Source organism: Cherax quadricarinatus, chromosome 3, assembly GCF_038502225.1.
Source record: "Cherax quadricarinatus isolate ZL_2023a chromosome 3, ASM3850222v1, whole genome shotgun sequence".
Lineage (NCBI taxonomy): Eukaryota > Metazoa > Arthropoda > Malacostraca > Decapoda > Parastacidae > Cherax > Cherax quadricarinatus.
This window is the reverse complement of record NC_091294.1, coordinates 78,390,677-78,462,765: the sequence shown is the minus strand read 5'-3', so window position 1 is coordinate 78,462,765 and position 72,089 is coordinate 78,390,677. Positions and strand designations below refer to the sequence as shown.

General features: G+C 44.7%; 1 protein-coding gene and 1 long non-coding RNA gene across 4 annotated transcripts; both read right to left on the bottom strand.

Annotated features, from left to right (window-relative positions):
- Positions 1-16,241: 16,241 nt before the first annotated feature.
- Positions 16,242-36,228, bottom strand: LOC128704942 (zinc finger protein 570). Of its 2 annotated transcripts, none has more exons than XM_053800161.2 (2): positions 35,897-36,228; positions 16,242-20,514 (listed from the first exon to the last, which is right to left on the bottom strand). In XM_053800161.2, the coding sequence occupies exon 2, from the start codon at positions 19,617-19,619 to the stop codon at positions 18,588-18,590; it is 1,032 nt and encodes a 343-aa protein (XP_053656136.1). In that variant the 5' UTR covers positions 19,620-20,514; positions 35,897-36,228; the 3' UTR covers positions 16,242-18,587. The 2 variants fall into 2 exon arrangements, with proteins under 2 accessions (XP_053656136.1, XP_053656144.1); XM_053800169.2 differs by having other exon boundaries at positions 36,073-36,132.
- Positions 36,229-40,308: 4,080 nt separating this feature from the next.
- LOC128704964 (uncharacterized) lies at positions 40,309-68,222 on the bottom strand. 2 transcript variants are annotated; one of them, XR_008409614.2, is made up of 4 exons: positions 68,196-68,222; positions 44,881-45,348; positions 43,987-44,658; positions 40,309-42,821 (listed from the first exon to the last, which is right to left on the bottom strand). It is a non-coding gene; the product is annotated as an uncharacterized lncRNA (long non-coding RNA). The 2 variants fall into 2 exon arrangements; XR_008409613.2 differs by having other exon boundaries at positions 68,120-68,219.
- Between the last annotated feature and the right edge of the window lie 3,867 nt (positions 68,223-72,089).

Below are 72,089 nucleotides of genomic sequence, written 5' to 3'. Positions count from 1 at the left end.
CAACTGTCCCTGGATGACTATCATCCAGTGATGATAGTTCAACTGTCCCTGGATGACTATCATCCAGTGATGATAGTTCAACTGTCCCTGGATGACTATCATCCAGTGATGATAGTTCAACTGTCCCTGGATGACTTTCATCCAGTGATGATAGTTCAACTGTCCCTGGATGATTATCATCCAGTGATGATAGTTCAACTGTCCCTGGATGACTTTCATCCAGTGATGATAGTTCAACTGTCCCTGGATGATTATCTATCATGTCCCTGGATGACTATCATCCAGTGATGATAGTTCAACTGTCCCTGGATATCATCCAGATGATAGTTCTATGACTATCATCAGTGATGATAGTTCAACTGTCCCTGGATGACTATCATCCAGTGATGATAGTTCAACTGTCCCTGGATGACTATCATCCAGTGATGATAGTTCAACTGTCCCTGGATGACTATCATCCAGTGATGATAGTTCAACTGTCCCTGGATGACTATCAACAAGTGATGATAGTTCAACTGTCCCTGGATGACTATCATCCAGTGATGATAGTTCAACTGTCCCTGGATGACTATCATCCAGTGATGATAGTTCAACTGTCCCTGGATGACTATCATCCAGTGATGATAGTTCAACTGTCCCTGGATGACTATCATCCAGTGATGATAGTTCAACTGTCCCTGGATGACTATCATCCAGTGATGATAGTTCAACTGTCCCTGGATGACTATCATCCAGTGATGATAGTTCAACTGTCCCTGGATGACTATCATCCAGTGATGATAGTTCAACTGTCCCTGGATGACTATCATCCAGTGATGATAGTTCAACTGTCCCTGGATGACTATCATCCAGTGATGATAGTTCAACTGTCCCTGGATGACTATCATCCAGTGATGATAGTTCAACTGTCCCTGGATGACTATCATCCAGTGATGATAGTTCAACTGTCCCTGGATGACTATCATCCAGTGATGATAGTTCAACTGTCCCTGGATGACTATCATCCAGTGATGATAGTTCAACTGTCCCTGGATGACTATCATCCAGTGATGATAGTTCAACTGTCCCTGGATGACTATCATCCAGTGATGATAGTTCACTGTCCCTGGATGACTATCATCCAGTGATGATAGTTCAACTGTCCCTGGATGACTATCATCCAGTGATGATAGTTCAACTGTCCCTGTATTACTATCATCCAGTGTTCAACTGTCCCTGGATGACTATCATCCAGTGATGATAGTTCAACTGTCCCTGGATGACTATCATCCAGTGATGATAGTTCAACTGTCCCTGGATGACTGATGATAGTTCAACTGTCCCTGGATGACTAACATCCAGTGATGATAGTTCAACTGTCCCTGGATGACTATCATCCAGTGATGATAGTTCAACTGTCCCTGGATGACTATCATCCAGTGATGATAGTTCAACTGTCCCTGGATGACTATCATCCAGTGATGATAGTTCAACTGTCCCTGGATGACTATCATCCAGTGATGATAGTTCAACTGTCCCTGGATGACTATCATCCAGTGATGATAGTTCAACTGTCCCTGGATGACTATCATCCAGTGATGATAGTTCAACTGTCCCTGGATGACTATCATCCAGTGATGATAGTTCAACTGTCCCTGGATGACTATCATCCAGTGATGATAGTTCAACTGTCCCTGGATGACTATCAACTGTCCCTGGATGTATCATCCAGTGATAGTTCAACTGTCCCTGGATGACTATCATCCAGTGATGATAGTTCAACTGTCCCTGGATGACTATCATCCAGTGATGATAGTTCAACTGTCCCTGGATGACTATCATCCAGTGATGATAGTTCAACTGTCCCTGGATGACTATCATCCAGTGATGATAGTTCAACTGTCCCTGGATGACTATCATCCAGTGATGATAGTTCAACTGTCCCTGGATGACTATCATCCAGTGATGATAGTTCAACTGTCCCTGGATGACTATCATCCAGTGATGATAGTTCAACTGTCCCTGGATGACTATCATCCAGTGATGATAGTTCAACTATCATCCCTGGATGACTATCATCCAGTGATGATAGTTCAAATGTCCCTGGATGACTATCATCCAGTGATGATAGTTCAACTGTCCCTGGATGACTATCATCCAGTGATGATAGTTCAACTGTCCCTGGATGACTATCATCCACAGTGATGATAGTTCAGACTATCATCCAGTGATGATAGTTCAACTGTCCCTGGATGATATGATAGTTCAACTGTCCCTGGATGTTGATAGTTCAACTGTCCCTGGATGACTATCATCCAGTGATGATAGTTCAACTGTCCCTGGATGACTATCATCCAGTGATGATAGTTCAACTGTCCCTGGATGACTATCATCCAGTGATGATAGTTCAACTGTGCCTGGATGACTATCATCCAGTGATGATAGTTCAACTGTCCCTGGATGACTATCATCCAGTGATGATAGTTCAACTGTCCCTGGATGACTATCATCCAGTGATGATAGTTCAACTGTCCCTGGATGACTATCATCCAGTGATGATAGTTCAACTGTCCCTGGATGACTATCATCCAGTGATGATAGTTCAACTGTCCCTGGATGACTATCATCCAGTGATGATAGTTCAACTGTCCCTGGATGACTATCATCCAGTGATGATAGTTCAACTGTCCCTGGATGACTATCATCCAGTGATGATAGTTCAACTGTCAACTGTCCCTGGATGACTATCATCCAGTGATGATAGTTCAACTGTCCCTGGATGACTATCATCCAGTGATGATAGTTCAACTGTCCCTGGATGACTATCATCCAGTGATGATAGTTCAACTGTCCCTGGATGACTATCATCCAGTGATGATAGTTCAACTGTCCCTGGATGACTATCATCCAGTGATGATAGTTCAACTGTCCCTGGATGACTATCATCCAGTGATGATAGTTCAACTGTCCCTGGATGACTATCATCCAGTGATGATAGTTCAACTGTCCCTGGATGACTATCATCCAGTGATGATAGTTCAACTGTCCCTGGATGACTATCATCCAGTGATGATAGTTCAACTGTCCCTGGATGACTATCATCCAGTGATGATAGTTCAACTGTCCCTGGATGACTATCATCCAGTGATGATAGTTCAACTGTCCCTGGATGACTATCATCCAGTGATGATAGTTCAACTGTCCCTGGATGACTATCATCCAGTGATGATAGTTCAACTGTCCCTGGATGACTATCATCCAGTGATGATAGTTCAACTGTCCCTGGATGACTATCATCCAGTGATGATAGTTCAACTGTCCCTGGATGACTATCATCCAGTGATGATAGTTCAACTGTCCCTGGATGACTATCATCCAGTGATGATAGTTCAACTGTCCCTGGATGACTATCATCCAGTGATGATAGTTCAACTGTCCCTGGATGACTATCATCCAGTGATGATAGTTCAACTGTCCCTGGATGCCTATCATCCAGTGATGATAGTTCAACTGTCCCTGGATGACTATCATCCACAGTGATGATAGTTCAACTGTCCCTGGATGACTATCATCCAGTGATGATAGTTCAACTGTCCCTGGATGACTATCATCCAGTGATGATAGTTCAACTGTCCCTGGATGACTATCATCCAGTGATGATAGTTCAACTGTCCCTGGATGACTATCATCCAGTGATGATAGTTCAACTGTCCCTGGATGACTATCATCCAGTGATGATAGTTCAACTGTCCCTGGATGACTATCATCCAGTGATGATAGTTCAACTGTCCCTGGATGACTATCATCCAGTGATGATAGTTCAACTGTCCCTGGATGACTATCATCCAGTGATGATAGTTCAACTGTCCCTGGATGACTATCATCCAGTGATGATAGTTCAACTGTCCCTGGATGACTATCATCCAGTGATGATAGTTCAACTGTCCCTGGATGACTATCATCCAGTGATGATAGTTCAACTGTCCCTGGATGACTATCATCCAGTGATGATAGTTCAACTGTCCCTGGATGACTATCATCCAGTGATGATAGTTCAACTGTCCCTGGATGACTATCATCCAGTGATGATAGTTCAACTGTCCCTGGATGACTATCATCCAGTGATGATAGTTCAACTGTCCCTGGATGACTATCATCCAGTGATGATAGTTCAACTGTCCCTGGATGACTATCATCCACAGTGATGATAGTTCAACTGTCCCTGGATGACTATCATCCAGTGATGATAGTTCAACTGTCCCTGGATGACTATCATCCAGTGATGATAGTTCAACTGTCCCTGGATGACTATCATCCAGTGATGATAGTTCAACTGTCCCTGGATGACTATCATCCAGTGATGATAGTTCAACTGTCCCTGGATGACTATCATCCAGTGATGATAGTTCAACTGTCCCTGGATGACTATCATCCAGTGATGATAGTTCAACTGTCCCTGGATGACTATCATCCAGTGATGATAGTTCAACTGTCCCTGGATGACTATCATCCAGTGATGATAGTTCAACTGTCCCTGGATGACTATCATCCACAGTGATGATAGTTCAACTGTCCCTGGATGACTATCATCCAGTGATGATAGTTCAACTGTCCCTGGATGACTATCATCCAGTGATGATAGTTCAACTGTCCCTGGATGACTATCATCCAGTGATGATAGTTCAACTGTCCCTGGATGACTATCATCCAGTGATGATAGTTCAACTGTCCCTGGATGACTATCATCCAGTGATGATAGTTCAACTGTCCCTGGATGACTATCATCCAGTGATGATAGTTCAACTGTCCCTGGATGACTATCATCCAGTGATGATAGTTCAACTGTCCCTGGATGACTATCATCCACAGTGATGATAGTTCAACTGTCCCTGGATGACTATCATCCAGTGATGATAGTTCAACTGTCCCTGGATGACTATCATCCAGTGATGATAGTTCAACTGTCCCTGGATGACTATCATCCAGTGATGATAGTTCAACTGTCCCTGGATGACTATCATCCAGTGATGATAGTTCAACTGTCCCTGGATGACTATCATCCAGTGATGATAGTTCAACTGTCCCTGGATGACTATCATCCAGTGATGATAGTTCAACTGTCCCTGGATGACTATCATCCAGTGATGATAGTTCAACTGTCCCTGGATGACTATCATCCAGTGATGATAGTTCAACTGTCCCTGGATGACTATCATCCAGTGATGATAGTTCAACTGTCCCTGGATGACTATCATCCAGTGATGATAGTTCAATGTATCCCAGGATGATAGTTCTATGACATCCCAGTGATGATAGTTCAACTGTCCCTGGATGACTATCATCCAGTGATGATAGTTCAACTGTCCCTGGATGACTATCATCCAGTGATGATAGTTCAACTGTCCCTGGATGACTATCATCCAGTGATGATAGTTCAACTGTCCCTGGATGACTATCATCCAGTGATGATAGTTCAACTGTCCCTGGATGACTATCATCCAGTGATGATAGTTCAACTGTCCCTGGATGACTATCATCCAGTGATGATAGTTCAACTGTCCCTGGATGACTATCATCCAGTGATGATAGTTCAACTGTCCCTGGATGACTATCATCCAGTGATGATAGTTCAACTGTCCCTGGATGACTATCATCCAGTGATGATAGTTCAACTGTCCCTGGATGACTATCATCCAGTGATGATAGTTCAACTGTCCCTGGATGACTATCATCCAGTGATGATAGTTCAACTGTCCCTGGATGACTATCATCCAGTGATGATAGTTCAACTGTCCCTGGATGACTATCATCCAGTGATGATAGTTCAACTGTCCCTGGATGACTATCATCCAGTGATGATAGTTCAACTGTCCCTGGATGACTATCATCCAGTGATGATAGTTCAACTGTCCCTGGATGACTATCATCCAGTGATGATAGTTCAACTGTCCCTGGATGACTATCATCCAGTGATGATAGTTCAACTGTCCCTGGATGATTATCATCCAGTGATGATAGTTCAACTGTCCCTGGATGACTTTCATCCAGTGATGATAGTTCAACTGTCCCTGGATGATTATCATCCAGTAATGATAGTTCAACTGTCCCTGGATGACTTTCATCCAGTGATGATAGTTCAACTGTCCCTGGATCATCATCAGTGATGATAGTTCAACTGTCCCTGGATGACTATCATCCAGTGATGATAGTTCAACTGTACCTGGATGACTATCATCCAGTGATGATAGTTCAACTGTCCCTGGATGACTATCATCCAGTGATGATAGTTCAACTGTCCCTGGATGACTATCATCCAGTGATGATAGTTCAACTGTCCCTGGATGACTATCATCCAGTGATGATAGTTCAACTGTCCCTGGATGACTATCATCCAGTGATGATAGTTCAACTGTCCCTGGATGACTATCATCCAGTGATGATAGTTCAACTGTCCCTGGATGACTATCATCCAGTGATGATAGTTCAACTGTCCCTGGATGACTATCATCCACAGTGATGATAGTTCAACTGTCCCTGGATGACTATCATCCAGTGATGATAGTTCAACTGTCCCTGGATGACTATCATCCAGTGATGATAGTTCAACTGTCCCTGGATGACTATCATCCAGTGATGATAGTTCAACTGTCCCTGGATGACTATCATCCAGTGATGATAGTTCAACTGTCCCTGGATGACTATCATCCAGTGATGATAGTTCAACTGTCCCTGGATGATTATCATCCACAACTGTCCCTGGATGACTATCATCCAGTGATGATAGTTCAACTGTCCCTGGATGACTATCATCCACTGATGATAGTTCAACTGTCCCTGGATGACTATCATCCAGTGATGATAGTTCAACTGTCCCTGGATGACTATCATCCAGTGATGATAGTTCAACTGTCCCTGGATGACTATCATCCAATGATGATAGTTCAACTGTCCCTGGCTGACTATCATCCAGTGATGATAGTTCAACTGTCCCTGGATGACTATCATCCAGTGATGATAGTTCAACTGTGGATGACTATCATCCAGTGATGATAGTTCAACTGTCCCTGGATGACTATCATCCAGTGATGATAGTTCAACTGTCCCTGGATGACTATCATCCAGTGATGATAGTTCAACTGTCCCTGGATGACTATCATCCAGTGATGATAGTTCAACTGTCCCTGGATGACTATCATCCAGTGATGATAGTTCAACTGTCCCTGGATGACTATCATCCAGTGATGATAGTTCAACTGTCCCTGGATGACTATCATCCAGTGATGATAGTTCAACTGTCCCTGGATGACTATCATCCAGTGATGATAGTTCAACTGTCCCTGGATGACTATCATCCAGTGATGATAGTTCAACTGTCCCTGGATGACTATCATCCAGTGATGATAGTTCAACTGTCCCTGGATGACTATCATCCAGTGATGATAGTTCAACTGTCCCTGGATGACTATCATCCACAGTGATGATAGTTCAACTGTCCCTGGATGACTATCATCCAGTGATGATAGTTCAACTGTCCCTGGATGACTATCATCCAGTGATGATAGTTCAACTGTCCCTGGATGCCTATCATCCAGTGATGATAGTTCAACTGTCCCTGGATGTCTATTACCCAGTGATGATAGTTCAACTGTCCCTGGATGACTATCATCCAGTGATGATAGTTCAACTGTCCCTGGATGACTATCATCCAGTGATGATAGTTCAACTGTCCCTGGATGACTATCATCCAGTGATGATAGTTCAACTGTCCCTGGATGACTATCATCCAGTGATGATAGTTCAACTGTCCCTGGATGACTATCATCCAGTGATGATAGTTCAACTGTCCCTGGATGACTATCATCCAGTGATGATAGTTCAACTGTCCCTGGATGACTATCATCCAGTGATGATAGTTCAACTGTCCCTGGATGACTATCATCCAGTGATGATAGTTCAACTGTCCCTGGATGACTATCATCCAGTGATGATAGTTCAACTGTCCCTGGATGACTTTCATCCAGTGATGATAGTTCAACTGTCCCTGGATGACTATCATCCAGTGATGATAGTTCAACTGTCCCTGGATGACTATCATCCAGTGATGATAGTTCAACTGTCCCTGGATGACTATCATCCAGTGATGATAGTTCAACTGTCCCTGGATGACTATCATCCAGTGATGATAGTTCAACTGTCCCTGGATGACTATCATCCAGTGATGATAGTTCAACTGTCCCTGGATGACTATCATCCAGTGATGATAGTTCAACTGTCCCTGGATGACTATCATCCAGTGATGATAGTTCAACTGTCCCTGGATGACTATCATCCAGTGATGATAGTTCAACTCTCCCTGGATGACTATCATCCAGTGATGATAGTTCAACTGTCCCTGGATGACTATCATCCAGTGATGATAGTTCAACTGTCCCTGGATGACTATCATCCACAGTGATGATAGTTCAACTGTCCCTGGATGACTATCATCCAGTGATGATAGTTCAACTGTCCCTGGATGACTATCATCCAGTGATGATAGTTCAACTGTCCCTGGATGACTATCATCCAGTGATGATAGTTCAACTGTCCCTGGATGACTATCATCCAGTGATGATAGTTCAACTGTCCCTGGATGACTATCATCCAGTGATGATAGTTCAACTGTCCCTGGATGACTATCATCCAGTGATGATAGTTCAACTGTCCCTGGATGACTATCATCCAGTGATGATAGTTCAACTGTCCCTGGATGACTATCATCCAGTGATGATAGTTCAACTGTCCCTGGATGACTATCATCCAGTGATGATAGTTCAACTGTCCCTGGATGATTATCATCCAGTGATGATAGTTCAACTGTCCCTGGATGACTATCATCCAGTGATGATAGTTCAACTGTCCCTGGATGACTATCATCCAGTGATGATAGTTCAACTGTCCCTGGATGACTATCATCCAGTGATGATAGTTCAACTGTCCCTGGATGACTTTCATCCAGTGATGATAGTTCAACTGTCCCTGGATGATTATCATCCAGTAATGATAGTTCAACTGTCCCTGGATGACTTTCATCCAGTGATGATAGTTCAACTGTCCCTGGATGATTATCATCCACAATGATAGTTCAACTGTCCCTGGATGACTATCATCCAGTGATGATAGTTCAACTGTCCCTGGATGACTATCATCCAGTGATGATAGTTCAACTGTCCCTGGATGACTATCATCCAGTGATGATAGTTCAACTGTCCCTGGATGACTATCATCCAGTGATGATAGTTCAACTGTCCCTGGATGACTATCATCCAGTGATGATAGTTCAACTGTCCCTGGATGACTATCATCCAGTGATGATAGTTCAACTGTCCCTGGATGACTATCATCCAGTGATGATAGTTCAACTGTCCCTGGATGACTATCATCCAGTGATGATAGTTCAACTGTCCCTGGATGACTATCATCCACATGTGATAGTTCAACTGTCCCTGGATGACTATCATCCAGTGATGATAGTTCAACTCTCCCTGGATGACTATCATCCAGTGATGATAGTTCAACTGTCCCTGGATGACTATCATCCAGTGATGATAGTTCAACTGTCCCTGGATGACTATCATCCAGTGATGATAGTTCAACTGTCCCTGGATGACTATCATCCAGTGATGATAGTTCAACTGTCCCTGGATGACTATCATCCAGTGATGATAGTTCAACTGTCCCTGGATGACTATCATCCACAATGATAGTTCAACTATGACTATCATCCAGTTCAACTGTCCCTGGATGACTATCATCCAGTGATGATAGTTCAACTGTCCCTGGATGTCTATTATCCAGTGATGATAGTTCAACTGTCCCTGGATGACTATCATCCAGTGATGATAGTTCAACTGTCCCTGGATGACTATCATCCAGTGATGATAGTTCAACTCTCCCTGGATGACTATCATCCAGTGATGATAGTTCAACTGTCCCTGGATGACTATCATCCAGTGATGATAGTTCAACTCTCCCTGGATGACTATCATCCAGTGATGATAGTTCAACTGTCCCTGGATGACTATCATCCAGTGATGATAGTTCAACTGTCCCTGGATGACTATCATCCAGTGATGATAGTTCAACTGTCCCTGGATGACTATCATCCAGTGATGATAGTTCAACTCTCCCTGGATGACTATCATCCAGTGATGATAGTTCAACTCTCCCTGGATGACTATCATCCAGTGATGATAGTTCAACTGTCCCTGGATGACTATCATCCAGTGATGATAGTTCAACTGTCCCTGGATGACTATCATCCAGTGATGATAGTTCAACTGTCCCTGGATGACTATCATCCAGTGATGATAGTTCAACTGTCCCTGGATGACTATCATCCAGTGATGATAGTTCAACTGTCCCTGGATGACTATCATCCAGTGATGATAGTTCAACTGTCCCTGGATGACTATCATCCAGTGATGATAGTTCAACTGTCCCTGGATGACTATCATCAACAGTGATAGTTCAACTGTCCCTGGATGACTATCATCCAGTGATGATAGTTCAACTGTCCCTGGATGACTATCATCCAGTGATGATAGTTCAACTGTCCCTGGATGACTATCATCCAGTGATGATAGTTCAACTGTCCCTGGATGACTATCATCCACAGTGATGATAGTTCAACTGTCCCTGGATGACTATCATCCAGTGATGATAGTTCAACTGTCCCTGGATGACTATCATCCAGTGATGATAGTTCAACTGTCCCTGGATGACTATCATCCAGTGATGATAGTTCAACTGTCCCTGGATGACTATCATCCACAGTGATGATAGTTCAACTGTCCCTGGATGACTATCATCCACAGTGATGATAGTTCAACTGTCCCTGGATGACTATCATCCAGTGATGATAGTTCAACTGTCCCTGGATGACTATCATCCAGTGATGATAGTTCAACTGTCCCTGGATGACTATCATCCAGTGATGATAGTTCAACTGTCCCTGGATGACTATCATCCAGTGATGATAGTTCAACTGTCCCTGGATGACTATCATCCAGTGATGATAGTTCAACTGTCCCTGGATGACTATCATCCAGTGATGATAGTTCAACTGTCCCTGGATGACTATCATCCAGTGATGATAGTTCAACTGTCCCTGGATGACTATCATCCAGTGATGATAGTTCAACTGTCCCTGGATGACTATCATCCAGTGATGATAGTTCAACTGTCCCTGGATGACTATCATCCAGTGATGATAGTTCAACTGTCCCTGGATGACTATCATCCAGTGATGATAGTTCAACTGTCCCTGGATGACTATCATCCAGTGATGATAGTTCAACTGTCCCTGGATGACTATCATCCAGTGATGATAGTTCAACTGTCCCTGGATGACTATCATCCAGTGATGATAGTTCAACTGTCCCTGGATGACTATCATCCAGTGATGATAGTTCAACTGTCCCTGGATGACTATCATCCAGTGATGATAGTTCAACTGTCCCTGGATGACTATCATCCAGTGATGATAGTTCAACTGTCCCTGGATGACTATCATCCAGTGATGATAGTTCAACTGTCCCTGGATGACTATCATCCAGTGATGATAGTTCAACTGTCCCTGGATGACTATCATCCAGTGATGATAGTTCAACTGTCCCTGGATGACTATCATCCAGTGATGATAGTTCAACTGTCCCTGGATGACTATCATCCACAGTGATGATAGTTCAACTGTCCCTGGATGACTATCATCCAGTGATGATAGTTCAACTGTCCCTGGATGACTATCATCCAGTGATGATAGTTCAACTGTCCCTGGATGACTATCATCCAGTGATGATAGTTCAACTGTCCCTGGATGACTATCATCCAGTGATGATAGTTCAACTGTCCCTGGATGACTATCATCCAGTGATGATAGTTCAACTGTCCCTGGATGACTATCATCCAGTGATGATAGTTCAACTGTCCCTGGATGACTATCATCCAGTGATGATAGTTCAACTGTCCCTGGATGACTATCATCCAGTGATGATAGTTCAACTGTCCCTGGATGACTATCATCCAGTGATGATAGTTCAACTGTCCCTGGATGACTATCATCCACAGTGATGATAGTTCAACTGTCCCTGGATGACTATCATCCAGTGATGATAGTTCAACTGTCCCTGGATGACTATCATCCAGTGATGATAGTTCAACTGTCCCTGGATGACTATCATCCAGTGATGATAGTTCAACTGTCCCTGGATGACTATCATCCAGTGATGATAGTTCAACTGTCCCTGGATGACTATCATCCAGTGATGATAGTTCAACTGTCCCTGGATGACTATCATCCAGTGATGATAGTTCAACTGTCCCTGGATGACTATCATCCAGTGATGATAGTTCAACTGTCCCTGGATGACTATCATCCAGTGATGATAGTTCAACTGTCCCTGGATGACTATCATTCAGTGATGATAGTTCAACTGTCCCTGGATGACTATCATCCAGTGATGATAGTTCAACTGTCCCTGGATGACTATCATCCATTGATGATAGTTCAACTGTCCCTGGATGACTATCATCCACAGTGATGATAGTTCAACTGTCCCTGGATGACTATCATCCAGTGATGATAGTTCAACTGTCCCTGGATGACTATCATCCAGTGATGATAGTTCAACTGTCCCTGGATGACTATCATCCAGTGATGATAGTTCAACTGTCCCTGGATGACTATCATCCAGTGATGATAGTTCAACTGTCCCTGGATGACTATCATCCAGTGATGATAGTTCAACTGTCCCTGGATGACTATCATCCACAGTGATGATAGTTCAACTGTCCCTGGATGACTATCATCCAGTGATGATAGTTCAACTGTCCCTGGATGACTATCATCCAGTGATGATAGTTCAACTGTCCCTGGATGCCTATCATCCAGTGATGATAGTTCAACTGTCCCTGGATGACTATCATCCAGTGATGATAGTTCAACTGTCCCTGGATGACTATCATCCACAGTGATGATAGTTCAAGTGTCCCTGGATGACTATCATCCAGTGATGATAGTTCAACTGTCCCTGGATGACTATCATCCACAGTGATGATAGTTCAACTGTCCCTGGATGACTATCATCCACTGATGATAGTTCAACTGTCCCTGGATGACTATCATCCAGTGATGATAGTTCAACTGTCCCTTTATGACTATCATCCAGTGATGATAGTTCAACTGTCCCTGGATGACTATCATCCAGTGATGATAGTTCAACTGTCCCTGGATGACTATCATTCAGTGATGATAGTTCAACTGTCCCTGGATGACTATCATCCAGTGATGATAGTTCAACTGTCCCTGGATGACTATCATCCAGTGATGATAGTTCAACTGTCCCTGGATGACTATCATCCACAGTGATGATAGTTCAACTGTCCCTGGATGACTATCATCCAGTGATGATAGTTCAACTGTCCCTGGATGACTATCATCCAGTGATGATAGTTCAACTGTCCCTGGATGACTATCATCCAGTGATGATAGTTCAACTGTCCCTGGATGACTATCATCCAGTGATGATAGTTCAACTGTCCCTGGATGACTATCATCCAATGATGATAGTTCAACTGTCCCTGGATGACTATCATCCAGTGATGATAGTTCAACTGTCCCTGGATGTCTATTATCCAGTGATGATAGTTCAACTGTCCCTGGATGACTATCATCCAGTGATGATAGTTCAACTCTCCCTGGATGACTATCATCCAGTGATGATAGTTCAACTCTCCCTGGATGACTATCATCCAGTGATGATAGTTCAACTGTCCCTGGATGACTATCATCCACAGTGATGATAGTTCAACTGTCCCTGGATGACTATCATCCAGTGATGATAGTTCAACTGTCCCTGGATGACTATCATCCAGTGATGATAGTTCAACTGTCCCTGGATGACTATCATTCAGTGATGATAGTTCAACTGTCCCTGGATGACTATCATCCAGTGATGATAGTTCAACTGTCCCTGGATGACTATCATCCAATGATGATAGTTCAACTGTCCCTGGATGACTATCATCCAGTGATGATAGTTCAACTGTCCCTGGATGTCTATTATTCAGTGATGATAGTTCAACTGTCCCTGGATGACTATCATCCAGTGATGATAGTTCAACTGTCCCTGGATGACTATCATCCAGTGATGATAGTTCAACTCTCCCTGGATGACTATCATCCAGTGATGATAGTTCAACTGTCCCTGGATGACTATCATCCACAGTGATGATAGTTGAACTGTCCCTGGATGACTATCATCCAGTGATGATAGTTCAACTGTCCCTGGATGACTATCATCCAGTGATGATAGTTCAACTGTCCCTGGATGACTATCATCCAGTGATGATAGTTCAACTGTCCATGGATGACTATCATCCAGTGATGATAGTTCAACTGTCCCTGGATGACTATCATCCAGTGATGATAGTTCAACTGTCCCTGGATGACTATCATCCAGTGATGATAGTTCAACTGTCCCTGGATGACTATCATCCAGTGATGATAGTTCAACTGTCCCTGGATGACTATCATCCAGTGATGATAGTTCAACTGTCCCTGGATGACTATCATCCAGTGATGATAGTTCAACTGTCCCTGGATGACTATCATCCAGTGATGATAGTTCAACTGTCCCTGGATGACTATCATCCAGTGATGATAGTTCAACTGTCCCTGGATGACTATCATCCAGTGATGGTAGTTCAACTGTCCCTGGATGACTATCATCCAGTGATGATAGTTCAACTCTCCCTGGATGACTATCATCCACAGTGATAGTTCAACTCTCCCTGGATGACTATCATCCAGTGATGATAGTTCAACTCTCCCTGGATGACTATCATCCAGTGATGATAGTTCAACTCTCCCTGGATGACTATCATCCACAGTGATAGTTCAACTGTCCCTGGATGACTATCATCCAGTGATGATAGTTCAACTCTCCCTGGATGACTATCATCCACAGTGATAGTTCAACTGTCCCTGGATGACTATCATCCAGTGATGATAGTTCAACTCTCCCTGGATGACTATCATCCACAGTGATAGTTCAACTGTCCCTGGATGACTATCATCCAGTGATGATAGTTCAACTCTACCTGGATGACTATCATCCACAGTGATAGTTTAACTCTCCCTGGATGACTATCATCCAGTGATGATAGTTCAACTCTACCTGGATGACTATCATCCAGTGATGATAGTTCAACTGTCCCTGGATGACTATCATCCAGTGATGATAGTTCAACTCTCCCTGGATGACTATCATCCAGTGATGATAGTTCAACTGTCCCTGGATGACTATCATCCACAGTGATAGTTCAACTCTCCCTGGATGACTATCATCCAGTGATGATAGTTCAACTGTCCCTGGATGACTATCATCCACAGTGATAGTTCAACTCTCCCTGGATGACTATCATCCACAGTGATAGTTCAACTGTCCCTGGATGACTATCATCCAGTGATGATAGTTCAACTCTCCCTGGATGACTATCATCCAGTGATGATAGTTCAACTCTCCCTGGATGACTATCATCCAGTGATGATAGTTCAACTCTCCCTGGATGACTATCATCCAGTGATGATAGTTCTACTCTCCCTGGATGACTATCATCCAGTGATGATAGTTCAACTCTCCCTGGATGACTATCATCCAGTGATGATAGTTCTACTCTCCCTGGATGACTATCATCCAGTGATGATAGTTCTACTCTCCCTGGATGACTATCATCCAGTGATGATAGTTCTACTCTCCCTGGATGACTATCATCCAGTGATGATAGTTCTACTCTCCCTGGATGACTATCATCCAGTGATGATAGTTCAACTCTCCCTGGATGACTATCATCCAGTGATGATAGTTCTACTCTCCCTGGATGACTATCATCCAGTGATGATAGTTCAACTCTCCCTGGATGACTATCATCCAGTGATGATAGTTCTACTCTCCCTGGATGACTATCATCCAGTGATGATAGTTCTACTCTCCCTGGATGACTATCATCCAGTGATGATAGTTCTACTCTCCCTGGATGACTATCATCCAGTGATGATAGTTCTACTCTCCCTGGATGACTATCATCCAGTGATGATAGTTCTACTCTCCCTGGATGACTATCATCCACAGTGATAGTTCAACTCTCCCTGGATGACTATCATCCAGTGATGATAGTTATGGTCTAAGTTGTATCATATATTTGTAGAAATAAAGATGTGATAATTATTATTATTTTATTGACTACAACACTGTAAGAGAACACACCAGCAACACACACCTCTCTGATGCCCTTGGCGTTCAACTGAACACTGGCAGAACATTAGTCCTAACTGACAGACCAAATAACACAACGGCTGATAGACCATCAAGTCTATCATGATCTATAATTAAACCAGTCGCCCGTATTAATGTGTTACAGTGAACCCTATGTATAAATTATTGAGGGCAGGGGATTTTCGCTAGCAGCAAGAGATGCAATCGACAATTCTGCAGCTAACGGTTTCCGAATTGACTGATATAGTGGACTTCGTCCCCTTATTTCTGTTGTCCACTACTTGGAGGGTTCACTGTAACATATAATGGCGCCTGCATATAAGCACCGAGCCTTCAACATAGCCAGGAGCTGCGAATCAACCCCTGCAATCACACAAAGGCACATACACTGCCCCTACCTGTACAGTACCTGTCACATTCTAGGTCCATCACATGTTTACAATGGTGGGTTAATGGGGATGGGGTTTCAATCCTATCCACTACACCAGGCTCACGAAGGCTACACAGTAACCGTCATAACACCCTGACAAGAATATTGTAATCCCCTATAAAGGGATTAAACTTTCAGTGTATATACCCTAAGGGGATTATCCCTCACAGTACATACTGGGGGTCCTTGACTTACAACGGGGGTTACATTCCGACGAACCGTCCCAAGTCAAAAATATTTATGTTGAAAATGAATACGATATGCTAAATAAATAAGTTAATAAATAACTAGTGTCAGTGAAGAAGTCAATAAACAATAATTAGTGTAACTAACTAAATACCAGTACTGAAAAGTCAATAAATGAATATAAGTTAGGGACTTGTTGCCTTCATGCTGGATAATTATCTTATGTTTCATCTCTAAAGTTATTTTTGCAGCATCATTGTAAAGATAAAGTATGATAAGTTGAGCCATCATAAACTTGAAATATGGCAAGTCGATTCATTGTGAAGTCAAAATATCCTAAGTCAAACATTCATAAAGTTGAAATGTTGCAAGTTGCACCATCGTAAAGTCAAAATATGGTAAGCTGAAGACCACCTGTATATACCACGGGGATATATCCCACCCATGTAATATATACTCAGAAATGTACACAACATTTATTGATTACAATTACTTCTAGTCTGTGTACATGTGTACAGTGAACCCTCGATAAAGCAGAAAAATTGGGGGTATTAACCAAGCGTTTGTTAAAACAGATTATGTACTAGAGCACCCTAGAGTACACAGAATTTAGATCACAATAAACCAGAGTCCATTTTAACCAGTTGATTTAAGAGTGTTATACTGAGGTTGTTATATCCAGGGTTTACTGTGTAATTTTATTTTACAGTCTGTTTTATAAGACTTAAGCTTAATAAGGTATAATAAGCACTAAACCTGTAAGAGCCGGGTTTACCCACAATGCTCTGGGTACTCAGAGCTGTTTTTATCGTTTGATTTTGTGAAAAATTGTGTAATGTGTGGAAGTGTTTGATTTTCATTACATAAGGTGTTTTATCATGCTTGCTGGACCACAGGTGGTCCGGTCGGGTTGATGGTACACTTTTGGTCCATATTAAAGCAATGGTTCATGTTTCAACCTCTGCAATGGTCCATGATACAGCCTCTGCAATGGTCCATGTTACAATATTTGCAATGGTCCATGTTATTGGCATGGGTCACCTCTACAATGGTCCATGTTATTGGCATGGGTCACCTCTACAATGGTCCATGTTATTGGCATGGGTCACCTCTACAATGGTCCATGTTATTGGCATGGGTCACCTCTACAATGGTCCATGTTATTGGAACATTCCACCTCTTGAGAAGTTTTCAGTCGTTATGTGTCCCCGGACCACAGTCCAAGAGCCCGTTCATGCTTCCGTTCATTCAACAACAGTCGTTCATTACACTTTGCAATCATAGCATTTGTCCCATGTGACTGTTATCTTGTTAATCTTGCTCTTGCTTCACCTGCAAGTTGCAGAGTTCTGCTGTGTACGTCTGGAAGAGCAAGTCATTGGTCATGCCTCTTGTCATTCAGCAATGGTCATTCAGCAACAGTTGTTCAGCAACAGTTGTTCAGTGACAGTTGTTCATTAGAGCTTGTTCATAGTGCTAGTCCCTATGACTTTCCTCTAGTTATTCCCATTCTTGCTTCACATTTTGCAAGTTACAGAGTTATGCTGCGTTCATCTGGAAAAATAGGTCATCATTTATGCCTCCCATCGTTCAACGACAGTTGTTCAGTGATGGTCGTTCAACGACAGTCCTTCATTACAGCTCATTCATAGTGCTAGACCCTATGACTCCTCCAGTTAATCCTGTTCTTCTTTTACCTTCTGCAAGTTGCAGAGTTCTGCTGCATACGTCTGGAAGAAAAGGTTGTCATCCATGCTGGCGCTCTCCTGCTGGTACTCATCATCATAGGCCTCAGCCGACGACATCTTGCGAAAGTCCTTCAGGCAATTAACCGAGCTTTCCAGCCTCTCCTGCAGGTGGATTTTCATATGATTCACTAAGCTGTTCTTGGTCACAAATCCCTTGAGGCATTTCGAACAGCGGTACGGCTGCTCACGACTGTGGCTCTTCATGTGCGTCTCCAGGGAAGGCTTGCGTAAGAAGCTTTTCGAACAAACAGTGCACTTAAAAGGCTTCTCGCCAGTGTGAACCGTCAGGTGGTCCTTAAGAGTGGCCTTCTTCGAAAAGGCTTTGGGACAGATGGAACACTTGTATTGCTTCTGGCCTGTGTGCAACGCCATGTGTTGCACCAGGTAATAATGGCGCGAAAACGCCTTCCAACACTCGGAACACTGGTATGGTTTTTCTCCTGTGTGTACACGCATGTGCGTCACCAGGGCTGACTTCACTGTGAAGTCCTTGGGGCATATAGTGCACTGGAAAGGTTTTTCACCCGTGTGGACTCTCATGTGTGTCACTAAGGCCGACTTGTCCTTGAATCTGTTTGGACAAACAGTGCACTCAAAGGGTTTTTCCCCTGTGTGGACACGCATGTGTCGTATCAAAGCAGATTTCAGAATGAAATTCTTTGGACACATGGAACACTGGTGGGGTTTCTCTCCCGTGTGGATGCGCATGTGCGTCATGAGGTGGTCAGTTTCCTTGAAGTGCTTGAAACAAACGGTGCACTCGTAAGGTTTCTCTCCCGTGTGGATTTTCTTGTGTTTGGTCAGAGTGGAGTTCTGTCGGAAGAGTTTAAAACAGGTCAAACATTGGAATGGCTTCTCCCCCGTGTGGATCCGCATGTGGATCGTCAGACGTGAGCTAAACGAGAAGACCTTCAGGCACACAGGACAAGGGAATGTTTTTTTCTCCGTTTGGTCGCCCATATTTGATCCTCATATAGACTTCCCAGAAGAGAATCAGAATTCTGTAGAAATCTTAAGATGTTTTATTGGAGCATTTTTGAGTAAAATTTGTGTTTGTTTTGGTTAAAGTTCTGTAATAAACACCTCTGGTTTAACTTCTGTAATAAACACCTCTGGTTTAACTTCTGTAACAAACATTTCTGGCTTAAGTTCTGTAACACTTCTGGTTTGAGTTCTGTAACAAACACTTCTGGTTTAAGTTCTGTAACACTTCTGGTTTAAGTTTTGTAACAACACTTCTGGTTTAAGTTCTGTAATAAACACTTCTGGTTTAAGTTTTGTTTAGGCTTTCACAGTTCTAATGAGTTTGTACACACTCGTACACATTCTAGCACATTCACATGCGCTCTAAAACATTTAAATGCATCCCAACACTTTTGTAAGTGTTTGTGTAAGTTCTAACATGTTTCTATGTGTTCTAATACGTTTTAACACGTTCTAACGCATTCTAACACGTATGACGTCACAAACACTGTTCAGAACCATTTAAAAACACACTAATCACTGTTAAGACCTTATAATAGTAAACGAAAGCCTGACTACTAACTACCGACTGCTATTAACTACTTTACAATTCTCTCTCAATTCTCTTATTTTTTTTAATTACCTTTAAGCCAGTTACCCCATTGTAATTTGTTGTGTTTGTAGAATGAATTACATTGATTAAAATAAACACCACATACTAAGATAATTAAGTAATTTCTGTATGATGTGCGATTATTGGGGTCATTGATGCTGCAGATTATCGAATCATCGATGCCAAGGATTATTTTACTGGCGTCATCAATGCCAGAATTTACTTTACTGAAGTCGTCGATGCTGGTGATTACTGGGGGTCATCAACGGCAGCAATTACCTTTAATGAGAGAAAGAAAGCCATTAATTCCAGTGTCAACTTCCATCAATTCTGACAATCACAATCACTCACTGATGTCTTCAAATTAATGTCAACATAAACACAAGTTGAAAATATCCAAAGTTGAAAATGTTTTAAGTTGAAGATATCGTAAGCTGAAAATATTTTAAGATTGCAGACCGTGATCACTGTCAACTGACTCGAAACACAAGGATCACCGAACTAGAAGAAAAACTGACTAACATGACAATCAAACAACTTTTTGCAAGTTATACTGAATAATATCCCTAACTATACCAAGTAGACAAAGGCCAAACTAGAATGGAAGTCAAACACGGACTCCCAGGGAAGTACATGCCTCCAGAATTGACGGGATCTAACTGAAATTGCAAGATGCTGTAATTGTAAACAGTCCTAGTTCACCAGTAGACACAAACCAGGTTACTTACTCACACAATGCACTTCCAAGAACCAATACCCAAGCGATTACTTAGATGGAAACTTCCCTGGTCCATGGCCGGGCTCCGAGAGCAACAAGACTCTCGAAACTCATCAAAGGTAAAGGTATCCCACATCCCTCTATCTCTATCTTGAACCAACATCCCTCTATCGTGTACCATCCCGGCCCACTGAAGTTACCTTGATTATTAATTCACTAAAAGATAAATCAGGAAATCTAGCTCAGGTCCCGCCACTTTTGTACAAATGAGCGACTCATGTCCTCTCACCCACCATTACATTACTCTTTAACAAATCACTATACACTAGCACTTTCCCAACACTACTCAAAATTAGAAAGGGTCACACCAATACACAAAGGTGGTGACCCAACAGATGTAAACAACTACAGCCTCTCCTCACTCAGTGACGTACTAGTTTACCAACGACTAGCCACAAAAATCTATATGACATTCTCTGTGTCTGGCTGTCTTGACAGTTGCAACAAGACCCGTACAACATGCCGTCTAAGACATGCCCTGTGTCTGACTAAATCTCTTCAAAAATTCAACACACATAAAAGGGCCCAAAATCTGGAACTCTTCTGGAAATCCCCAGAAGCACTGACTCAGCATCTTTAAAACCACCATCATGTTATTTACCACCACACAAACAGTCTATCATTCTGGAATAACCTGGTATTAGTACAGCCTCTCCTCACTTAGTGAAGTACTTGCTTACCAACAACCTGGACTTGTGACAGGCTCTCTGACCAGTATGCATACTTAAATAATGCACAGTAAGGCCCCGCTTTTTGGCATTTCACCTTATAGCGTTCTGCTAATACGGCGATCTCAAATTATGACTAAAACTTTCTATACGGTAAGTGGTCTTTCAAATACAGCGTGTGCCACCCGGTTTGTTTACATTCTCCATGAGCAAATCTCTCTATTATGTAATAATAATCACTCTTGGGCACATTAAATGTCTAATTTTATGTCAATATAGACATTTTCATTCATCCATCTATAATATTTTCTTCAAACTTATATAAGAAACACGTTACATAGCATATAAACATGCTGTATATATGCTATGGAGGGATGGTTGCCAGGCAAAGGGAAAACATTACGTAATACTAATAATAATCACTCCTGGGCACATTATATGTCTTATTTTACGTTAACATAGACATTTTCATTAATCCATCTATGATATTTTCTTCAAAATTATATAAGAAACATGTTACATAGCATATAAACATTTTATGTTTATGTACTATGGAAGTGTGGTAGCCGGGCGGAGGGAAAACATTACGTCACTCCCCTTAACCCTTAAACGGTCCAAACAGATCGACGTTCAAATTCGAAGCTACAAAAGTAGATCTACTTTTTTTTACATATTTTCAAATATAACAAAAAAAATGTAGATAAAAGTTTTTTTTACACGTTTTCAAATGTAAAACAAAAAAGATCTACATTTTTTTACATATTTTCAAATATAACAAAAAAAAATGTAGATAAAAGTTTTTTTTACACGTTTTCAAATGTAAAACAAAAAAGATCTACATTTTTTTACATACTTTCATATGTTGAAAAAACATATATATACGTTTGGACCATTTAAGGGTTAATATGTAACGCTTTTGTTTACAATTCTCGGCATAAATTATTCATTACTTCTCCATTTGATGGCATCTAAAGATAGTTGCTATAAATGACTCAACTCAGTGAACATGGTATGTCGATGGTAATAATATGTCTCTGGGCCACATTAAATATCTTGTAGCTATGTAGGTAAGTGTAGGTATATAGCCCAGGTGGACTACATACTTACATTATTATTATAACATAATTATATATATGTGTACCTGTACCTAAGTAAACTTAGGCCTAGCTTCTCCATAAGAGCCCTCGTGAGGGCGGGGACTGTGGCTAGGCCTGGGGACAGTTGGTCCCAAAGATGAGGGGGTACTTGTACCTCCTCCCATGGGAGACTTAGGTCTCAAGACACTCCCCAGATAGGGAGCCAAGGCCGGGTCACCACTACTTGGAAAAGACCCGGGCCGGGAGAATACCGGCAAATAAAAAAAAATAAAAAAACTTACACACTGTGCTGGGATGCAGGTACACATTAAAATCACTAAGAGTGTCTTATTAGTCTTGAAGATGTCATATTAATAATGAAAATAATAATAACAGTTAGTGTGACTTTGTAAATGGTCCAAGTCGGACCGAAACATCGTCGTAAGCTCCTCTCTTCTACGTGCGGGTTATTTGTGTATCGTTCCAGTCACGGTATTGTGCCTTTTTTTATTATTTAATAATAACACAATAATAATCACTCTAAGGAGCATTAAATATCGTATAAAATGTTAATATAGACATTTTGCTTAATCCATCTAAATACACCCCACACTAGAATAAATTAACATAAATATGAGATGTGGTAGCCAGACAACTTGTAGGACTTGTGGTAGCCAGGCAACTTTTAGGACATGTGGTAGCCAGGCAACTTGTAGGACTTGTGGTAGCCAGGCAACTTGTAGGACTTGTGGTAGCCAGGCAACTTGTAGGACTTGTGGTAGCCAAGCAACTTGTAGGACTTGTGGTAGCCAGGTGACTTGTAGGACTTGTGGTAGCCAGGCAATTTGTAGGACTTGTGGTAGCCAGGTGACTTGTAGGACTTGTGGTAGCCAGGCGACTTGTAGGACTTGTGGTAGCCAGGTGACTTGTAGGACTTGTGGTAGCCAGACAACTTGTAGCACTTGTGATAGCCAGGTGACTTGTAGGACTTGTGGTAGCCAGGCAACTCGTAGGACTTGTGGTAGCCAGGCAACTTGTAGGACTTGTGGTAGCCAGGCAACTTGTAGGACTTGTGGTAGCCAGGCAACTTGTAGGACTTGTGGTAGCCAGGCAACTTGTAGGACTTGTGGTAGCCAGGCAACTTGTAGGACTTGTGGTAGCCAGGTGACTTGTAGGACTTGTGGTAGCCAGGTGACTTGTAGGACTTGTGGTGGCCAGGTGACTTGTAGGACTTGTGGTAGCCAGGTGACTTGTAGGACTTGTGGTAGCCACGCAACTTGTAGGACTTGTGGTAGCCAGGTGACTTGTAGGACTTGTGGTAGCCAGGTGACTTGTAGGACTTGTGGTAGCCAGGTAACTTGTAGGACTTGTGGTAGCCAGGTGACTTGTAGGACTTGTGGTACCCAGGCAACTTGTAGGACTTGTGGTAGCCAGGCAGCTTGTAGGACTTGTGGTAGCCAGGCAACTTGAAGGACTTGTGGTAGCCAGGCAACTTGTAGGACTTGTGGTAGCCAGGCAACTTGTAGGACTTGTGGTAACCAGGCAGCTTGTAGGACTTGTGGTAGCCAGGCAACTTGTACTAATTGTGGTAGCCAGGCAGCTTGTAGGACTTGTGGTAGCCAGGCAACTTGTAGGACTTGTGGTAGCCAGACAACTTGTAGGACTTGTGGTAGCCAGGCAACTTGTAGGACTTGTGGTAGCCAGGCAACTTGTAGGACTTGTGGTAGCCAGGCAACTTGTAGGACTTGTGGTAGCCAGGTGACTTGTAGGACTTGTGGTAGCCAGGCAACTTGTAGGACTTGTGGTAGCCAGGCAACTTGTAGGACTTGTGGTAGCCAGGCAGCTTGTAGGACTTGTGGTAGCCAGGCAACTTGTTGGACTTGTGGTAGCCAGGAAACTTGTAGGACTTGTGGTAGCCAGGAAACTTGTAGGACTTGTGGTAGCCAGGCAACTTGTAGGACTTGTGGTAGCCAGGAAACTTGTAGGACTTGTGGTAGCCAGGCAACTTGTAGGACTTGTGGTAGCCAAGCAACTTGTGGTAGCCAGGCAACTTGTGGTAGCCAAGCAACTTGTGGTAGCCAAGCAACTTGTGGTAGCCAGGCAACTTGTGGTAGCCAAGCAACTTGTGGTAGCCAAGCAACTTGTGGTAGCCAAGCAACTTGTGGTAGCCAAGCAACTTGTGGTAGCCAAGCAACTTGTGGTAGCCAAGCAACTTGTGGTAGCCAGGCAACTTGTGGTAGCCAGGCAACTTGTGGTAGCCAGGCAACTTGTGGTAGCCAGGCAACTTGTGGTAGCCAAGCAACTTGTGGTAGCCAAGCAACTTTTGGTAGCCAAGCAACTTGTGGTAGCCAAGCAACTTGTGGTAGCCAAGCAACTTGTGGTAGCCAGGCAACTTGTGGTAGCCAAGCAACTTGTGGTAGCCAAGCAACTTGTGGTAGCCAGGCAACTTGCGGTAGCCAAGCAACTTGTGGTAGCCAGGCAACTTGTGGTAGCCAGGCAACTTGTGGTAGCCAGGCAACTTGTGGTAGCCAAGCAACTTGTGGTAGCCAAGCAACTTGTGGTAGCCAAGCAACTTGTGGTAGCCAAGCAACTTGTGGTAGCCAGGCAACTTGTGGTAGCCAGGCAACTTGTGGTAGCCAAGCAACTTGTGGTAGCCAAGCAACTTGTGGTAGCCAAGCAACTTGTGGTAGCCAAGCAACTTGTGGTAGCCAAGCAACTTGTGGTAGCCAAGCAACTTGTGATAGCCAAGCAACTTGTGGTAGCCAGACAACTTGTGGTAGCCAGGCAACATGTGGTAGCCAGGCAACTTGTGGTAGCCAGGCAACATGTGGTAGCCAAGCAACTTGTGGTAGCCAGGCAACTTGTGGTAGCCAAGCAACTTGTGGTAGCCAAGCAACTTGTCTTAGCCAAGCAACTTGTGGTAGCCAGGCAACTTGTGGTAGCCAGGCAACTTGTGGTAACCAGGCAACTTGTGGTAGCCAGGCAACTTGCAGTAGCCAGGCAACCTGTGGTAGTCAGGCAACTTGTGGTATTCAGGCAACTTGTAGGACTTGTGGTAGCCAGGCAACTTGCAGGACTTGTGGTAGCCAGGCAACTTGTAGGACTTGTGGTAGTCAGGCAACTTGTAGGACTTGTGGTAGCCAGGCAACTTGTGGTAGCCAAGCAACTTGTGGTAGCCAGGCAACTTGTGGTAGCCAGGCAACATGTGGTAGCCAGGCAACTTGTGGTAGCCAAGCAACTTGTGGTAGCCAGGCAACTTGTGGTAGCCAAGCAACTTGTGGTAGCCAAGCAACTTGTCTTAGCCAAGCAACTTGTGGTAGCCAGGCAACTTGTGGTAGCCAGGCAACTTGTGGTAGCCAGGCAACTTGTGGTAGCCAGGCAACTTGTGGTAGCCAGGCAACTTGTGGTAGTCAGGCAACTTGTAGTTCAACATCAGAGAAAATGTGTCACCATAATATTACTAGGGGTAACTAGAAAATTATTCCTTTCATATACCTTCACTCTGTGTGTCATTTCTTCTAAAAATGGTGTTACATGAGCATGGGAGTGTTTCTCTTTATTTATTCTACTGTATCAACGTGGAGACAACTTGTACACAATGTAAAGTGACGAAAACCAGAGGCGTTCGTCTGGTTTGTTTACATTACGTGTGGGTGGGTGGGGCGGGGAGGGCTGCCCTTCCTGGCTACCCATACTTCCCAACCTGACTTCATACAAATAAAACTCACATCTCACCTTACATTAAGACTACAAATATTTTAAGGTAATTAATGAGTGTACTATACAGTGGACCCCCGCTTAACGATCACCTCCCAATGCGACCAATTATGTAAGTGTATTTATGTAAGTGCGTTTGTACGTGTATGTTTGTGGGTCTGAAATGGACTAATCTACTTCACAATATTCCTTATGGGAACAAATACGGTCAGTACTGGCACCTGAACATACTTCTGGAATGAAAAAATATCGTTAACCGGGTGTCCACTGTATATGCATTTTATCGCTCCAGGGAGCTTAATGTTGTAGTAGGTATAAGTGGCCAAGCAGGATGCCATACCTCCCATGTGACTTTCTACAAATAAATACTTTTCACCTTTCACACTACATTAAGACCATTAAGACAAATATTTTAAGGTAAGTAATACATGTACTGTATATGCATTTTATCGCTCTAGGGAGCTTTAAGCATCATAGTATAGTATGTGTGGGTGGGGTGGCCAGGAGGGCTACCACACCTGACTTCTTAGAGTAAATACTACTCACCTTTTGCCCTACACTAAGACTACACATATTTTGAGGTAAATGAGTGTACTGTGTGTGTATTTTACTTGTTAATGCCTAGTTCTATTGCTAACTTAATATATGTTAGTGTAAACTTGTTATCTGGCATTTATATGCATTTATAAATGGAAAAAATGGAGTTCTGCTTTCCGGCAGTAGCTGGCCCTACTGTATATTAAGAGCTGATTTCCTCTATTCTGTTTATTACAATATACAATACACTACTGCATAAGCATTTAAAAATATACAAAACCTGTTAAAAATGGTGTAAAAGTGACATTAAAACAATATCAAAGATGGTCGACACAAACCCACTACCATTATAATATGCTCCTCACTTAGCGACAAATTTGCTTACTGATGTGGTCTTAGGAATGCAACTCTGTCAGTAAGTCAGTAAAGGCTGTATTAATATTATTATTATTATAAACATTGATATTATTATTAACATTAATATTAATATTATTATTAATCTTATTATTATTATTATTATTATTATTATTACAGCTTCTCCTCAGTTAACGACGGAGTTGCATTCCTAGAGTCACGTTGGTAAACGAATTCATTGCTAAGTGAGGAGCACTATAATGGTAGTGGGTTTGTGTCAACCATCTTTGATATTGTTTTAATGTCACCTTTGCACCATTTAAAACATTTCTGGTATATTTCTAAATGTTTATACAGTAGTGTACTGTATACTGTAATAAACAGAACAGACGAAATTAGCTCTAACATACATTATCTAGGTATCAATACTGGTCAGGGGGCCCGTTGTAAGTTCGAGTCGTTGGTAAACGAGTGCGTTGTTAAGTGAGGAAAGGCTGTATTATTATTATTATTATTATTATTATTATTATTATTATTATTATTATTATTATTATTATTATTTAGAATAATTTACATTTTTTAAATAATTTAGAATTATTTAGAATTTAGAATTAAGATTTTTTTTTGGAATTTAGATTTAGAATTCTTCTGATTAATTTTGACTAATTTACATAAAATGTAAATTGTAAATTTACAGTTTTTTTGTAAAAAAAATAATAAAATAAATTCACTGTGAAAATTCCATGCAAATATTTTTTTTCATTTACAAGTGCAAGTTGAAAAAATATTCACTCATAAATGTAAAAAACTGAAATATTTGTAAAAAATGGGGGAAAATTTGTAAATGCTTTTAAAATTTACATTTATATAAATGGTAAAACCTGTTCGTAAATTAGACATAAATCAACAATCTGAGAGGAAAAATATTTACACCCTAGAGTAAATCATTTAGGGTCTGTTGGTAATCCCCCTGTGGCATGCAAAGAGTACGTAACCTTTATTCGGCGCATGGACACACCCTCATTTACAGGCTATCTCCCCCAACCAGCGAACCAGGTTGCTAAGAGTTGATGATGGGGCCCCATCGTTCAACTAGTGACCAGGTTCTAGCCAATAAGAAGGTGGGATTGACAATCGCAGAGGTTATGTGGATACCGCTCTCCTGTCTGCCCTTGTCATTCCCACTCTAGAGCTGGTTGAAGCACGGTCTGCTATCTTGTGGCTTCTATTTCTGCCTTGCTTTCCGTGGAGTGCACTATATTTATCACTGTACATAGTGTACATATTGCTGTTATAATTGGTGAAGGATAATATAAGTCTAAACTTTTTCTACTGTGTTTATTTGCTCCCATTACACCTGGGATAACAGGCCATTTGAAATCCTAGGTTGTAATATGGGTAGCCTGTCCGAGAGCTGGACTTAGAGAAACGGTTGAGCTTAGGGTGAAGCTTGTAGCAGGAACATTGTGTAGCTTGCTGTTTCGCTTCGCTTTACAAATTTTGCGTGTCAGTTGCTTATGATCAGCCTTGCTATTGTGTGATCGTTCAGCAGCTCGCTACTAGCTTGTTCAGTGTGCTCGCTTCGCTACGGTCAGTCTTGTGTGCAGTCGGCTTTGCTTGTATGCGTATTCTGCAATCGTACTGTGCATAGCTAAGCGTGTTCTGCAAATTAACGTGTTACGTTGGGGTATTCGTACTGTGCATAGCGAATAACTTATGCCACCTAGACGAGTCAGACGCCTGGTGTCGGCATATACTTTGCATAACCTACCTAAATTGTCCCTACAGCGTTGTTGGCAAATTGCTCGTTCCATTGGCATTCCCTATAAACGCACTCTTACAGCTGCGCAACTGCGTTCACTTATTGCTGACATACTTATTGAAGAAGAGATGGCACATCAGACTCCTCCCTCTACGGGAGCTAGGGCAAAAAACTACTATGTTCTCGCAGGAGGAAGATGATACACCTACGGAGCAAAATGGTCAGTATAGTGCAGCTGGGTTGTCTCAGGGTGAATCAGCGTCGTTGGCACTTCAGCTGGCAAAAATCAATCTTGAGCAAACTAGGGAACAGAGAGCATTCGCAAGGGAAGAATTTGATAGGGAAAGAGAAAGGAGGCAGTTTTCGCATTCTGTAAACGATTTCAGTTTACAAAAAGCAGTACAGCTTGTTCCCCGCTTCAATGAGGCCGAACCAGAGCAATTTTTCGAAAGCTTCGAAAATCAGGCTCGAGCCTTGAGGTGGCCGGAACAGCACTGGGCAGCGTTGGTTCATACAGCATTATTGGGTAAGGCACAGGAATTTACGTCGGTATTAACTGACGCTGAATTCTCTGATTATCAAGTAGTGAAGACCACAGTGTTGGGAGCATATACATGTATCCCAGCTAAATATCGTAAGACCTTCAAATTGAACAGGCGGCAGCTTGGTCAATCCCTGGTGGACTTTGTGAGACAGCAAACCAAAGCTTTTACCAGCTGGTATAAAGCGAGTGGTGTCTCTAACTTTGAGGAGCTGGTGCAGCTTATTCTGATTGATAACCTGCTGGAGTCTGTGGGACCAGAGGTTCGTGTCTTTCTGCAGGATCGTGACTTAACCACTGCATTGGAGGCGGCCAGGTTGGCTGATACCTTCGAAACGAACCGCTCCTTGTCCGAGCGGTCCCGTCTCTCTTTTCAACAGTCTGGCGTGAGCAGAGATCGACAACATTGGAGAATGAAGTGCCAGCCGGAGGGAGAGCGTCTACGACATCCAACCAAGTCACCTGGTGAGCCACGCTTCTCAACATATGGTCCCCCTGCGGAGAGGCAAACTACTTATGGAGCATCTCGACAACAATATCCAGAGAGGCACCAGCCAGAACGACACCACTTGCAACGTCATCAGGGAGTAAAGGGCAAGCCTGTCGTCTGCTTCAGGTGTAATAAAGTAGGTCATATCAGTTCCAACTGCCCCCAAAAACCTCAACCCATCGGGAAAATCTCTAATATCCCTAGTAACATGTCCCCTAGAGAAGTAGAAAAAGGTATGGCCCCTTATTATTGCGAAAGTCTTATTTCCCTTCAGGAAAACTCAGAACCAACTAAAGTAAATACCTTTAGAGATACTGGAGCATATTGCTCACTTGTCAGAGAAGGAATATTACCCCTTTCAGAGAATACTTCCTTGAATTCATCAGTTTTATTGGAAGCCTATGGAGGAACTATATATTCTGTTCCTTTGCATAAAATTTATGTACAGTGCAAATATTACACTGGGTACTTGACTGTAGGTATCTCAAAAGGATTTCCCATGAAAAATGCCATGTTATTACTGGGTAATAACATTACTACTGTTACTTCGTGTCCTGAACCTATAATGATTAATGCTTCTCCAGTGTTGGCCATAACTCGGGCAACATCCCAAGGGCTGTCTGGGGAGAATGTTGACCTATCCTTGGACGACTCCGATCTCGGAATAGCCACGTTGTTTTATGAGACACACCGGCCGGAGTCTCGTAAATCAAGTGAACAGACCCCGATCAAGCCTTCCTATTCCCAGGTTGCAGGATTGCCAGATGTCTCTGTTTCCATGCCCGAGGGACTGTCCTTCCGGGAGGAACAACGTAAGGACCCTTCGTTAAAATTCGCTTTTGAGGCAGCCATGGGTAAATCCTCTTTGGGTCATCCAGTCAAGTATGAAGTTAAAAATGATTATTTGGTATGCACTGAGACTGGTAAGGAGACAGAGGGCCGGCAATTATACGACAGGTTAGTGGTTCCAACCAAGTATAGACCTCAGATATTAAATATAGCTCATAATACGTCATCAGGAGGTCACTTAGGAATTACAAAAACCTTGTATAGAATCACAAAAGAATTTTATTGGCCAACATTAAAGAAAGATGTGAAGAATCATATTAGGTGTTGCCGAGAATGTCAGCAAGTTGGAAAACCTGGACATTCTATTAAACCTGCACCTCTCCAACCCATACCTGCTGATGGAGAACCTTTTGCAGATTTAATTATAGATTGTGTAGGTCCACTACCTAAGTCAAAGTCTGGAAATCAGTATTTATTTACAATTATGGATAAAGTAACCAGATATCCTGAAGCGATCCCAATGCGTAGTATCAATACTAAAGCTATTCTCAAAGCTTTAACAAAATTCATTTCTTGTTTTGGCATTCCTAAAACTATACAAAGTGATCAAGGTACTAACTTCACTGCCAAAGCATTTAGGGAAGTATTAACTAGGTTAGGGATAATTCACAACTTATCCACTGCCTATCACCCTCAGTCCCAAGGCGCCTTGGAAAGATTCCACCAAACATTAAAAACAATGATGAGAAGTTTTTGCATGCACTTTCCGACAGATTGGGATGAATCTCTACCATTGTTGCTGTTCTCAGTACGAGAGACGGTGCAAGAGTCTACAGGGTATAGTCCGTTTGAGCTGATCTTTGGGCACAATGTACGAGGTCCTCTTCGGGTGCTCAAAGAAGGATGGATGGGAGAAGACGTAAGCTCAGCACTCTACAACCCGTCTTCAAGGTTGCAGGTGGCACGTGAGTTAGCCACGGCTAAGCTAAAGACAGCTCAAAGTAAGATGAAACAGAGGTATGACAGAAGTGCACAATTCCGCTCCTTCCATCCAGGAGACAAGGTGTTGGTGCAGGAACCTATACCTGGCCACACCTTGAAAGCTAGATTTACGGGACCTATGCAGATAGTAAGTAGATTATCTGATTTAAATTATGTGGTAGCTCCCATTGATAAGACCTCAAAAACAAAAACTTACCACATAAATCAAATCAAGGCCTTTCATACACCAGATAAAGTCCCAGTAATGACTCTGTCCTCTACCTCTGAGGACGACTCTGACTCTTTGCACTCTATCTCTGAAATTAATACTAAACTTTCAAATTCTGTCCTCCTCAAGGATCCTAGCCCGTTAATGGATGGATTATCTGAAATACAAGCAACCAATTTAACTGAGCTTCTACAGTCATATCCTAATATTTTTTCGGATGTGCCGAAAAAATGTACGTTAGGTTACCATGATGTAGATGTGGGAAAATCTAAACCAATTAAACTCTCCCCCTACAGAGCTAATCCTGAAAAGCAAAGGTTACTTCAGCAGGAAGTAGACTTCTTGTTAGAACATGGTTTAGTGGAGGAGTCGTCTAGTCCATGGGCTTCACCGTGCATCCTAGTAAAAAAGGCTGATGGAGGGTTTCGTATGTGCACAGACTACCGTAAAGTGAACGAGGTCACAATTACAGATGCTTACCCTCTTCCTCGTCTGGATGACGTAATTGACTTTGTGGGTAAGGCTACTTTTGTGTCCAAATTAGATCTCCTTAAAGGTTACTATCAGGTACCTTTGACAGATAAGGCGAAGGAAATCTCTGCCTTCGTGATTCCAGGAGGTCATTATCAGTATACAGTTACCCCCTTCGGAATGAAAAATTCCCCCTCTTCATTCCAGAAACTCGTCCATCAGGCTATTAAAGGACTTGAAGGCACGGCAGCATACCTAGATGATATTGTTGTGGTGTCTGATACTTGGGATCAACACCTACTTAGACTTAAAGCTCTGTTTGAGACCTTTAAGAATTCCCAATTAACAGTTAATTTGTCTAAATCTTCCTTTGGCCAGGCCACTGTCACTTTTCTAGGCCATGAAGTAGGTAGTGGTAAAGTTGCACCTAAACTTGCTAAAGTTCTTTCGATTAAAGAATATCCAGTTCCTCATGATAGGAAATCTCTTCAACGTTTCCTAGGCATGATAGGATTTTACAGAAGATTCTGTAAGAATTTCTCAGATATTGTAGCCCCTCTTACCTCTCTTACCAGTCATAAAGTTCCCTTTAATTGGACGTCAGATTGTAACACTGCTTTTAATAAAGCAAAAAGATTATTGTGCTCTGCACCCATTCTCTTGTCTCCAGACTTCTCCAAACCTTTTTCATTACAGGTTGATGCTTGTGAGTCTGGGGTTGGGGCGGTACTATTACAAATCGGGAACAAGGAGCTGCAGCCAATCGCATACTTTTCAGCCAAGTTCCAGCCACATCAGAGAGCTTACTCTACCATTGAAAAAGAAGCCCTCGCGCTGGTAATGGCTTTGGAGCATTTCGATGTTTATGTGGGCCAAACATCGCAGGTGGTCACAGTCTACAGTGATCACAACCCGTTAGTCTATCTCCAAGCCATGAAGAATCACAACACAAGGCTTATGCGTTGGACTCTCAGGCTGCAGCCCTACAATATTTTTATTAAATATATTGCCGGCAAAGAAAATGTGTTGGCAGACTCTTTGTCAAGAGTCTAGTTTAATATTTTATTTAGGTTAGGATGTATTTGTGGTAACCCCCCTTTCAAGCTCTTTTTTTTATCCCCTGATGTGGGGGTTTTTTTTAGTGATGGGATACGGGCTACCGTCCGCTTGTATCTTGGACCTATGTTGGCTTATCTGACTGCTGTCTCACTCTGTGTTTAGGGTTTGGCTTTCAGGCACTAGGAAAGCTGAGCTCTATCTAAGAGTTGGATGGTGGAGAGGATAGGCGGTCCCATTATTTTGTGCCATGGCGGCACGGTTACCACTGGGAGGTGGCAGCCTAATCCTGAGCCTTCTCGGGGGTGGGGGTGTGGCATGCAAAGAGTACGTAACCTTTATTCGGCGCATGGACACACCCTCATTTACAGGCTATCTCCCCCAACCAGCGAACCAGGTTGCTAAGAGTTGATGATGGGGCCCCATCGTTCAACTAGTGACCAGGTTCTAGCCAATAAGAAGGTGGGATTGACAATCGCAGAGGTTATGTGGATACCGCTCTCCTGTCTGCCCTTGTCATTCCCACTCTAGAGCTGGTTGAAGCACGGTCTGCTATCTTGTGGCTTCTATTTCTGCCTTGCTTACCGTGGAGTGCACTATATTTATCACTGTACATAGTGTACATATTGCTGTTATAATTGGTGAAGGATAATATAAGTCTAAACTTTTTCTACTGTGTTTATTTGCTCCCATTACACCTGGGATAACAGGCCATTTGAAATCCTAGGTTGTAATACCCCCTTATGTATGCTGGGAGGCAGTTGAACAGTCTCGGGCCCCTGACACTTATTGTATGGTCTCTTAACGTGCTAGTGACACCCCTGCTTTTCATTGGGGGGATGTTGCATCGTCTGCCAAGTCTTTTGCTTTCGTAGTGAGTGATTTTCGTGTGCAAGTTCGGTACTAGTCCCTCTAGGATTTTCCAGGTGTATATAATCATGTATCTCTCCCGCCTGCGTTCCAGGGAATACAGGTTTAGGAACCTCAAGCGCTCCCAGTAATTGAGGTGTTTTATCTCCGTTATGCGCGCCGTGAAGGTTCTCTGTACATTTTCTAGGTCGGCAATTTCACCTGCCTTGAAAGGTGCTGTTAGTGTGCAGCAATATTCCAGCCTAGATAGAACAAGTGACCTGAAGAGTGTCATCATGGGCTTGGCATCCCTAGTTTTGAAGGTTCTCATTATCCATCCTGTCATTTTTCTAGCAGATGCGATTGATACAATGTTATGGTCCTTGAAGGTGAGATCCTCCGACATTTACAAGTCACCGTAAAAAAATAATTTGGGCTTGTACACCACTGTGTAAATCATTTACATATTTTTTACAAACTACCGGTTATTATAGACTAAATTTTACACGATTTACAACTTGTAAATGAGACCAAGATTGATAATTACACCATGTAAATCATTTACACTTGTGTATCACTGGATTAAACTAAATTTTACACGATTTACAACTTGTAAATGAGACCAAGATTGATAATTACACCATGTAAATCATTTACACTTGTGCATCACTGGATTAAACTAAATTTTACACGATTTACACCATAAAAAAAATTACAACTCATGACACAAGAAAAAAATATGAATATTTACACCATTCTAAATCATTTACAGGTTATTGTGGACTAAAATTTACATTTACACAATAAGGTTGTAAATTGTGAACTAATCTTGAAACCTTAAATCACATTTATGCCATTGTAAATTATTTACACTTCCGGGTTAATATAGGTTAAAGTTTACATAATTTACACCACTGTAAATCATTTACAGCTCGTAATGACAAAAAATTATATACACTACTGTAAATAATTTACAAGTATCACTAGGTTATTATATGTTAAATTATACGTAATTTACACCATAAAATCACCGTAAAAGATATTTACAACTCGTAAATGAGATGTAAACAAAAAATTTTAAAATGCTATTTACACCAGTGTAAATCATTTACAAGCCTTGCTGGGTTATTAAATTTACACGATTTACACTGTAAATTCACCGTAAAAATTTATTTACAGCCCGTAAATGAGACGTAAACAACAAAATAGCAAAAATGCCATTTACACCACATTGTAAATGATTTACAGCCCTCCAGGGGTACAGAGGCGTGGTAGGGGGATCAAGGAGTCTTGATCCGAGGCAGGGGAGTCAGCTCCACCTCCCTGGATGAAAACCTCGCTGGAAAATGTTGAAAAAACTGACCTGAACTTCCTTAGGTGACTATAAATCATCTAATTACCCTTATTTAGGGGGTAATTAGGGTTGGTAGAGGTGGCTAGGGACCCGTGCGGGCAGCGGGGGTGGCCAGGGGGGCCAGAGGGCAGCTAAGGGGAGATTTTAAGGGGTTTTTAAGGGGAAAATAATCAAGAGGTTCACACCCTTAGTGGAGGTGATGGTCGCTGGTGCCTGATGCGCTGGACCTGGTTATTACTGCTGTTTTAGGCGCTAAACCCGCATGTAGGAGATACGTTGGTACTCTAGAACCTTGGATCAAGAGCCTTTAACCAGCAGCAAGAGTCCTGTGCCTTGGATTAAGAGTTCTAGACACTTAATGATATGCAAGTGACTGAGCTGTTTATTACCTGTTTTAGGCACTAAACCCGCATGTATGAGGTGTATTTGGGTGGTATGCGGTCCTATTCCTTGGATCAAGAGGCTTTAACCAGCAGCAACAGCCCTATTCCTTGGATCAAGAGCCCTAGACACTGTACAAATAATGATCGTTGGAGCTGGTTGTTGTACCTTATTTAGGCCTTAAACTCGCACGTACAAGATGTATTTGGGTAGTACTTAACACTAGAACCTTGGATCAAGATCCTTTAACCAGTAGAAAGAATCCTGTACCTTGGATCAAGAGCCCTACAGCATTACTGCAATGATCGCGGGAAGCGTTCATTACGAGTGATTAAGGCGCTAAACGCGCATGTAGCAGGGGTAATAAGTCAAAATTGACACTAATAAAGAACTTATAGCCTTGGATCAAAAGCCTTGGTTATTATTATTTAAAGTAACGATCATTGGAAATTCATGCGCTGGACCTGGTTATTACTGCTGTTTTAGGCGCTAAATCCGCATTTAAGAGGTGTATTTGGGTGGCAGACGAGCTTAATACCTTGGATCAAGAGCTTTTAACTAGCAACAAGTCTTTTGCCTTGGATCAAGAGCTTTACAGCATTACTGAGTATAATGTTCGCTGGTGGTGGTCGTTACTTGTTATTGACTCTAAACCCGTATGGCAGAGGACAAATAGGGTGGGAAACCGGCTTAGTACCTTGGATCAAGAACCTTTAACCAGCAGAAAGAATCCTATGCCTTGGATCAAGAGCTTTAGAAATTATGATAAATGATCACAGGTTCGTACGCTAGAGGAGGTTATTACCACTTACAGGCGCTAAACCCGCATGTAGGAGGGATAAGGCACAAAAACCTTGGATCAAGAGCCCTTAACAAGCATCAAGAGTCTGAGACATTGTATAATGATCGCTGAAGGCGTTCACTACCACTGATTAAAGCACTAAACCCACATGGGAGGGGCAATGGGGTGGTAGATAACATTACAACCTTGGATCAAGAGCCTTACAATAATTGCTCCTAGGATCAAAACACAGCCTCATGGGAGAGGACCGGTAGTAGGCTGCATATAGGCTCACTAAATCGTATTGATACGATTGCATACCACAGCATGGGCGGGGATCGAACCCGAGGTAGAGTTGTAAACTCCAGACCAGTGACTATCACGTCACTCTGGAGTTTTAACACTACTGAGAGTAACAGCCCTGCCCGTGGTATGATTGGGGCATAGGCCTAAAACTAACAGAAAGAAGGTAGTCGGTACCACAGTCATGATAGAAGGTAGTCAGTACCACAGTCATGCCAGAAGGTAGCCAGTACCACAGTTATGATAGAAGGTAGTCGGTACCACAGTCATGAAAGAAGGTAGTCAGTACCACAGTCATGATAGAAGGTAGCCAGTACCACAGTTATGATAGAAGGTAGTAAGTACCACAGTCATGATAGAAGGTAGTCAGTACCACAGTCATGATAGAAGGTAGTCAGTACCACAGTCATGATAGAAGGTAGTCAGTACCACAGTCATGATAGAAGGTAGTCAGTACCTCAGTCATGACAGAAGGTAGTCAGTACCACAGTCATGCCAGAAGGTAGCCAGTACCACAGTTATGATAGAAGGTAGTAAGTACCACACTCATGATAGAAGGTAGTCAGTACCTCAGTCATGATAGAAGGTAGTAAGTACCACAGTCATGATAGAAGGTAGTCAGTACCACAGTCATGATAGAAGGTAGTCAGTACCACAGTCATGATAGAAGGTAGTCGGTACCACAGTCATGATAGAAGGCAGTCAGTACCACAGTCATGATAGAAGGTAGTCAGTACCACAGTCATGATAGAAGGTAGTCAGTACCACAGTCATGATAGAAGGTAGTCAATACCACAGTCATGATAGAAGGTAGTCAGTACCACAGTCATGATAGAAGGTAGTCAGTACCACAGTCATGATAGAAGGTAGTCAGTACCACAGTCATGATAGAAGGTAGTCAGTACCACAGTCATGATAGAAGGTAGTCAGTACCACAGTTATGATAGAAGGTAGTAAGTACCACAGTCATGATAGAAGGTAGTCAGTACCACAGTCATGATAGAAGGTAGTCAGTACCACAGTCATGATAGAAGGTAGTCAGTACCACAGTCATGATAGAAGGTAGTCAGTACCACAGTTATGATAGAAGGTAGTAAGTACCACAGTCATGATAGAAGGTAGTCAGTACCTCAGTCATGATAGAAGGTAGTCAGTACCACAGTCATGATAGAAGGTAGTCAGTACCACAGTCATGATAGAAAGTAGTCCGTACCACAGTCATGATAGAAGGTAGTCAGTACCACAGTCATGACAGAAGGTAGTCAGTACCACAGTCGATAGAAGGTACTCAGTACCTCAGTCATGATAGAAGGTAGTCAGTACCAGAGTCATGATAGAAGGTAGTAGTCAGTACCACAGTCATGATAGAAGCTAGTCAGTACCACAGTCACTATAGAAGGTAGTAGTCAGTACCACAGTCATGATAGAAGGTAGTCAGTACCATAGTCATGACAGAAGGTAATCAGTACCACAGTCATGATAGAAGGTAGTCAGTACCTCAGTCATGATAGAAGGTAGTCAGTACCACAGTCATGATAGAAGGTAGTCAGTACCTCAATCATGATAGAAGGTAGTCAGTAAAACAGTCATGATAGAAGCTAGTCAGTACCACAGTCATGATAGAAGGTAGTCAGTACCACAGTCATGATAGAATGTACTCAGTACCACAGTCATGATAGAAGATAGTCAGTACCACAGTCATGATAGAAGGAAGTCAGTACCACAGTCATGATAGAAGGTAGTCAGTACCACAGTCATGATAGAGGGTAGTCAGTACCACAGTCATGATAGAAGGTAGTCAGTACCAGTCATGACAGAAAGTACTCAGTACCAGTCATGATAGAAGGTAGTCAGTACCACAGTCATGATAGAAGGTAGTCAGTACCACAGTCATGATAGAAGGTAGTCAGTACCACAGTCATGATAGAAGGTAGTCAGTACCACAGTCATGATAGAAGGTAGTCAGTACCAATCATGATAGAAGGTAGTCAGTACCACAGTCATGATAGGTAGTCAGTCATGATAGAAGGTAGTCAGTACCTAAGTCATGATAGAAGATAGTCAGTACCAGGCTCATGATAGAAGGTAGTCAGTACCACAGTCATGATAGAAGGTACTCATTACCAGTCATGAAAAAGGTAGTCAGTACCACAGTAATGATAGAAGGTAGTCAGTACTTCTGTCATGATAGAAGGTAGTTGGTACCACAGTCATGATAGAAGGTAGTCAGTACCACAGTCATGATAGAAAGTAGTCAGTACCAAAGTCATGATAGAAGGTAGTCAGTACCACAGTCATGATAGAAAGTAGTCAGTACCAAAGTCATGATAGAAGTCAGTACCTCAGTCATGATAGAAGGTAGTCAGTACCTCAGTCATGATAGAAGGTAGTCAGTACCTCAGTCATGACAGAAGGTAGTCAGTACCACAGTCATGATAGAAGGTAGTCAGTACCTCAGTCATGACAGAAGGTAGTCAGTACCACAGTCATGATAGAAGGTAGTCAGTACCACAGTCATGATAGAAGGTAGTCAGTACCTCAGTCATGATAGAAGGTAGTCGGTACCACAGTCATGATAGAAGGTAGTCTGTACCACAGTCATGATAGAAGGTACTCAGTACCTCAGTCATGATAGAAGGTAGTCGGTACCACAGTCATGATAGAAGGTAGTAGTCAGTACCATAGTCATGATAGAAGGCAGTCAGTACCATAGTCATGATAGAAGGTAGTCAGTACCACAGTCATGATAGAAGGTAGGCAGTACCAATCATGATAGAAGGTAGTCAGTACCACAGTCATGATAGAAGGTAGTCACTACCACAGTCATGATAGAATGTAGTCAGTACCACAGTCATAATAGAAGGTAGTCAGTACCACAGTCATGATAGAATGTAGTCAGTACCACAGTCATAACAGAAGGTAGTCAGTACCACAGTCATCAATAAAGAGACACAGGTGTCGTACAAGTATTTTATTCAACACAATATAACATCAATATTACACACACATACACAGCATTACTCATAGCAGGGCCCAAATATTTAAAAAACACATTTTTAAGAAACAAACGGAGACAAACGGGCAGGATTTGCAACAGCGGAGCTCTAGTCATTGGTCCGCCACTTCGACACAAGAAAATACAGCTCAACAGGGGCCAATCTGGCACCCAGGGTTGTATATTAATGCGGTCATGGAGGCATACGCCAGGTCGATATATATGCCTAGAGCGTATGAAGATATACATCATATCGCTGTAGCAAGTAGGAGCATATGCCAGATCAGTGCAAACGCCACAAATAGGGCTGTTTTCTGGTGCCAATGAGAGTTCCTGGGTGTGAGGCATGGGATGTTCAACTTACCCTCCACCTACCACTAGGGTAGGACTAAAGGCCTATGAAACACATTGACCGTAAGTCGTTAAGGAGCACTTACACCTGTGTACCATCAGCCTCCACCTGTATGCTAACATAGTCAGTTCTTTTTTAAGTTCCTCTACATAGAGTCAGCTCTCTTATATAGCTCCTCTATATACCATTCACTCTTGTAAAGCTCTTCTATGTACTCTAGTATGAGTTTTTCACAATCACGACTGACAGCATCAGAAACTGAATGGCCTAGGCTAAGAAAGCCTTTCCATGCACTAGTCAACACTGGATGTACCTTTTTATTCAGAAGTTTATAAGAGAGTTGACTATACTGTAAAATTTCTGTCCAGTGCTTGACAAAATTGTGTTGTCAGGTAAAATTGGTGGCCAGATGACATCCAGGAACAGAGGACAGTGTCCGCCAGGCCCCAGGATCGACCGCTGTCACTGCAATCATGGGAAAACACTGCCCTAGAGATGGATCTGAGTGGATGATCCGTTCTAATAGATACACCCATTAGTCATACCCCATTGGTCGTTAAATTGAAGGTTCGTATACATCGATGTCTATCCCACAGTGTACGATGGAAATTGAAATATACATTGGAATACTTTCCTGACGACGACCTCTTGTAAAAAGTTGATACTTTGCTCTAAGAATGGAATTTGACCCTGGGTATGTACCTAGCAATTGAAATTTACACTGAGGGCATAAATTGACACTGAATGTGTAAACTGACACTGGGAGAGTACCCTAGTGATCAAAATTTACAGTGAGGGTCCCAATCAACTTGATTTTACATTGGGGGTGCCCAACTTGACCCCGAATCATCGTAGGCCTTCCCAGCCGAGATTTTTCTGAAATTCTTTAGGCCTTGGACATTACTTTCCAGTCGTTCTTGCATGTGGATCCTCATGTGGTTCACCAGGTTGTTCTTATGCAGGAAGCACTTTAAGCACTTGGAGCACTGGTATGGCCGCTCGCGGCTGTGTGTTCGCATGTGACGAGCCAGGGCGGCCCTCCGCACAAACGTTTTGGCGCACATGAGGCAGTGGAATGGCTTTTCCCCTGTGTGCGCTTTAATGTGGTCAATTAGGCTCGATTTGGTCACAAAATCTTTTAGGCATTCAGAGCAACGGTAGGGTTTTAGGCCCGAGTGGATCCCCATGTGCTTGGCCAGCGACCACTGCCTGGAGAAGGGCTTCCAGCAGATGGAGCACTGGTAGGGTTTCTCACCCGAATGAAGCCTCACGTGTTTGACAAGTGCCGACCGCACGGCGAAGTTCTTGGAACAAACTGAGCACTGGTAGGGTTTCTCTCCTGTGTGAACCCTCATGTGGATCATTAGATGGCCCGTTTGTTTAAAGTCCTTCTTGCAAACAGAGCACTGGAAAGGTTTCTCCCCCGTGTGGATACGCTTGTGTTTGTTCAGCGTTGAGCGCTCTTTGAAGTCTTTCAAACAGACCATACACTGAAATGGCTTTTCCCCCGTGTGGACTCGCTGGTGGGCTGTAAAACGCGAATTAAACTGGAAGACCTTCATACAAATGGGGCACTGGTATGGTTTTTTATCTGTTTGGACCCTCATTGTCACTTTAAAATGCAGTTCGGGTTTTTAAAATGCTGTTTTTAGATATTGAAAAATATTTTTTTTTATAAATTGCTGTAGTTTGGTGTTTGTTAAAGTTCATTTGGCGATAAAACGTCGTTGCATGTGATTTGTTCCGAGTCGTCATTTGACAAGTATTAATGTTGTCAATTGACACACACAGCTGGTCTTGTGGCAGATGCACACAGCTTGTCTTGTGGCAGACGCACACAGCTGGTCTTGTGGTAGATGTACACAGCTGGTCTTGTGATAGATGCGCACAGGTGGTCTTGTGGCAGATGCACACAACTGGTCTTGTGGCAGACACACACAGCTGGTCTTGTGGCAGATGCACACAGCTGGTCTTGTGGCAGATGCACACAGCCGGTCTTGTGGCAGATGCACACAGCTGGTCTTGTGGCAGACACACACAGCTGGTCTTGTGGCAGATGCACACAGATGGTATTGTGGCAGATGCACACAGCTGGTCTTGTGGCAGACACACCTTCAGTACTCTGAAAAAATTATTATATACCATTAATGTTAATACAAATATTTTAATAATAATAATAATTACAAAACAGGTCTCCCTCAACATTCATGAGGGTTAGGGAATCAAGAACCTCACGAATGTTGAAAAATCATCAATGTTTGGTGCCCCACTATATTGTAGGGAAATATAATACAATACTGCTTCCTTAACCCATTGAACCATGAACGATCATAAAACACATGAAAACATCATAAAATATTGTACTAGTGCCAGCCCTATGGTAAAGAAGGTGAGAAAAACTATAGAATTCAAGAAAGAACTCGTAGCAGAGTACCAAAGTGGAGGAGGAAGAGAGAGGGAAAAATGTGCCTTCTTCAGTGATTCTACAATATGTACGATACTAAAGCAGCATAAGTCGATAAAGGATATAGCGCCAGCCAGCGATAAAGTGTAGCATTAACAGTGCAGCAAGTAAGTTAAGCAATTAATCGATAGAAAAAGGACAGCATGAACCTAACTCCTTCAATATTGTTGGAGTTATACAGGGTGACTGACAACACCATTGTCTTTAATCTCTACTGCCACTGATGCTGCCTCCACCACCACTATGTACAGCTTATGTCTCAGAGGCCCTTATACACCCAACAACACAGCAACACTTGTGACATACTTAAAGATATATTTTATTCATTCTAGAGTATATGTCACGTTTCTATCTTATTAATATTGTTTATTATGTCATATTAGATGAATTGTGATAGATAAATAAGCCGTGGAGTTGATATTAGTGTCACATTGAAGGACTACCTTCTCCTATCTCTAAATAAACTGCCACCGCCACAATTGCTAAGATATTTAATGACACATTTTAAATATGATTGGGCGGCTGGGAATTCGCAAATGTTCGAAGCCTGCAAAAGTGGGAAATGTGAATGCTGAGGGAGACCTGTGATAATAATTACAAAAATACTAATTACAATAATAATATTAATAATTATAATAATGTTACAATAACAATAATAATAATGATTCCAATAATAATAATTACAATAATAAAAATAACAATAATATTTCAACTGTTCCACTAACAGAACAATAATAATTGGATAAAGAAAGACTCAGATAAATCAATAATTAAAAATTTGGATAACTGAATAGATTTGAATTACTGGATAAGTTGAACTTACTGTGAGACTGAAGGTGTTGGTCGAGGGTCAGGATGACTTGACCGACCTCGACCAATGACAGCTGACCTTCCGGCAGTGGCGTGATTGGTCAGACCTGAGTTAGGGAAGGTCAGATCATTCCTGAGTTGTCAGGTCAAGCTAACTAGGGTTAGGGCAGGTCAGTTTGTTTCTAGGTCATCAAGTCAAGTTTAGGGTTAGGACAGGTCAGGTCATTTCTAGGTCATCAGACCAAGTATAATTAAGGTTAGGACAGGTCAGGTTGCTTCTAGGTCGTCAAGCCAAGTTCAACTGAGGTTAGGACAGGTCAGGTTGTTTCTAGGATGTCAGGTCAAGTATAATTAAGATTAGGACAGGTTGGGTCATTTCTAGGTCATCAGGTCAGGTTTAATTAGGGTTAGGGCAGGTCAAGTCATTCCCAGGTTGTCATGTCATGTTCAACAAGGGTTAGGATGGGTCAGGTCGTTCCTCGGTTGTCAGGTCAAGTTCAGCAAGGGTTAGGGCAGGTCAGGTCATTCCCAGGGTCATCAGGTGGAGTTTAATACCACACCTGAAGATATACATGAGTGTTGTAGAGTTAAATCAGGCTTCAGCACCACCTGGCATCAGCTCAGTGCCACCTGGTGCCACCTGGTGCCACCTGGCACCACCCGGTGCTCCTCCCTTACGCCACAACTGAAAAAAAAACATTTAGACTGACACCAGAATGACAGGCCTATGGCATCAGGCCTATGGCATCAGGCCTATGGAGTGAGATTTTACAATATTTAAATCAATGTATACAATACTTCAGTACTGCAGGTGGACTGTATGATAAATTATTTTTTTTAATCGGGAGAGAGAACCTAACCTATTTTCACCCCACAAGCAGTTAACTTCAAGTAGCGCATTCCTCACCTCAAGTTGTGCTCAGGAACGCATTACATAAAGAACACGTTCACTCTGTTGCAGGCAACAATTTCGTCAAATTGGGAATTATTTGTCGCGGCTGCAAATGATGTAAGATAAACATGGGGTCAACTGGATTCTGGACAAGACTGGGGTTACTGCTTGTTTGGAAGGGTCGTTCACACGCAGTGCCAGGGTTGTCTGGGGTTGGTGCTGGAGTTCCTGGGTTGTTTGGGGTCAGCACTGAAGTGCCTGGGTTGTTTGGGGTCAGTGCTAGAGTGCCAGGGTTATTTGGGGTCAGCACTGGAGTGCCAGGGTTGTCTGGGGTCAGCACTGGAACGCCAAGGTTGTCTGGAGTTAGCACTGGGGTGTTGGGGTTGTCTGGGGTCAGTGCTGGAGTGCCAGGGTTCCCTGGGTCAGCAATGGAGTGACAGGGTTGTCTGGGGTCAATGCTTGAGTGCCGGGGGTGCCGGGGGTCTGCAAGAAAGAGAAACGTGAGAATAATTGACCAATATCACAAAAAATGTCTGAAGCCCAAGACTGTTCAACTGCCTCCCAGCATACATATGATTACAAATAGACTCCTGGCTGTCTTCAAGACCCCTAGCTGTCTTCAAGACCCATAGTTGTCTTCTAGACCCCTGGTTGTCTTCAAGACCACTGGTTGTCAAGACCCCTGGTTATCTTAGAGAACCCTGGTTGTCTTCAAGACCCCTGGTTGTTTTCAATGCCCCCAGCTGTCTTCAAGACCCCTGGTTGTCTTCAAGACCACTGGTTGTCTTCAAGACCACTGGATGTCTTCAAGAGAACTGGTTGTCTTCAAGACCATTGGTTGTCTTCAAGACCCCCTGGTTATCTTCAAGACCCTTGGTTGTCATCAAGACCAATCATTGTCTTTAGCCCTTAAACTGTCCAAACGTAGATCTATGTTCACTCGCGTGGTGCTCCGAATATTTTGAAAAATAAAAAAATTGTTTTTTTCTTTTAAAATGAAGAGCACATTTTCTACATGTTGTAGGATTAAAAAAAAATTTAGGGTCAGTACTTACCGAGATATAAGACCGTGAAGTTGGCTCTGGATGCTCACCTGTCAGCAACATCGACTCCTGCTGCTTGCAGAAGTGTTGCCATTTTCCCTTTTTTCTCGTTTTTATTTTAATTTATATATTTCTTGTGTTCTGATAATTACAATTTATAACAGTTCTTGTAATTTCATAGCCAATCTTTGTTCTGACACTAATATTAGGTACTGAAATAGTGCTCAAATAGTCACAATCACATTGACAGGTGAACATTTACACCTGCTATTGTCTAAAAATATATATGAAGTATTTATAGGTCGTAGCAATGTTTTAGATACCCTTGTGTATACCATGAAGCATTTGTTATGAAAGGCATCCCTATACTGTTGACAGCCTAGTGACAGATGATAAATACCTACTGCTCCAGCTAACCCTTGCTGTATTTGTTATTACTGTTACACACAAACATGTCTTGTCTCTCTGTCTATTTATCTGTCTATCTGTCTGTCTATCTGCCTGTCTGTCTGTCTATATGTCTGCCTGTCTATCTGTCTCTGTCAATCTGCCTGCCTGTCTGTCTGTCTCTGCTTATCTGTCTTTCTGTCTGCCTGGAGTATATGTATATCACACTCCTTGAAGAATCGTGTTATGACATCTGTTATCAGCTCGGTGACATTTGATAAATGGGTGCTGGGGAACCCTGACTTTATTTGTTGTCACTGATACACACAAACATGTTTCTGTCTATCTGTCTGTCTGTTGGGTTATCCTAGGTAATTGACACTACGTATAATAACTGTACTTATGTGTACATGTGAGACAGCAATAGAGATATAGATAGATAGAGATATAGATAGACAGATAGACAGATATAGATATATAGACAGATAGAGATACTGACAGAGAGACAGTCAGAGACAGACAAAGCCAGCCAGCTGGCCAGCCTGCCGAATACATAAGAACATAAGAAAGAAGAAACACTGCCGTAGGCCTACTGGCCCATGCAAGGCAGGTACATGTCACCCCCCCCCTGGCTTAGACCAATGACCCACCTAGTCAGGTCACATCCATTGAAGGAAGAAGCATGACATCAGACCTAGTAGCACAAGCTAGTCAGGTCCAACTCACACCCACCCACACTCACTCGTGTATTTATCTAACCTATTTTTACTTTCCTCTTAAAATGAGAGTGTTAATGCAACATGGCATCAGTGAATCACTGGTGTTTGCCACACTATCTGCTCTAGTTGGTGCTCAGCTCAACTGGTGCTCCCACAAGGTATTAAGTGCTCCCAGATTTTTTTAATAGTGCGCACACTGAGTGCACAGACCCATTCTTTCATGTCTAGGAGACTCAAGCTAATTGTACCAAATTTGAAGGAATGAAAAATAAAACGTTGATCTACGTTTGGACAGTTTAAGGTTAAGACCCCCAGCTGTCGTCAAGCTCCCCAGTTGTTAAGACCCCAGTTGTCTTCAAGACCACTGGTTGACTTCAAGACTCCTGGTTGTTTTCAAGACTACTAGTTGTTTTCAAAACCTTGGGTAGTCAAGACCACTGGTTGTCAATACCCCAGGTTGTCTTCAAGACCACTGATTGTCTTCAAGACCCCTGGTTGTCCTCAACACCCATGGTTGTCTTCAAGACCCCTAAGTTGTCAAGACCCCTGGTTGTCTTCAAGACCCCTGATTGTCTTCAAGACCTCCGGTTGTCTTCAAGACAACTGGTTGTCTTCAAAACCATTGGTTGTCTTCAAGACCCCTTCATTGTCTTCAAGACCCCTGATTGTCTTCTAGACCTCTAGTTGTCTTGAACCCCTGGTTGTCTTGAAGACCCCTGGTTGTCTTCAAGACCATTAGTTGTCTTGAAGACCCCCTGGTTGTCTTCAAGACCCCTTGCTGTCTTCAAGACCCCTAGTTGTCTTTAAGACTACTGGTTGTCAAGACCCCTGGTTGTCTTCAAAACTCCTGGTTGTCTTCAAGATTCCTGGGTGTATTCAAGATCACTAGTTGTCAAGATCACTGATTGTCTTAAAGACCCTTAGTTGTCTTCAAGACCCCTGGTTGTCTTCAAGACCTCTGGTTGCATTAAAACCCCTGGCTGTCTTCAAAACCAATGGTTGTCTTTAAGACCCCTGGTTGTCAAGATCCCTGGATGTCAAGACCACTGGTTGTCTTCAAGACCCCTGGTTATCTCCAAGACACCTGGATGTCTTCAAGATCACTGGTTGTCTTCAAGACCACTGGTTGTCAAGACTTGTCTTCAAGACCCCTGGTTGTCTTCAAGACAACTGCTTGTCTTCAAGACCCCTGGTTGCCTTCAAGATACCTGGTTGTCAAGACCCCTGGTTGTCTTAAAGACCACTGATTGTCTTCAAGATCCATGGTTGTCTTCAATACCACTGGTTGTCTTCAAGACCCCTTGTTGTCTTCAAGACCTCTGGCTGTCTTCAAGACCACTGGTTGTCTCCAAAATCCATGGATGTCTCCAAGTCCCCTGGTTATCTTTAAGACCCCTGCTTGTCAAGACCACTGGTTGTCTTCAAGACCCCTCGTTGCCTTCAAGACCACTGGTTATCTTCAAGATCACTGGTTGTCTTCAAGATCCATGGTTGTCTTCAAGACCCCTTGTTGTCTTCAAGACCTCTGTTTATCTTCAACACACCTGGTTGTCTTGAAGACCACTGATTGTCTTCAAGACCATTGGTTGTATTCAAGACCTGTGGTTGTTCTCAAGACCTCTGGTTGTCTTCAAGATCCCTGGTTGTCTTCAAGACTCCTGCTTGGCTTCAAGACCTCTGGTTGTCTTCAAGACCACTTGTTGTCTTCAAGATTACTAGTTGTCTTGAAGACCCCTGGTTGTCAAGATCTCTGGTTGTCTTTAAGACCCATGGTTGCCTTCAAGACCTCTGGATGTCTTCAAGACCCTTGGTTGTCTTCAAGACCACTGGTTGTCAAGACCCCTGGTTGTCTTCAAGACCACTGGTTGTCAAGACCCCTGGTTGTCTTCAGGACCACTGGTGGTCAAGACCCCTGGTTGTCTTCAAGACCACTGGTTGTCTTCAAGATCACTGGTTGTCTTCAAGAACACTGGCTGTCCTCAAGACCACTGGTTGTCTTTAAGACCACTTGTTGTCAAAACCCCTCGCTGTCTTCAAAACCCTTGGTTGTCAAGTCCCCTGGTTGTCAAGCTAATTGATTGTCTTCAAGACTATGGGTTGTCAAGACCACTGATTGTCAAGACCCCTGGTTGTCTTCAAGACCCCTGGTTGTCTTCAAGGCCCCTAGTTGTCAAGACCCCTGGTTGGCTTTAAGACCTCTGGTTGTCTTCCATATCTCTGGTTGTCTTCAAGATCCCTGGTTGTCTTAAAGACCCCTGGTTCTCTTCAAGACCTCTGGTTGTCTTGAAGACCTCTGGTTGTCTTCAAGACCACTTGTTGTCTTTAAGACCCCTGGTTCTCTTCAAGACTTCTGGTTGTCTTAAAGACCCCTGGTTCTCTTCAAGACCACTGGTTGTCTTCAAGACCACTGATTGTCAAGATCCCTGGTTGTCTTCAAAACCCCTGGTTGTCTTCAAGATAACTGGTTATCTTCAAGACCCCTGGTTGGCTTCAAGACTTTTGTTGTCTTCAAGACCCCTGGTTGTCTTCAAGATAACTGGTTATCTTCAAGACCCCTGGTTGTCTTCAAGACCTCTGGTTGTCTTCAAGACCACTGGTTGTCTTTAAGACCGCTGGTTATCTTCAAGACTTCTGGTTGTTTTGAAGACCCCTGGTTCTCTTCAAGACCACTGGTTGTCAAGACCACTGGTTGTCAAGACCCCTGGTTGTCTTCAAGACCACTGGTTGTCTTCAAGATCACTGGTTGTCTTCAAGACCCCTGGTTGTCTTCAAGATCACTATTTTTCAAGACCCTCGGTTGGCTTTAAGACAACTGGTTGTCTTCAAGACCACTGGTTGTCAAGACCCCAGGTTGCCTTCAAGGCTCCTGATTGTGAAGACCCCTGGTTGGCTTTAAGACCTCTTTTTGTCTTCAAGACCTCTGGTTGTCTTCAAGACCTCTGGTTATCTTCAAGACCCCTGGTTGTTCTCAAGACCACTGATTGTCTTCAAGAGCCCTTGTTGTCTTCAAGACCGCTGGTTGTCAAGACCCCTGGCTGTCTTCAATACACCTGGTTGTCTTCAAGACCACTGGTTGCCAAGATCACTGGTTTCTTCAAGACCCCTGGTTGTCTTCAAGACTACTGTTTCTCTTCAAGACCACTTGTCAAGACCCCTGATTGTCATCAAGACAACTAGCTGCCTTCAAGACCCCTGGTTGTCTTTAATATCACTGGTTATCTTCATGACCAATGGTTGTCTTCAAGACCCCTGGCTGTCTTCAAGACCACTGGTTGTCTTCAAGGCCACTGGTTGTCTTCAAGGCCACTGGTTGTCTTCAAGACCCCTAGTTGTCTTCAAGACCCCTGCTTGTCTTCTAGACCCCTGGTTGTCTTCAAGACAACTGGCTGTCATCAAGGTCACTGTCTTCAAGACCCCTGGCTGTCTTCAAGACCCCTGGTTGTCTTCAAGACCACTGTTTGTCTTCAAGACCCTTGGTTGTCTTCAAGACTGCTGGTTGTCTTCAAGACCCTTGGTTGTCTTCAAGACCACTGGTTTTCTTCAAGACCATTGGTTGTCTTCAAGACCCGTGGTTGTCTTTAAGACCACTGGTTGTCTTCAAGACCCCTGGTTGTCTTCAAGACCACTGGTTGTTTTCAAGACCCTTGGTTGTCTTCAAGAGCAATGGTTGTCTTCAAGACCACTAGCTGTCTTCAAGACCCCTGGTTGTCTTCAAGACCCCTGGTTTTCTTCAAGACCCCTGGTTGTCTTCAAGGCCCCTGGTTGTCTTCAGGATCCCTGGTTATCTTGAAGACCACTGGTTGTCTTCAAGACCCCTGGCTGTCTTCAAGACCCCTGGTTGTCTTCAAGACCCCTGCTTGTCTTCAAGACCCCTGGCTGTATTCAAGACCACTGGCTGTCTTCAAGATCACTGGTTGTCTTCAAGACCACTCGTTGTCAAGACCCCTAGTTGTCTTCAACACCCCTGGCTGTCGTCAAGACCACTGATTGTCAAGACCACTGGTTGTCTTCAAGACCACTGGTTGTCTTCAAGACCCCTGGTTGTCTTCAAGACCACTGGTTGTCTTCAAGACCCATGGTTCACTTCAAGATCACTGGTTGTCTTCAAGACCCCTGGTTGTCTTCAAGACAAATGGTTGTCTTCAAGACCCCTGGTTGTCTTTAAGATCACTGGTTATCTTCACTACCAATGGTTGTCTTCAAGACCCCTGGCGGTCTTCAAGATCACTGGTTGTCTTCAAGACCACTGGTTGTCAAGACCACTGATTGTCTTCAAGACTCCTGGTTGTCTTCAAGACCACTGGCTTTCTTCAAGACCCCTAGTTGTCTTCAAGACCCCTGCTTTTCTTCTAGACCCCTGGTTGTCTTCAAGACCCCTGGCTGTCTTCAAGGTCACTGTCTTCAAGACCCCTGGCTGTCTTCAAGACCCCTGGTTGTCTTCAAGACCACTGGTTGTCTTCAAGACCACTGGCTGTCTTCAAGACCAGTTTATCTTCAAGACCCCTGGTTGTCTCCAAGACTACTGGTTGTCTTCAAGACCCCTGGTTGTCTTCAAGACCACTGGTTTTCTTCAAGACCATTGGTTGTCTTCAAGACCCGTGGTTGTCTTTAAGACTACTGGTTGTCTTCAAGACCACTGGTTGTCTTCAAGACCCCTGGTTGTCTTTAAGACCATTGGTTGTCTTCAAGACCCGTGGTTGTCTTTAAGACTACTGGTTGTCTTCAAGACAACTGCTTGTCTTCAAGATCACTGGTTGTCTTCAAGACCACTGGTTGTCTTCAAGACCATTTGCTGTTTTCAAGACCCGGGGTTGTCTTCAAGACCACTGGTTGACTTCAAGACTCCTGGTTGTCTTCAAGACCACTGATTGACTTCAAGATCACTGGTTTTCTAAAAGACCACGGGTTGTCTTCAAGACCCCTGGTTGTCTACAAGATCAGTGGTTGTCTTCAAGACCCCTGGTTGTCTACAAGATCAGTGGTTGTCTTCAAGACCCCTGGTTGTCTTCATGACCCCTGGTTGTCTTCAAGATCCCTGGTTGTCTTCAAGACCCCTGGTTGTCAAGACCATTGGTTGTCTTCACCATTGATTGTCTTCAAGTCCACTGGTTGTCTTCAAGACAACTGGTTGTCTTCAAGATCCCTGCTTGTCTTCAAGACCACTGGTTGTCTTCAAGATCCCTGGTTGTCTTCAAGACACCTGGTTGCCTTCAAAACCACTGGTTGCCTTCAAGACCACTGGTTGTCTTCAAGACAACTGGCTGTCTTCAAGATCCCTGGTTGTCTTCAAGACCACTGGCTGTCTTCAAGATCTCTGGTTGTCTTCATGACCACTGGTTGTCTTCAAGACCACTGGTTGCCTTCAAGACCACTGGTTGTCTTCAAGACAACTGGCTGTCTTCAAGATCCCTGGTTGTCTTCAAGACCACTGGTTGTCCTCAAGATCCCTGGTTGTCTTCAATACCCCCGGTTGTCTTAAAGACCCCTGGTTGTCTTCTACATCCCTGGTTGTCTTCAAGAGCCATGGTTGTTTCAAGACCTCTGGTTGTCTTCAAGACCAATGGTTGCCTTAAAGACCACTGGTTGTCTTCTAGACCCCCTGGTTGTCTTCTAGACCCTTGGTTGTCTTAAAGACCACTGGTTGTCTTGAAGACCATTGGTTGTCTTCAAGACCCCCTGGTTGTCTTCTAGACCCCTGGTTGTCTTCAAGATCCTTGGTTGTCTTCAAGACCTCTGGTTATCTTTAAGACCCCTGGTTGTTCTCAAGACCAGTGATTGTCTTCAAGAGCCCTTGTAGTCTTCAAGACCGCTGGTTGTCAAGACCCCTGGCTGTCTTCAATACACCTGGTTGTCTTCAGGACCACTGGTTGCCAAGATCACTGGTTTCTTCAAGACCCCTGGTTGTCTTCAAGACTACTGTTTCTCTTCAAGACCACTTGTCAAGACCCCTGATTGTCAACAAGACAACTAGTTGTCTTCAAGACCCCTGGTTGTCTTTAATATCACTGGTTATCTTCATGACCAATGGTTGTCTTCAAGACCCCTGGCTGTCTTCAAGACCACTGGTTGTCTTCAAGGTCACTGGTTGTCTTCAAGACCCCTAGTTGTCTTCAAGACCCCTGCTTGTCTTCTAGACCCCTGGTTGTCTTCAAGACAACTGGCTGTCATCAAGGTCACTGTCTTCAAGACCCCTGGCTGTCTTCAAGACCCCTGGTTGTCTTCAAGACCACTGTTTGTCTTCAAGACCCTTGGTTGTCTTCAAGACTGCTGGTTGTCTTCAAGACCCTTGGTTGTCTTCAAGACCACTGGTTTTCTTCAAGACCATTGGTTGTCTTCAAGACCCGTGGTTGTCTTTAAGACCACTGGTTGTCTTCAAGACCCCTGGTTGTCTTCAAGACCACTGGTTGTTTTCAAGACCCTTGGTTGTCTTCAAGACCCCTGGTTGTCTTCAAGACCCCTGGTTTTCTTCAAGACCCCTGGTTGTCTTCAAGGCCCCTGGTTGTCTTCAGGATCCCTGGTTATCATGAAGACCACTGGTTGTCTTCAAGACCCCTGGCTGTCTTCAAGACCCCTGGTTGTCTTCAAGACCCCTGCTTGTCTTCAAGACCCCTGGCTGTATTCAAGACCACTGGCTGTCTTCAAGATCACTGGTTGTCTTCAAGACCACTCGTTGTCAAGACCCCTAGTTGTCTTCAACACCCCTGGCTGTCGTCAAGACCACTGATTGTCAAGACCACTGGTTGTCTTCAAGACCACTGGTTGTCTTCAAGACCCCTGGTTGTCTTCAAGACCACTGGTTGTCTTCAAGACCCATGGTTCACTTCAAGATCACTGGTTGTCTTCAAGACCCCTGGTTGTCTTCAAGACAAATGGTTGTCTTCAAGACCCCTGGTTGTCTTTAAGATCACTGGTTATCTTCACGACCAATGGTTAACTTCAAGACCCCTGGCGGTCTTCAAGATCACTGGTTGTCTTAAAGACCACTGGTTGTCAAGACCACTGATTGTCTTCAAGACTCCTGGTTGTCTTCAAGACCACTGGCTTTCTTCAAGACCCCTAGTTGTCTTCAAGACCCCTGCTTTTCTTCTAGACCCCTGGTTGTCTTCAAGACCCCTGGCTGTCTTCAAGGTCACTGTCTTCAAGACCCCTGGCTGTCTTCAAGACCCCTGGTTGTCTTCAAGACCACTGGCTGTCTTCAAGACCAGTTTGTCTTCAAGACCCCTGGTTGTCTTCAAGACCACTGGTTGTCTTCAAGACCACTGGTTTTCTTCAAGACCATTGGTTGTCTTCAAGACCCGTGGTTGTCTTTAAGACTACTGGTTGTCTTCAAGACCACTGGTTGTCTTCAAGACCCCTGGTTGTCTTCAAGACCATTGGTTGTCTTCAAGACCCGTGGTTGTCTTTAAGACTACTGGTTGTCTTCAAGACAACTGCTTGTCTTCAAGATCACTGGTTGTCTTCAAGACCACTGGTTGTCTTCAAGACCATTTGCTGTTTTCAAGACCCGGGGTTGTCTTCAAGACCACTGGTTGTCTTCAAGACCCCTGGTTGTCTTCAAGACCACTGATTGACTTCAAGATTACTGGTTTTCTTCAAGACCACTGGTTGTCTTCATAACCTCTGGCTGTCTTCAAGACCACGGGTTGTCTTCAAGACCCGTGTTTGTCTACAAGATCAGTGGTTGTCTTCAAGACCCCTGGTTGTCTTCATGACCCCTGGTTGTCTTCAAGATCCCTGGTTGTCTTCAAGACCCCTGGTTGTCAAGACCATTGGTTGTCTTCACCATTGATTGTCTTCAAGTGCACTGGTTGTCTTCAAGACAACTGGTTGTCTTCAAGATCCCTGCTTGTCTTCAAGACCACTGGTTGTCTTCAAGATCCCTGGTTGTCTTCAAGACACCTGGTTGCCTTCAAAACCACTGGTTGCCTTCAAGATCACTGGTTGTCTTCAAGACAACTGGCTGTCTTCAAGATCCCTGGTTGTCTTCAAGACCACTGGCTGTCTTCAAGATCTCTGGTTGTCTTCATGACCACTGGTTGTCTTCAAGACCACTGGTTGCCTTCAAGACCACTGGTTGTCTTCAAGACAACTGGCTGTCTTCAAGATCCCTGGTTGTCATCAAGACCACTGGTTGTCCTCAAGATCCATGGTTGTCTTCAATACCCCCGGTTGTCTTCAAGACCCCTGGTTGTCTTCTAGATCCCTGGTTGTCAAGAGCCCTGGTTGTTTCAAGACCCCTGGTTGTCTTCAAGACCACTGGTTGTCTTAAAGACCACTGGTTGTCTTCAAGACCCCTGGTTGTCTTCAAGACCCCTGGTTGCGTTCAAGACCACTGGTTGTCTTCAAGACCCCCTGGTTGTCTTCTAGACCCCTGGTTGTCTTCAAGATCCTTGGTTGTCTTCAAGACCCCCTGGTTGTCTTTAAGACCCCTGGTTGTCTTCAAGACCACTGGTTGTCTTGAAGACCATTGGTTGTCTTCAAGATTCCTGGTTGTCTTCAAGAGCACTGGTTGAATTGAAGACCACTGGTTGTCTTCAAGATCCCTGGTTGTCTTCAAGACCCCTGGTTGTCTTCAAGACCCCAGGTTGTCTTCAAGACCCCTGGTTGTCTTAAAGACCCCTGGTTGTCAAGATCTCTGGTTGTCTTCAAGACCCACTGGTTGTCAAGGCCCCTGGTTGTCAAGACCCCTGGTTGTCAAGATCCCTGGTTGTCTTCAAGACCCCTGGTTGTCAAGACCCCTGGTTGTCAAGACCCCTGGTTGTCTTCAAGACCCTTGGTTGTCTTCAAGACCCCCTGGTTGTCAAGACCCGTGGTTGTCTTCAAGACCCCTGGTTGTCTTCAAGACCCCCTAGTTGTCAAGACCCCTGGTTATCTTCATGACCCCTGGTTGTGTTCAAGACCCCTGGCTGTCAAGACCCCTGGTTGTCAAGACCCCTTGTTGACTTCAAGACCCCCTGGATGTCAAGACCCCTGGATGTCAAGACCCCTGGTTGTCTTCAAGACCTCCTGGTTGTCAAGACCCCTGGTTGTCTTCAAGACCCCCTGGTTGTTAAGACCCCTGGTTGTCTTCAAGACCCCTCGTTGTCAAGACCCCTGGTTGTCTTCAAGACCCTTGGTTGTCAAGACCCCTGGTTGTAAAGACCCCTGGTTGTCTTCAAGACACCCTGGTTGTCAAGACCCCTGGTTGTCTTCAAGACCCCCTGGTTGTCAAGACCCCTGGTTGTCTTCAAGACCCCCTGGTTGTCAAGACCCCTGGTTGTCTTCAAGACCCCCTGGCTGTTAAGACCCCTGGTTGTCTTCAAGACCCCTCGTTGTCAAGACCCCTGGTTGTCTTCAAGACCCTTGGTTGTCAAGACCCCTGGTTGTCAAGACCCCTGGTTGTCTTCAAGACCCCCTGGTTGTCAAGACCCCTGGTTGTCAAGACCCCTGGTTGTCTTCAAGACCCCCTGGTTGTCAAGACCCCTGGTTGTCTTCAAGACCCCCTGGTTGTCAAGATCCCTGGTTGTCTTCAAGGTCCCTCGTTGTCAAGACCCCTGGTTGTCTTCAAGACCCCCAGGTTGTCAAGACCCCTGGTTGTCTTCAAGACCCCCTGGTTGTCAAGACCCCTGGTTGTCTTCAAGACCCCTGGTTGTCTTCAAGACACCCTGGTTGTCAAAACCCCTGGTTGTCTTCAAGACCCCTGGTTGTCAAGACCCCTGGTTGTCTTCAAGACCCTTGGTTGTCTTAAAGACCCCTGGTTGTCAAGATCTCTCGTTGTCTTCAAGACCCACTGGTTGTCAAGACCCCTGGTTGTCAAGACCCCTGGTTGTCTTCAAGACCCCTGGTTGTCAAGACCCCTGGTTGTCTTCAAGACCCCTGGTTGTCTTCAAGACCCCCTGGTTGTCAAGACCCATGGTTGTCAAGACCCCTGGTTGTCAAGACCCATGGTTGTCAAGACCCCTGGTTGTCTTCAAGACCCCCTAGTTGTCAAGACCCCTGGTTGTCTTCAAGACCCCCTAGTTGTCAAGACCCCTGGTTATCTTCATGACCCCTGGTTGTCTTCAAGACCCCTGGTTGTCAAGACCCCTGGTTGTCTTCAAGACCCCCTGGTTGTCAAGACCCCTGGTTGTCAAGACCCCTGGTTGTCTTCAAGACCCCCTGGTTGTCTTCAAGACCCCCTGGTTGTCAAGACCCCTGGTTGTCTTCAAGACCCCCTGGTTGTCAAGACCCCTGGTTGTCATCAAGACCCCCTGGTTGTCAAGACCCCTGGTTGCCTTCAAGATCCCTCGTTGTCAAGACCCCTGGTTGTCTTCAAGACCCCCTGGTTGTCAAGACCCCTGGTTGTCTTCAAGACCCCCTGGTTGTCAAGACCCCTGGTTGTCTTCAAGACACCCTGGTTGTCAAGACCCCTGGTTGTCTTAAAGACCCTTGGTTGTCAAGACCCCTGGTTGTCAAGACCCCTGGTTGTCTTCAAGACCCCCTGGTTGTCAAGACCCCTGGTTGTCAAGACCCCTGGTTGTCAAGACCCCCTGGTTGTCAAGACCCCTGGTTGTCTTCAAGACCCCCTGGTTGTCAAGACCCCTGGTTGTCTTCAAGATCCCTCGTTGTCAATACCCATGGTTCTCTTCAAGACCTCCTGGTTGTCAAGACCCCTGGTTGTCTTCAAGACCCCCTTGTTGTCAAGACCCCTGGTTGTCTTCAAGACCCTTGGTTGTCAAGACCCCTGGTTGTCAAGACCTTTGGTTGTCTTCAAGACCCCCTGGTTGTCAAGACCCCTGGTTGTCAAGACCCATGGTTGTCTTCAAGATCCCTCGTTGTCAAGACGCCTGGTTGTCTTCAAGACCCCCTGGTTGTCAAGACCCCTGGTTGTCAATACCTCTGGTTGTCTTCAAGACCCCCTGGTTGTCAAGACCCCTGGTTGTCAAGACCCCTGGTTTTCTTCAAGACCCCCTGGTTGTCAAGACCCCTGGTTGTCTTCAAGACCCCCGGTTGTCAAGATCCCTCGTTCTCAAGACCCCTGGTTGTCTTCAAGACCCCCTGGCTGTCAAGACCCCTGGTTGTCAAGACCCTTGGTTGTCAAGACCCCAGGCTGCCAAGACCCCTGGTTGTCTTCAAAACCCCTGTTTGTCAAGACCCCTGGTTGTCTTCAAGACCCTTGGTTGTCAAGACCCCTGGTTGTCTTCAAGACCCTTGGCTGTCAAGACCCCTGGTTGTCTTCAAGACCCCTGGTTGTCAAAACCCCTGGTTGTCTTCAAGACCCTTGGTTGTCAAGACCCCTGGTTGTCTCCAAGACCCCTGGTTGTCAAGACCCCTGGTTGTCAAGACCCCTGGTTGTCTTCAAGACCCCCTGGTTGTCAAAACCCCTGGTTGTCTTCAAGACCCCCTGGTTGTCAAGACCCCTGGTTGTCAAGACCCCTGGTTGTCTTCAAGACCCCTGGTTGTCAAGACCCCTGGTTGTCTTCAAGACCCTTGGTTGTCAAGACCCCTGGTTGTCTTCAAGACCCTTGGCTGTCAAGACCCCTGGTTGTCTTCAAGACCCCTGGTTAAGACCCCTGGTTGTTAAGACCCCTGGTTGTTAAGACCCCTGGTTAAGACCCCTGGTTGTTAAGACCCCTGGTTGTTAAGACCCCTGGTTAAGACCCCTGGTTAAGACCCCTGGTTGTCTTCAAGACCCCCTGGTTGTCAAGACCCCTGGTTATCTTCAAGACCCCTGGTTGTCAAGACCCCTGGTTGTCTTCAAGACCCTTGGTTGTCAAGACCCCTGGTTGTCAAGACCCCTGGTTGTCTTCAAGACCCCCTGGTTGTCAAGACAACTGGTTGTCAAGATCCCCTGGTTGTCAAGACCCCTGGTTCTCTTCAAGACCCCTGGTTGTCAAGACCCCCTGGTTGTCAAGACCCCTGGTTTCCTTCAAGATCTCTCGTTGTCAAGACCCCTGGTTGTCTTCAAGACCCCCTGGTTGTCAAGACCCCTGGTTGTCAAGACCACTGGTTGTCAAGACCCCTGGTTGTCTTCAAGACCCCCTGGTTGTCAAGACCACTGGTTGTCAAGACCCCTGGTTGTCTTCAAGACCCCCTGGTTATCAAGACCCCTGGTTGTCTTCAAGACCCCTGGTTGTCAAAATCCCTCGTTGTCAAGACCCCTGCTTGTCTTCAAGACCCCCTGGTTGTCAAGACCCCAGGTTGTCAAGACCCTTGGTTGTCAAGACCCCTTGCTGTCAAGACCCCTGGTTGTCTTCAAGACCCTTGGATGTCAAGACCCCTGGTTGTCTTCAAGACCCCTGGTTGTCAAGACCCCTGGTTGTCTTCAAGACCCTCTGGTTGTCAAAACCTCTGGTTGTCTTCAAGACCCCTGGTTGTCAAGACCCCTGGTTGTCAAAACCCCTGGTTGTCTTCAAGACCCCTGGTTGTCAAGACCCCTGGTTGTCAAGACCCCTGGTTGTCTTCAAGACTCCCTGGTTGTCAAAACCCCTGGTTGTCTTCAAGACCCCCTGGTTGTCAAGACCCCTGGTTGTCAAGACCCCTGGTTGTCTTCAAGACCCCTGGTTGTCAAGACCCCTGGTTGTCAAGACCCCTGGTTGTCAAGACCCCTGGTTGTCTTCAAGACCCCTGGTTGTCAAGACCCCTGGTTGTCTTCAAGACCCCTGGTTGTCAAGACCCCTGGTTGTCTTCAAGACCCTTGGTTGTCAAGACCCCTGGTTGTCTTCAAGACCCCTGGTTGTCAAGACCCCTGGTTGTCAAGACCCCTGGTTGTCTTCAAGACCCCCTGGTTGTCAAGACCCCTGGTTGTCTTCAAGACCCCCTGGTTGTCAAGACCCCTGGTTGTCTTCAAGACCCCTGGTTGTCTTCAAGACCCCTGGTTGTCAAGACCCCTGGTTGTCTTCAAGACCCCCTGGTTGTCAAGACCCCTGGTTGTCAAGACCCCTGGTTGTCTTCAAGACCCCCTGGTTGTCAAGACCCCTGGTTGTCTTCAAGACCCCCTGGTTGTCAAGACCCCTGGTTGTCTTCAAGATCCCTCGTTGTCAAGACCCCTGGTTCTCTTCAAGACATCCTGGTTGTCAAACCCCTGGTTGTCTTCAAGATCCTTGGTTGTCAAGACCCTTGTTGTCAAGACCCCTGGTTGTCTTCAAGACCCCCTGGTTGTCAAGACCCCTGGTTGTATTCAAGATCCCTCGTTGTCAAGACCCCTGGTTGTCTTCAAGACCCCCTGGCTGTCAAGACCCCTGGTTGTCTTCAAGACCCTTGGTTGTCAAGACCCCTGGCTGTCTTCAAGACCCCTGGTTGTCTTCAAGACCACTGGTTGTCTTCAAGACCACTGGCTGTCTTCAAGACTAGTTCGTCTTCAAGACCCCTGGTTGTCTTCAAGACCATTGGTTGTCTTCAAGACCACTGGTTTTCTTCAAGACTATTGGTTGTCTTCAAGACCCGTGGTTGTCTTTAAGACTACTGGTTGTCTTCAAGACCTCTGGTTGTCTTCAAGATCCCTGGTTGTCTTCAAGACCATTGGTTGTCTTCAAGACCCGTGGTTGTCTTCAAGACTACTGGTTGTCTTCAAGACAACTGCTTGTCTTCAAGACCACTGGCTGTTTTCAAGACCACTGGCTGTCTTCAAGATCTCTGGTTGTCTTCAAGAGCACTGGTTGCCTTCAAGACCACTGGCTGTCTTCAAGACCACTGGTTGTCTTCAAGATCACTGGTTGTCATCAATACCCACGGTTGTCTTCAAGACCCCTGGTTGTCTTCTAGATCCCTGGTTGTCTTCAAGAGCCCTGGTTGTTTCAAGACCCCTGGTTGTCTTCAAGACCACTGGTTGTCTTCAAGACCACTGGTTGTGTTCAAGACCACTGGTTGTCTTCAAGACCCCCTGGTTGTCTTCTAGACCCCTGGTTGTCTTCAAGATCCTTGGTTGTCTTCAAGACCCCCTGGTTGTCTTTAAGACCCCTGGTTGTCTTCAAGACCACTGGTTGTCAAGACCCCTGGTTGTCTTCAAGACCCTGGTTGTCTTCAAGACCTGGTTGAATTGAAGACCACTGGTTGTTTTCAAGACCCCTAGTTGTCTTCAAGATCCCTGGTTGACTTCAAGACCCCTGGTTGTCTTCAAGACCACTGGTTGGCTTCAAGACCCCTGGTTGTTTTCAAGACCACTGGTTGTCAAGACCCCTGGTTGTCAAGACCCCTGGTTGTCTTCAAGACCCCTGGTTGTCTTCAAGACCCCCTGGTTGTCAAGACCCCTGGTTGTCTTCAAGACCCCTGGTTGTCTTCAAGACCCCTGGTTGTCTTCAAGACCCCTGGTTGTCTTCAAGACCCCTGGTTGTCTTCAAGACCCCTGGTTGTCAAGACCCCTGGTTGTCTTCAAGACCCCTGGTTGTCAAGACCCCTGGTTGTCTTCAAGACCCCTGGTTGTCAAGACCCCTGGTTGTCAAGACCCCTGGTTGTCTTCAAGACCCCCTGGTTGTCAAGACCCCTGGTTGTCTTCAAGATCCCTCGTTGTCAAGACCCCTGGTTGTCTTCAAGACCCCCTGGTTGTCAAGACCCCTGGTTGTCTTCAAGACCCCCTGGTTGTCAAGACCCCTGGTTGTCAAGACCCCTGGTTGTCTTCAAGACCCCCTGGTTGTCAAGACCCCTGGTTGTCAAGACCCCTGGTTGTCTTCAAGACCCCCTGGTTGTCAAGACCCCTGGTTGTCTTCAAGACCCCTGGTTGTCAAGACCCCTGGTTGTGAAGACCGCTGGTTGTCTTCAAGACCCCCTGGTTGTCAAGACCCCTGGTTGTCTTCAAGACCCCTGGTTGTGAAGACTCCCTGGTTGTCTTCAAGACCCCTGGTTGTCTTCAAGACCCTCTGGTTGTCAAGACCCCTGGTTGTCTTCAAGACCCCTGGTTGTCAAGACCCCTGGTTGTCTTCAAGACCCCTGGTTGTCTTAAAGACCACTGGTTGTCAAGATCTCTCGTTGTCTTCAAGACCCCCTGGTTGTCAAAACCACTGGTTGCCTTCAAGACCCTTGGTTGTCTTAAAGACCCCTGGTTGTCAAGATCTCTCGTTGTCTTCAAGACCCACTGGTTGTCAAGACCCCTAATTGTCAAGACCCCTGGTTGTCTTCAAGACCACTGGTTGTCCTCAAGATCCCTGGTTGTCTTCAAGACCCCTGGTTGTCATCGAGACCCCCTGGTTCTCAAGACCCCTGGTTGTCTTTAAGATCCCTCGTTGTCAAGACCCCTGGTTCTCTTCAAGACCCCTGGTTCTCTTCAAGACCTCCTGGTTGTCAAGACCCCTGGTTGTCAAGACCCCTGGTTGTCTTCAAGACCCCTGGTTGTCAAGACCCCTGGTTGTCAAGACCCCTGGTTGTCTTCAAGACCCCTGGTTGTCAAGACCCCTGGTTGTCTTCAAGAGCCCCTGGTTGTCAAGACCCCTGGTTGTCATCGAGACCACCTGGTTGTCAAGACCCCTGGTTGCCTTCAAGATCCCTCGTTGTCAAGACCCCTGGTTGTCTTCAAGACCCCCTGGTTGTCAAGACCCCTGGTTGTCTTCAAGACCCCCTGGTTGTCAAGACCCCTGGTTGTCTTCAAGACCCTTGGTTGTCAAGACCCCTGGTTGTCAAGACCCCTGGTTGTCTTCAAGACCCCTGGTTGTCTTCAAGACCCTTGGTTGTCAAGACCCCTGGTTGTCTTCAAGACCCCTGGTTGTCAAGACCCCTGGTTGTCTTCAAGACCCCCTGGTTGTCAAGACCCCTGGTTGTCTTCAAGACCCTTGGTTGTCAAGACCCCTGGTTGTCAAGACCCCTGGTTGTCTTCAAGACCCCCTGGTTGTCAAGACCCCTGGTTGTCAAGACCCCTGGTTGTCAAGACCCCCTGGTTGTCAAGACCCCTGGTTGTCTTCAAGACCCCCTGGTTGTCAAGACCCCTGGTTGTCTTCAAGATCCCTCGTTGTCAAGACCCCTGGTTCTCTTCAAGACCTCCTGGTTGTCAAGACCCCTGGTTGTCTTCAAGACCCCTTTGTTGTCAAGACCCCTGGTTGTCTTCAAGACCCTTGGTTGTCAAGACCCCTGGTTGTCAAGACCCCTGGTTGTCTTCAAAACCCCCTGGTTGTCAAGACCCCTGGTTGTCAAGACCCCTGGTTGTCTTCAAGATCCCTCGTTGTCAAGACGCCTGGTTGTCTTCAAGACCCCCTGGTTGCCAAGACCCCTGGTTGTCTTCAAGACCCCCTGGTTGTCATGACCCCTGGTTGTCAAGACCCCTGGTTGTCAAGACCCCTGGTTGTCTTCAAGACCCCCTGGTTGTCAAGACCCCTGGTTGTCTTCAAGACCCCCGGTTGTCAAGATCCCTCGTTGTCAAGACCCCTGGTTGTCTTCAAGACCCCCTGGTTGTCAAGACCCCTGGTTGTCAAGACCCTTGGTTGTCAAGACCCCTGGCTGTCAAGACCCCTGGTTGTCTTCAAAACCCCCTGTTTGTCAAGACCCCTGGTTGTCTTCAAGACCCTTGGTTGTCAAGACCCCTGGTTGTCAAGACCCCTGGTTGTCTTCAAGACCCTTGGCTGTCAAGACCCCTGGTTGTCTTCAAGACCCCTGGTTGTCAAGACCCCTGGTTGTCTTCAAGACCCTTGGTTGTCAAGACCCCTGGTTGTCAAGACCCCTGGTTGTCAAGACCCCTGGTTGTCTTCAAGGCCCCCTGGTCGTAAAAACCCCTGGTTGTCTTCAAGACCCCCTGGTTGTCAAGATCCCTCGTTGTCAAGACCCCTGGTTGTCTTCAAGACCCCCTGGTTGCCAAGACCCCTGGTTGTCTTCAAGACCCCCTGGTTGTCATGACCCCTGGTTGTCAAGACCCCTGGTTGTCTTAAAGACCCCTGGTTGTCAAGACCCATGGTTGTCAAGACCCCTGGTTGTCTTCAAGACCCCCTAGTTGTCAAGACCCCTGGTTATCTTCATGACCCCTGGTTGTCTTCAAGACCCCTGGTTGTCAAGACCCCTGGTTGTCAAGACCCCTGGTTGTCTTCAAGACCCCTGGTTGTCAAGACCCCTGGTTGTCTTCAAGACCCCTGGTTGTCAAGACCCCTGGTTGTGAAGACCGCTGGTTGTCTTCAAGACCCTCTGGTTGTCAAGACCCCTGGTTGTGAAGACCCCTGCTTGCCTTCAAGACCCCCTGGTTGTCAAGACCCCTGGTTGTCTTCAAGACCCCTGGTTGTCAAGGGTTGTCAAGACCCCTGGTTCTCTTCAAGACATCCTGGTTGTCAAGACCCCTGGTTGTCTTCAAGACCCCCTGGTTGTCAAGACCCCTGGTTGACAAGACCCCTGGTTGTCAAGACCCCTGGTTGTCTTCAAGACCCCCTGGTTGTCAAGACCCCTGGTTGTCTTCAAGACCCCTGTTGTCAAGACCCCTGGTTGTCTTCAAGACCCCCCCCTGGTTGTCAAGACCCCTGGTTGTCTTCAAGACCCCCTGTTTGTCAAGACCCCTGGTTGTCTTCAAGACCCTTGGTTGTCAAGACCCCTGGTTGTCAAGACCCCTGGTTGTCTTCAAGACCCTTGGCTGTCAAGACCCCTGGTTGTCAAGACCCCTGGTTGTCTTCAAGACCCTTGGTTGTCAAGACCCCTGGTTGTCTTCAAGACCCCTGGTTGTCAAGACCCCTGGTTGTCTTCAAGACCCCTGGTTGTCAAGACCCCTGGTTGTCTTCAAGACCCCCTGGTTGTCAAGACCCCTGGTTGTCTTCAAGACCCCCTGGTTGTCAAGACCCCTGGTTGTCTTCAAGACTCTTGGTTGTCAAGACCCCTGGTTGTCTTCAAGACCCCCTGGTTGTCAAGACCCATGGTTGTCAAGACCCCTGGTTGTCAAGACCCCCTGGTTGTCAAGACCCCTGGTTGTCTTCAAGATCCCTCGTTGTCAAGACCCCTGGTTCTCTTCAAGACCCCCTGTTTGTCAAGACCCCTGGTTGTCATCAAGACCCCCTGGTTGTCAAGACCCCTGGTTGCCTTCAAGATCCCTCGTTGTGAAGACCCCTGGTTGTCTTCAAGACCCGCTGGTTGTCAAGACCCCTGGTTGTCTTCAAGACCCCCTGGTTGTCAAGACCCCTGGTTGTCTTCAAGACCCTTGGTTGTCAAGACCCCTGGTTGTCAAGACCCCTGGTTGCCTTCAAGAACCCCTGGTTGTCAAGACCCCTGGTTGTCAAGACCCCCTGATTGTCAAGACCCCTGGTTGTCTTCAAGACCCCCTGGTTGTCTTCAAGATCCCTCGTTGTCAAGACCCCTGGTTCTCTTCAAGACCTCCTGGTTGTCAAGACCCCTGGTTGTCTTCAAGACCCCCTTGTTGTCAAGACCCCTGGTTGTCTTCAAGACCCCTGGTTGTCAAGATCCCTCGTTGTCAAGACGCCTGGTTGTCTTCAAGACCCCTTGGTTGTCAAGACCCCTGGTTGTCTTCATGACCCTTGGTTGTCAAGACCCCTGGTTGTCAAGACCCCTGGTTGTCAAGAACCCTGGTTGTCAAGACCCCTGGTTGTCTTCAAGACCCCCTGGTTGTCAAGACCCCTGGTTGTCTTCAAGACCCCCGGTTGTCAAGATCCCTCGTTGTCAAGACCCCTGGTTGTCTTCAAGACCCCCTGGTTGTAAAGACCCCTGGTTGTCAAGACCCTTGGTTGTCAAGACCCCTGGCTGTCATGACCCCTGGTTGACTTCAAAACCCCCTGTTTGTCAAGACCCCTAGTTGTCTTCAAGACCCTTGGTTGTCAAGACCCCTGTTTGTCAAGACCCCTGGTTGTCTTCAAGACCCTTGGCTGTCAAGACCCCTGGTTGTCTTCAAGACCACTGGTTGTCAAGACCCCTGGTTGTCAAGACCCTTGGTTGTCAAGACCCCTGGTTGTCAAGACCCCTGGTTGTCTTCAAGACCCCCTGGTTGTCAAAACCCCTGGTTGTCTTCAAGACCCCCTGGTTGTCAAGATCCCTCGTTGTCAAGACCCCTGGTTGTCTTCAAGACCCCCTGGTTGCCAAGACCCCTGGTTGTCTTCAAGACCCTTGGTTGTCAAGACCCCTGGTTGTCAAGACCCCTGGTTGTCTTCAAGACCCCTGGTTGTCAAGACCCCTGGTTGTGAAGACCCCCTGGTTGTCAAGACCCCTGGTTGTGAAGACCCCTGGTTGTCAAGACCCCTGGTTGTCAAGACCCCTGGTTGTCTTCAAGACCCCCTGGTTGTCAAGACCCCTGGTTGTCTTCAAGACCCCCAGGTTGTCAAGACCCCTGGTTGTCTTCAAGACCCCCGGTTGTCAAGACCCCTGGTTGTCTTCAAGATCCCTCGTTGTCAAGACCCCTGGCTCTCTTCAAGACCTTCTGGTTGTCAAGACCCCTGGTTGTCTTCAAGACCCCCTTGTTGTCAAGACCCCTGGTTGTCTTCAAGACCCTTGGTTGTCAAGACCCCTGGTTGTCAAGACCCCTGGTTGTCTTCAAGACCCCCTGGTTGTCAAGACCCCTGGTTGTCTTCAAGATCCCTCGTTGTCAAGACGCCTGGTTGTCTTCAAGACCCCCTGGTTGTCAAGACCCCTGGTTGTCTTCAAGACCCTTGGTTGTCAAGACCCCTGGTTGTCAAGACCCCTGGTTGTCTTCAAGACCCCCTGGTTGTCAAGACCCCTGGTTGTCAAGACCCCTGGTTGTCTTCAAGACCCCCTGGTTGTCAAGACCCCTGGTTGTCTTCAAGACCCCCGGTTGTCAAGATCCCTCGTTGTCAAGACCCCTGGTTGTCTTCAAGACCCCCTGGTTGTCAAGACCCCTGGTTGTCAAGACCCTTGGTTGTCAAGACCCCTGGCTGTCAAGACCCCTGGTTGTCTTCAAAACCCCCTGTTTGTCAAGACTCCTGGTTGTGTTCAAGACCCTTGGTTGTCAAGACCCCTGGTTGTCAAGACCCCTGGTTGTCTTCAAGACCCCTGGTTGTCAAGACCCCTGGTTGTCTTCAAGACCCTTGGTTGTCAAGACCCCTAGTTAAGACCCCTGGTTGTCTTCAAGACCCCTGGTTGTCAAGACCCCTGGTTGTCAAGACCAATGGTTGTCTTCAAGACCTCCTGGTTGTCAAAACCCCTGGTTGTCTTCAAGACCCTCTGGTTGTCAAGATCCCTGGTTGTCTTCAAGACCCCCTGGTTGTCAAGACCCCTGGTTGTCTTCAAGAACCCCTGGTTGTCAAGATCCCTGGTTGTCTTCAAGACCCCCTCGTTGTCAAGACCCCTGGTTGTCTTCAAGACCCCCTGGTTGTCAAGACCCCTGGTTGTCTTCAAGACCCCTGGTTGTCTTCAAGACCCTTGGTTGTGAAGACCCCTGGTTGTCAAGACCCCTGGTTGTCTTCAAGACCCCCTGGTTGTCAAGACCCCTGGTTGTCTTCAAGACCCCCTGGTTGTCAAGATCCCTGGTTGTCTTCAAGACCCCCTGGTTGTAAAGACCCCTGGTTGACTTCAAGACCCCCTGGTTGTCAAGATCCCTGGTTGTCTTCAAGATCCCTCATTGTCAAGACCTCTGGTTGTCTTCAAGATCCCCTGGTTGTCAAGACCCCTGGTAGTCTTCAAGACCCTTGGTTGTCAAGACTCCTGGTTGTCTTCAAGACCCTTGGTTGTCAAGACCCCTGGTTGTCAAGACCCCTGGTTGTCTTCAAGACCTCCAGGTTGTCAAGACCCCTGGTTGTCTTCAAGACCCCTGGTATCAAGACCCCTGGTTGTCTTCAAGACCCCCTGGTTGTCAAGACCCCTGGCTGTCTTCAAGACCCCCTGGTTGTCAAGACCCCTGGTTGTCTTCAAGACCCTTGGTTGTCAAGACCCCTGGTTGTCAAGACCCCTGGATGTCGTCAAGACCCCCTGGTTGTCAAGACCCCTGGTTGTTTTCAAGACCCCTGGTATCAAGACCCCTGGTTGTGAAGACCCCTGGTTGTCAAGACCCCTGGTTGTCTTCAAGACCCCCAGGTTGTCAAGACCCCTAGTTGTCTTCAAGACCCCCTGGTTGTCAAGACCCCTGGTTGTCACCTAGCAGTAAGTAGGTACCTTACACCTGCTGTCAGTCTTCACCTAGTAAGCAAGCAGGTACCCCTTCACCTAAATCGCCTCATATCTCCACAACTTCCCACATTTCATCTACCCTCCGCATCAACATTCATAAATAGATAGATAATAGATGATAATTACCACTAAAAAAGACAAAAGGGCAATAAAAAGGCCCTAAATAAGGTGAATAATGGCGGGTCAATAAGGAGACGCTCACCGAAGTTCTCTTCCGGCAAGTTTGTTTTTGTTGGGTTGGTGGGTTGCTGCGGCCCGAGCCTCGCGCACCTTACTTCACCACTTTTTTGCCTTTTATCGGCCTATAGTCTCTTTTCTTTTAGGTTAATTTGTGCGTTATGTTGGTGTGACAAGGCTTTGTATGTAGTAAAAGTGTAGAAATGTAATTTATTTAGCCTATAAATGCATTTTTCAACTGGTTTGAGAGGTCTTCATGAAATTGAATGGTAGATTTTTGAAGATAAGAGGCTCTTTGAGCTCTTATTTATGTTCTTTTAAGCTCTATACGTGTCTAGGAAATCTCTTCGTATAGGACTACCTTTATAAATGTAGTTTATTTCCCCCCCAAAAATGTGTTTTTTTTTTTTAGATTTTTTTCAGAGTCTCCCTCCTGACGAAATTGTATTGCAATTCTTTTGGAGATATAGGCTCTATGAGCTCTTATTTAGGTCTTTTTAGCTCTCCGCATGTGAGAAAACGCTCTATCTATAGAAAAAATGTTGAAATGTATTTCATTTTGTCTAAAACGCACTTTTTCTCATATTTTTCAACTGTTGAGTCTGGACGCAACTGGATGTCGAATTTTTGTCAGGAAAGGTCAATAAGCCTATTTTGGGTTCTGTCATGCTCTATATAGATTCAAAAGAGCTGTGATTATAGAAAAAGTATTCAAATGTAAGTGTGATTTGCTAAATCGAGAATTTGTCGGTATTTTTACCGACGGTTTTCACTGGCCTTAATGAACCAGCAGAAATATAGTCAATAATCCTATATTTAGGCTCATTTAAGGTCTATATAGGCTCACTAGAGCTCTATATATATTCACTAGAGCTTCATATATATATATATATATATATATATATATATATATATATATATATATATATATATATATATATATATATATATATATATATATATATATATATATATATATAAACGTGTAACAGTGCATGTTTATTTACTTAATAGAGTTGGTCCAAATTAATGAACCCGCCTGGCGGGCAGTTAAAGAAATATTGTCATTAACCATATATTTGGGCTCTTTTAATTTCTATATAGGCTCACTGTACCTATATATAGATTTTCCAGAGCTCTATATGGATCATGTGAACTCTATCTATAAGAGGACCTGTGGAAACATATGTTTAATGTGTTTGTTTTCAGTAGTAGAGACTGTCCACTTAGTGAATCCGACTGGCGGACCGTCGTGGAATTATGATCAATACTTCTTCATCTACCCTCTTTTAACCTCTCTATAGGTTCACTAAGGCTCTTTGTAGGTTCCCTAAAACTCTGTCTATAGCAAAACGTGTAGAAATGAACGTTCATTTGTTTAATAAAGAATTTATCCACATAAATACGAACGATTCTCATAAGCCCTAATGAACCCGGTGGGCAGACAGTGGCACAAGCACGGTAATTAATTCTTTATTAAAGCTCTTTAAAGTTCTCTATAGATTCATTAAGGCTCAATATATACTCCGTAAAGCTCAAACTATAGGTGAAAGTGTGGAAATGTAAGATTTCTTGCTTAATAGAAAATTTATCTACATATGGACTTGCCTTGTAATCCATAATGAACCCGGCTTGCGGAATAATGAACCCGGCTTGCGGAATAATGAACCCGGCTTTCGGACATCGCGGACATGCGATCAATGATTCTGAATTTGGGCTCTTTATTTATTTATTTATTTATTTATTTTATTTATTTATTTACAATTTGAAGCTCTATATAGGCTCACTAGAGCCCTATAGGCTCACTAGTGTTTATATAAGTTCATTATGCTGCATATAGGTTCAGTAAGGCTCTATATAGTTCACTGGAGCTCAATAAAGGCTCACTAACACTTTATATAGGGTCACTAAGAGTCTATAGAGGCTCACTAAGGCTCTATATAGGCTCACTAAGCTTTATATAAGCTCATTAAACTCTATAGGCTCATAAGGCTCTATATATTCTCACTGGAGTTCTATAAACCCATTAAGACTCTATATAGGCTTATTAGGGCTATGAATAAGTTCACTAAGGCTCTATATAGGCTCACAAAGGTTCTATATAATCTCACTAAGGCTCTATATAAGTTCACTAAGGCTCTATATAGGCTCATTAAGGCTCTATACAATTTCACTAACGCTCTATATAGATTCACTAAGGCTCAATATAGGTTCACTAAGGTTCTATATAGGTTTACTAAGGCTCTATATAAGTTCACTAAGGCTCTATATAGGTTCACTAAGGCTCTATATAGGTTCACTAAGGCTCTATATAGGCACGCTAAGGCTTTGTTAAGCTCATTAAGGCTCTATAATAGGCTTACTAAGACTTTATATAGGCTCACTAAGGCTCTATCTAGGCTAAGGCTCTATATAAGCTCACTAAGGCTCTATATAGGTTCATTACCTGGAGTTTACCTGGAGAGAGTTCCGGGGATCAACGCCCCCGCGGCCCGGTCTGTGACCAGGCCTCCTGGTGGATCAGAGCCTGATCAACCAGGCTGTTACTGCTGGCTGCACGCAAACCAACGTACGAGCCACAGCCCGGCTGGTCAGGAACTGACTTTAGGTGCTTGTCCAGTGCCAGCTTGAAGACTGCCAGGGGTCTATTGGTAATCCCCCTTATGTATGCTGGGAGGCAGTTGAACAGTCTCGGGCCCCTGACACTTATTGTATGGTCTCTTAACGTGCTAGTGACACCCCTGCTTTTCATTGGGGGGATGTTGCATCGTCTGCCAAGTCTTTTGCTTTCGTAGTGAGTGATTTTTGTGTGCAAGTTCGGTACTAGTCCCTCTAGGATTTTCCAGGTGTATATAATCATGTATCTCTCCCGCCTGCATTCCAGGGAGTACAGGTTCAGGAACCTCAAGCGCTCCCAGTAATTGAGGTGTTTTATCTCCGTTATGCGCGCCGTGAAGGTTCTCTGTACATTTTCTAGGTCAGCAATTTCACCTGCCTTGAAAGGTGCTGTTAGTGTGCAGCAATATTCCAGCCTAGATAGAACAAGTGACCTGAAGAGTGTCATCATGGGCTTGGCACCCCTAGTTTTGAAGGTTCTCATTATCCATCCTGTCATTTTTCTAGCAGATGCGATTGATACAATATTTTGGTCCTTGAAGGGAAGATCCTCCGACATGATCACTCCCAGGTCTTTGACGTTGGTTTTTCACTCTGTTTTGTGGAGTAATTGAAATTTCTCATCGTTGAACTTCATATTGTTTTCTGCAGCCCACTGAAAGATTTGGTTGATGTCCGCCTGGAGCCTTGCAGTGTCTGCAATGGAAGACACTGTCATGCAGATTCGGGTGTCATCTGAAAAGGAAGACACGGTGCTGTGGCTGACATCCTTGTCTATGTCAGATATGAGGATGAGGAACAAGATGGGAGCGAGTACTGTGCCTTGTGGAACAGAGTTTTTCACCGTAGCTGCCTCGGACTTTACTCTGTTGACTACTACTCTTTGTGTTCTGTTTGTGAGGAAATTATAGATCCATCTACCAACTTTTCCTGTTATTCCTTTATCACGCATTTTGTGCGCTATTACGCCATGATCACACTTGTCGAAGGCTTTTACAAAGTCTGTGTATACTACAACTGCTATTTGTTTATCTTCTAGTGCATCCAGGACCTTGTCATAGTGGTCCAGTAGCTGGGACAGGCAGAAGCGACCTGTTCTAAGCCCATGTTGCCCTGGGTTGTGTAACTGATGGGTTTCTAGATGGGTGGTGATCTTGCTTCTTAGGACCCTTTCAAAGATTTTTATGATATGGGATGTTAGTGCTATTGGTCTGTAGTTCTTTGCTGTTGCTTTACTGCCCCCTTTGTGGAGTGGGGCTATGTCTGTTGTTTTTAGTAACTGTGGGACGACCCCCGTGTCCAT

Bases quoted from the DNA above. Each gene is read 5' to 3' on its own strand.
- LOC128704942 (XM_053800161.2), bottom strand. From the start codon at position 19,619: ATGGGCGACCAAACGGAGAAAAAAACATTCCCTTGTCCTGTGTGCCTG.